The following is a 72,089-nucleotide window of genomic DNA, read 5'->3' as shown; positions in this document are numbered from 1 at the left end:
GTTTTGAACATTAAACTCAGGCTCAGCAAGTGCCAGACATTGAAACCTTGCAGCACTGTAATAGAGTTTTTTTGGGGCGAGTTAACTTAAAGTTAAACACTAAAAGCAACCACAGGTCAGGCTGAGCCCCAGCCATTCCAGCTACATTCACAAAATTGGATATGAAGAAGAAATAAATTTGGGGCTTTTTGAAAGGCTGATTTATTTAAATAAAGGATGTCCACTGTTTTGAAGCTCTCCATCCGTTTGACTCACAACCTGTACGTGAGCTACTGTATAGCTGAATACTTTAGCACAGCTCTTAGTCTCTGGTGTTGTTCCAAGTGTTTCTGTTCGTAATATGAACCCAAGTGCGAGTGAGTTGTGTGTTTAGGCGGTTACAACAAGATCTGCTGTGATTTATGAGCCATGGTTGACTTCGTTGTTAAACACTTTCCTGTCACTTGATCTGTTTGCTGTGTGTGTGTGTGTGTGTGTGTGTGTGTGTGTGTGTGTGTGTGTGTGTGTTTATCGACCCATCTGCCCGTCTTTCATCATATAATCCCAAATATGTCAGCGAAGACAGTGAGAACCCATTTTTGCTCTTCACACTATCTCTTCATCTTTTTTGTTGATGTGTATGTGTGTGTGTGTGTGTGTGTGTGTGTGTGTGTGTGTGTGTGTGTGTGTGTGTGTGTGTGTGTGTGTGTCTACATTCCCTATCCGCTCGTCTATGTAATGGCCGGGGTCATCAGTTAAGGATCAGACTTCACCTCTGTTAAGAAATAGAGAGATAGGAAGGATTTTCCCATATCTCAGTCAAAGATTGCATGATAACATTTTTGGCTGATGGGAGAAAAGGTCTTGGCATTAATGTCAGCGTTCAGCAGTCATTATTTTCAAAACATTTAGAAAGGTCTCCCACTCACTCGCCTACTGAAAGCCAAACACACAAATAGATTACTTTGTATATTAGATTTGCTGATTGTCCTGATGATTTAGAGTCACATCTGTAGAGCCTCCTGTTCCACAGCAAGAACATCGAAATGCATCTGATATAACAAAGCTGATGGTTGAAATAAGTTGCATGTGGCTTAACAAACTTGGCTCAAACATTAGGATTGCTCAACCAAATATTTATTGTCATGGATTGCTGCGACATCATCCTGGAAATTGTCTGATATATTGTCCAGGCCAGTAACGTTGTGTAATTGCATATTTCCAATTTTCTCCTGCGCTGTTTTATGAGTTATTTAAATTGGCATCTCCAGAGCCGCTCTCACAAGGTTATTTTCACTAACCTTTCAGATTTATCAATATGAACAATTCTGAAACAAAGTTAAAAACAAGAGCTTAAGGGCTCTTTTTATGGTGCCGTCGCAATAAAGATTCTGGACGTTCTCCAGTAATCAATTTTATGGACAAAGTGACAGCAATCAGGGTTATTCAAGTTCAAGATGGAAGTAAAATGAAGCTCAATTCGATGGAATTCTTTTGTCCAAAGCAGTAAAATCAGTGTATTCAAACTCAAAAGGAGAACTGGATGTCATCAAAAGTTACACTCTATAAAATAGTAATTATATAGAATGTCTTCAGTATTATTAGATACATTTATAAATGTTTGAAATTAACCTGTGAATGATTTGTACATGTGCACAAACAGTTAACACATTTTTATTTTAGTGTGATATGTATGTAAAAAAATAAAATACACATTATTTAGACAGTGGGCGACCTAGACTGGGATTATTCATTACTTCATTACATCTTAATATATTATATTTATATACTATTATATATATATAATACTATATATTTAAGCAGTCCTTGAGCAGAGCACATAAGTGTAGCCTGTGAGAGGCCAACAGCAGTAGACGCCTGAAGTGCAAGTGAACTGGGCATAACTGAAAGAATGTGACATATTACATAACACCATGTGTCCCGAACAAACTCTGCCCAGATAAATGAAAGTCAGAACAAACTAGTTAATTGTTAAGTACAATGGTGCTTTTCACTAAACCTGTGGGCAGACATGCTACTGTACTGTGTTAATGGAAGAACAGCAGCCTCACATTGGCAGTGAGGCTGCTGTTCCAAACCACTTCATCTGTCCTCTTCCAGTCTGGTTACCATACACCTATGCTAGTCTTGGACAACACAAACTTTGGAATAGGAAAAGCATAATTTTCTCCTCTCTCTCTCTCTCTCTCTCTCTCTCTGTCTCTCTCTGTCTCTCTCTCTCTCTCTCTCTCTCTCTCTCTCTCTCTCTCTCTCTCTGTCTCTGTCTCTGTCTCTCTCTCTCTCTCTCTCTCTCTCTCTCTCTCTCTCTCTCTCTCTCTCTCACTCTCTCTCTCTCTCTCTTACTCACTGTGTCCCTGCGTCTCTCTCTCATGCACATTTACCCCACACATACCAATTTGCACAGATGAAAAATGTCAAGGGCAGACCACCTGGCTATTCCATGCCTGGTCAGAGGAAAATCTTCCCTTCTTCATCAATGTGTGCAGTGTGCAGAGCGTGCTCTGTCCCACTCACATATCACAGCCATTAGACAGGCATGTGTTGGGCTGACTCCAGGGCAGTGCTTGCTGCTCCGCTCACTGAAGTCCCATTCAAGGTAATCTACACCAACCCAACCAATTTCACAGGTGCAAAAATGTGTAACAAAGAGAACTTGAAACATTATTGCTCTGTTCAGAGTTCAGCAGTGCAGAAATGTCTATTTTACAAGCACAAAAGCTGTTGTGACGAGTATAAAAAAAGCAATAAAATGCATCAAGGGTTCTTAAACTTTTCCACTGAGTGAGCAGACATCCAGCCTCATACTTCTGTCATACAGGCACCTACAGGAAACAGTGTTTTAACAGATAAGCAAACTAAAATACGAAACAAAGAACTGCTATTTATTATATTTCCATCCTCACAAATTTAAATGTATTTGTTGTTTTGGTTTTGTTTTGTTTCATGACATTTCTCACCACATAAAGGAAAAAAAAGAAAAACAAGAAAGCACAGTTGTGGAAAGTGAGGTCGATGGGTGAGTAAAATTAAACTACACAGTAAAGCAATAGTTATTGCTACACAAAGCTTTCTTAACATATTGACCTTTGAATATTAATGTATTGATTTTGATTGTGTATTTTGGTTACAGTGATATTACAGTCCTATGACTCATACTGACCATACAGGGTATGATTGACTTTTTTTGTGGATACACACAGATACTCCAACAGACTAACATTTTCCTTTCCCCCACTTATTTTGATCTACCTCATGGGTGACCTGAATATGTCGGGAACACAAAGAATAACCACCTCAAACATAAGGAAAACAATTTAACTTGGCAAGAAAGTCTGGGTTTTATCATGCATGACAATGTTTCTGCCTGCATGTACAGTACGAGTGTCGATTTAACATGACCCCGACGCTGTAAGATGTTCTGTCCCTGCAGTTATGAAAGTGATCAAAGTGAGTCCTTACAGAGTGTTTGCAATGTAGAGAAAGAGCTGTCGGCTCTAATGTGTGTGAGGTTGTAAACAGATCTGTGTTAGCGAGGTGAGCAAACAACCTGAGAAGTTTTGATTTCTTCTTCAGTAGAAACAGACTCTCTGAAGCGCCAAAGATCATACAAAATAAGATGGTTCTGGATAGAGTTTCAATATAGCTTTTATTGTGGTAGTGTTCGCATTTCCCAGACAAAACTTTAAGAATTTCTCTCTCTCTCTCTCTCTCTCTCTCTCTCTCTCTCTCTCTCTCTCTCTCTCTCTCTCTCTCTCTCTCCCTCTCTCTCTCTCTCTCTGCCTTGTCGTTTTAGATTAACAGGCTAAACTTTGTACTTACTGTAATTAATCTAAATCCCTCCAGATGGGGAATGGTTACAGTTTCATTTGCAACAAGAAAGAGCTATTATATTGTATCCTTTGGGTACATTCTCTCATTCTCTCTTCCCTTGTAGTTACACTACAAGTGTCCTTCTCGTGACAGCAGATTCGAGGACATCACAACACAGCTGTTCTCCTCCCTCCCTTTATTCAGGTCCACTCCGGGTGCTGACAGATACGTTTGTCAGGTGCTGAAGCATTCTCCTTACTTTTCTTTTCACCTTCATACCTGACCCCATCCTTCTGTGATTGTCTCCGTGTCCCTGGGTCACTGTTCTGATTAATGTTGCAGTCTGGTTACACTTTGAGCCATTTGACAGTTATAATTTCCAGAAAACAGACTCCTCCCTTCCTGCTGTCATGCTGTATGTATGGCTTTTTTATAGCACTAATTGTTTCCATTGGATGCGGTATATTATACATTAGCCATGGCACTGTGGAGCTATGAACATACAGTAACCACTTTGTCCTGTTTTTCCAAAATGTAATATGTTCAGAACCAAATATACCCATTAATAAATCAAGGCTAACATGTCTCTACCTGGAAATTAACCAGAAGTAAATGTCAATATGTGTTCATTTATTTTTCTTGCTTGTTTCACAGTTGCGCAGACTCAAAAAGACCATTTGGTTGAGACAACTGTCTGGAAAACTTTATCGATTGGATCGATCATCACTGCTTGAGCATTAATCTCTATAAAACCTAATCCTCTCACTGCAGACCTTTGGAGTGCAGTCTTGGCAGAACCCCTGCACAGCTACAGAACCACCTCAATATCCTCTTTTCATATTCTGCAAACTTCCAGACACATATTATTAAAGTGTGTCTAAAGTGTTGGCTCCAACAGTCAACCCCCCCCACCCCCTCAAAGTTTGTATGCATAATCCTGCTCTTGTCCATAACATGCAAATCATCTTTTCTGACATGTGGACACTGACAATGTGCTGCCAAAACATTATAGCACAAATATTTCACTATATTTCCTTTTTCTTTCTACTCTCACTCCCACTGTGGTCTCAAAATGTCAAATTTATGCTAATGCCTCACAACAAGTGCGCTAGTTGGTCTCCATCACTGTTGGAAGGGTGATGGGACTTTTGGAGGACAGTTAAAGCTCATGTTCCTTTGAGTCAGAGAACAGGAGAAGGTGTCATTTCTTCTAAGGTGGGCTCTAAAAATAATCTGGGCTCACTCTCACAGTTTGGAAAATGACTGGTTGATTAAAGCTACCCGAAGCCAAGACATTCTGTGGGGGAAAACTTGTGTAGCTCGAAGGGTAGATCGTGGCGTCAAGTTTACGGATCATCATAATAGAGCTGTCCTATAAAGAAAGACACACATATGGCATACTAAGAATGTTAACATACATATTTATAGAATGATCCAGCAAAGATAGTGACAGGAGAAGACATGACACGGTGTAATTAGACGTAGCGAGGCTGGGGAATTGATGTGCAGCTACACTCACACACAGACACAAAGACACACACACACACACACACACACACACACACACACACACACACACACACACACACACACACACACACACACACACACACACACACACTGCTGTAATTACCAGCATTTCTGAGTTTGGCCCTTCCCTGTCAGTCGTGTGCCAGCGCTCAGCACAGGGCAGGAAGGCTGTCTGAGTGTGGAAAGCACAAAGCACTTCAAACTACAGAAGACTGGCAGAGACAGCAAGATGACTGAGGAGATAGAGAGGCAGAGGCAGCACATGAGGAGAAACACAGGGAAGAAGAATAGCACTCTAAATGGCACTCCAGAGAGAGAACGAAGGAGAGACGGGCAGAAACTGAATGCACTGCAGGCTGAAGTTCATGCTTCTTTAAATTTGTGCTCTGTAAACATTGATGTACATATGATTAAAGGGAGCTTCCTGGTGATTTATTCCTTCTGCTGCATGTCTCTCTCACACTCACAAACCTCAGCTCCTTTGATTTGATTTATTTGATTATTTATTTGATTTAAGATCAAATAAAGTGGCCAGCATTTCTGGGAAGCAATGGGTGGTGTTCTTCTCTGTGTGGCTGCCTCCAAGTATCTGTGATATTACAAAACCCTGTGTGTATGTGAGTCTTCGTGTGCATTATTAGGTGTCTGTGTGCACTTATTCATTCATCCCTTTGTGCTCACAAGCTTGCGTTTGTGTGTAATGAGGCCTGACACTCACAAGTGCAGCTAGTTTTCATTATTTCTTTTTTTTTAAGCCTACAAGCTGTCAGGAGCTGCTGTTATTGCGCGTGTCATCTTCGGTTACATGAGAGGTGGATGAGTCTTTATCTGTTGTTTTCTCCATCTTTTTTTCTGACTGATTTGACAAGAGCTTCCTCAGGGCGGATCAGTGTCTCTCCATGCAGGTATACAAAAGAACACAAATCACAATCTACCATCCCAAGTTCCTTTCAGAGCAAGTTTGAAAACATAAATACGCTCATTTGTCAAACAAAGTATTCAGTATCCTTGGCTCACATGCTCTGGTGTTTCCGCTCAGATCTGAGACACCGTTTTACTTTAATTGTTTGATTAAATCAGTAAAACATTCATTGTGGCACTGAAACAAAGGTTTATTAAAAACAGACAATAACAATGCTGTTGGATATATTAAGTTTCCTTCTGCATTTTTGCCCCGATGAAAAAAATAATAAGAGCCCTTCTGTTTTTTCCGTTATTAGTCTCAAGTTCTGCTCTTTTTATGTTGCTCATTGCCCAAAGGCTGATGGGTGGAAAGAGATTTACAGATATTATGTATCAGATAATCAATCACTGATTGAGTTTCTCTTTATCTGAACAATTCTTTAAACAAACAGGCAAACCACAGCTCTAAATATTAGTGTTGCTGGAAGGAAAAGGGACAAACTTGTGTTTATTGTACTTTGTATTGCATTGTACTCTTTTTTTCCAACTTTTGTCCATTTTCATTACTCGACATTTAACTGTGGATGTCCACTAGAGGGGGCAGTGGGCACAGTTGATCTTTGGCCTCTGGCTGACCTGTCCTGCTTGGAGGACCCTGGATATGAGGTGCGACTCCTTCTTAAAATGCTAAATTATGTTGAAACCTCTGAAACTGTGGAAGAGATTTTAACTTAAACCTGCCAGAATTAAATGATCACGCCTGGTGCTTTATGAAGTGAACAGATCATGTGTGTATTTTTAATGAGAAAAAACCTTGCACTGTACGTAAACAGTGTTGTGTCATACCTGCTGTCACTAAACAAAAAAGCGAGTGCTGCTGCTGTAGAGTTCGATGACGGGCTGTATCATTGGCCCTCCGGACTCTCGCCATCTGCTCTGCCATCTGAAGGCAGGAAACTGGCCGGCTCCGTCTTACCTTCTACTATAGACTCCACCAGCTTGTTCTGTACTTCAGCCACAGCGAGAATTAAGCCTGAAATTCTGGCCTCACTGTGGGCTACAACAAGGCACACTTGGCGCAAGCCCCGGACCCTCACTTTCACTTATGATTACAGTTATTTTCATATGGTAAGAGTGAGAGCGGTGTTACTGTCGGATTTAATGTACGAGAGGTGCGTTAGTCTATATCTTTGCAACCGGACTACTTGAAATTATAAGGCTCGTTTGGTGAAAGGAACATTACCGTGACAGAAATAAAAAATGTCTTCTGTTCGACCAGCTGCACACCTTGTTTTTCTGGTTGCATGTTCTCAGTCCTCATTCGGAAAAAGCTGGATCCTTCCGCCCTGTAAACAAACAGCAGCTATATAACTGGCAGGCTGCTTCGCTGAATGTTTGATGGAATAAGTGCATTTTAATCTGTGTAGAGACTTGGCTGCGAAAAGCAGATGTATAGCCAAACAGCACATCAGAACTTTGAGGGGGGATTTTTCTTTTCTTCTGTCTTTTACTTTTCTTTCCCCTGACAGGCTCATTTTTCTTCTCTCAGTAGGAAGACTGCTGGTGGTGGTATCATTACACTCCACTATATTACAGAGCACTCTATCATGGAGCTTTCACACTCCTTGCTGTCAGTATCACTGACAGGGCTTTACTGTGCAAAGTCCGGAAAGCTCATAAATTTTGTATGTTTAACAAGTCAACCTTTTGTGTTTGGTGTCTCACTGTGTGCTGTTTGAGCTGCCAATATTTTCAGAGCATCATCCCAGGACAGGAGCTCTATGTACGCAAAATGCTTCAAAGCCACGACCGTCATCCTCTCAACGAGAACTCTTTTATTTCAGTTTTGGTGTCCTCTGCTCACCCCAGAATCCATCCAAAATGGACTGAACATGGGAATATAAAAACTCTTAAAATCCCCTATTATATAAGAAGAATAGAGTCTTCTCTCTCCCGCTCTCCCTCTCTTTCTCCCTCTCCCCCCCATCTCTCCTTCCTGGCAGTGAAGACTAATGTAGCGTCATCTGCCTCCTGGCAAGAACCTCTCTTCATTATTGGAGTAAGGCCTTTTTTTTTCTGTCATGATTCACTTTTGTGTGAGTGGGGCTGCATGGGTGTGTTTGTGTGTCTGCATAATTCCCACACTTTCTCTCATCATAATCAATACCGCTGAGAATAATCTGAGTTATTACCAGCAGGCAGGAAAATAGATGTAGCCTTCATGGAAACCCAGTTGTAGCTCTTTATTTAAATTATTTGTATGCGCATTTAATCTGTAAAGTCATTGTAAAAATATAAAATGTAGTCACATGGAAAACAATTCATATTGATACAGTAACATTGTAGCAAACTGTATTTTGTGGGGCTGTGTTTTTATTACTTTTGTTTCTGGAGACCAATTATTTAACATCTTTGTTCTTTGATCAGAACAAATTCAAAACAATCCAAACTTTTTCAGATTGCACGACTTTGTGCTGCAAATAAAAAGCAAATTGAGCCGACATCATCCGTGTAGAAATCCAAAAAGTAAATGTAGCTAAATCCTCAACTAACACTTAAGACCAAGCATGGCAACCAAGGCATGAAAACACATCAATGCACCATAGCCATTAATATGGCTGTTTGTGAGCCCAAGGGTGCTGTTTAATTATCATGCACGGCAGCTTTGATGCTGGGTTCTGAGGGATGTCGGTGTAGCATCTGATCAAACAGACAGCTCAGACACAAAGCATTTATTTTAGTTCTTAGGGCTCAAATCAAATGGTGCTGAAAACAGTGTAACATAACAGACAACAAGACAGAAACACTGTGTAGGTAGTCGCAGAGCAACAGTGAATGTTTTTCCGAGAAAGTTGACTGATTATTCATGAATATATTTCCACAGCAAAAATAATTATTTTAAATGGAAAAATCCCATCATGCCTCTGTAATAACTTTTATTTTTGGGGTTATATTTTATATTTTTTACAAGACACAGTAGCAGACGTTAAAGGTGAGACACCATGGCAACAAACCAGACATGTACGTATGTAAGGCAGCGTGCTGTGAGTTCCACTAGCTCAGGGGGAAGCTATGTGAGCACACTGGGATGTTTTCTTGGCTATAAAAGCCTTTCCACATGTGTCAATGTCAAACCTGCACGAGCTGAGAGACCTGCGGACCATTTTACAGAGATGTTTTCTGAACAAAGTCTTACGAGTAAATGGAAGTCGTCTCATCTCAGCAGCTCTAGCGAGGTCATTATTTAATTGGAACCTATAGTGAGAGAAGCCCTTTGAATTCAGAGTTTCCCTCTGTAAGCGTGTCTACAAATAGCTTCATGATTTTACACAGCTCCAGATTATAGCTGGATAAACAAAAGCACTGAATAATGATGAGCCTTGCATGTTAACATTGTGACTTTGTGTTTCTTCAGGGAGGTGCAGCTCTCCTCTTCGTGTGTCTTTTTAATAAACAAAACTGAATGTGTCTGTATATGGCAGTGCAGCCGTGTGCATGTGAACCATCCAGGCAGGAATCTGTTGGCTCATCTCATTTCTCTCATCCCTTTCCCTCTGGCAGTGGAAGGACCACAGTTGTCACCACAGCATACAGTGAAATATTATTATTCAGTAAGACAGTGAAAGGCCTGTGAACCATCACTTTAATGGGTTTCATTTTAAAGTTGGTACAAGATGAAGTGTGTTTGCTATTCTCTATCAAAATACAGTCATAACCAATGATTGTCACTTGTCATTATTAAAGGGAGAATGCCAAAATGATACATCATGCCTTCACAGTGCAATTCGCAAAACAAGCCCTATAGTAATATTTATATGCTTATAACTGTGGTCAGTTCATGGCAAAAGCATTTAAATCAGTTTTATTCCTAATCCATTTGATTTATTCCTAAAGAATTGGCATAATGTCAGCCGCAAATTATATTTGTTGCGCGTTATTATCTTCCTCATGACTAAATTAACAATATTGTCACTCACAAGGGATTACGTGCACACAAATCCCATCCTCTCTGTCTTTCTATATTTCTGTTTTTATCCCTCTTTTTCCACTTCCCCCTTTTTTCTTCCTTTACAAGCCCTGCCTGGTAGCCCAGAGGAACTAAATAGTGCTGATGTCTTTCCCTTGATCTGATTTGTATTAGAGGAAGATGTGTTTAGCCTCTGGCGTGTCACTCTGCCATTCCAGCTGTCCTATCCAATTGCATTGTAATATTTTTAGCCTGGCTTGGAATGAATATATATTTCTATACAGCTGGATTAATATACAGTTCAGTTGGTATTGCCCCATCTGTGCCTATAAGTGCCTTATTTCCACTAAGCCACAAATCATGAAATCATGTGCGGATTATTACAAAGAGGAAGTTCTTCATCACTTCTGATTGTGTTTTGGCCCATGTCAGACATAATAGGAATAATCTAGAGATGCTGTCTGCCTTAGCTGCAGCCAACTCCTCCCTGTTATTCCTCAAACAAGCTTCACTTGTATGGTATTCCTTAAACACCAGTCTTCCTCGTCTCTGCGGTTGGCCTTCACCCCTTTCTCCTTCAAACATCTTATAATGAGCCTCATTCTTGCCATCTATTCATCAACACCTTTCTTTAACTGTTCTTTGCAGCAGTGGAAGTGGCTCTTCAGTCTCTATGAGCAGATTATTCTCTTCCAAATATCTTTCTCTCATTTCTCAGAAGTCTCTTCCTGTAATGACATGTGTATCGAGATGATGAAGTTGCTTTTTGTATTATCCAAACCAAAATCCCAGCCGGTATGCAACGTTTAACCAGCCAGCATTGATATCAGATACAAGAACATCGGCTGGCTCTTAAATGAAATGTCTTCAACTCAAATTTGATAGCCAGCAAGAGGGACAGATCAACATTCCTGCAGGACACGGCCAACTGTTAACAGGCCACACAAACGCAACAGACACCACCTAATCCAGCCTGTATTTATGAAAGATGGAGGATGTGTGGCAGACAGATTCAAAATGCAGACTGGCTGAAAAAGATGACTTGTGGAGTTCTATTTAGGTCGGCTTTGGTATCCGAAATGTTGGAAGGCATTTGAGGAGAGGTTTATTTGCTTTTAAAGATTCCAAGTTAATATATGTTTTTGGTTAGAGAGTTCTCATTTCCTGTCATGTTGGAAGAGAACAAGATCTCTTTCAATGTGCTCCTCTGACAGTATCTGTGTATTTGTGTCTGTGAGAAATCTCAACTTGTGGTTAAGTCAATAGGAGTAGTGTTTGCTGTGGCACAATGCCCAGACAACTTGGAGATAGAAAGCACGGTACGCATGAACACAAATCTCATGCATCACTCCCTTGTACAGGTAGCATGTGCATGCAAAAGTAGAAGGTGATGACACTGTCAGACACATACCAGCTGCACTGCATAAACAAATCTGCGCCAGCACTCAGATCTCTCCATCAGGGGGATCAGTTTGACTGACGGGAAAACCTCCAAGGAAATACAACCGGCTCTAAACTTTTTCAGCTCTGATTTGATTGCAAAGAAGAGGGACGGCTCAACATTCCAGGACGACACATTCACACACAAAGACGAAGGTTTTCATGACGACAACCAACTCAAACAAACATATTTGTGTTATGTGGGGAATGTCAAAGATCACGGTACAATTATTTCTGATTATCTAATGCACACATGTGAACATGCAGACACATTCACACACATATATACCGTAGGTCATTCAAACTGCGGGTGATCACCAGCTGTCTCAATTTCTCCACTCTGTTCCTTGTAAAGGGCCACAAATATCTGGGATTTGTTGTTCTGGGTGGTCACAAACAACTAGGACATAGCTGATACTGACAGTATAGAGCAGGGGTCACCAACCTTTTTGATACCGAGAGCTACTTCAAGGGTACTGAATAATACGAAGGGCTACTTGTTTGATACAAACTTCCTGAATAACATAGCTGTACTGATCACCTTTCATGATAATATTATCATTAATAATAATAATCATAATAAATATTATCACATCTGATATTTTTGTAAATATCTTTATTGATAGTTTTGTATGAATGAGAACATCTGTAGCATTTTGTTCAAAATCACACCAGTTATATTTTAGTACAAAGCATCACTTCTGTAACATTTTATAGGAAATCATTAACTTTCACATCTTCAAATCATATCCTGTTTGTACAAACACTAACTTTGTAACATCAGAGAGTGGAGATCACATCGGAACCTTTCTTCTCGTCTTAGAACAGTGTTTTCAATAACATCATTGCACCTTTCGAGACCTCTCCGTCCGAAAAGGCTTTCTTGTTCTTTATTAAAAATGTGCAACTCTGAATGAAGCTTCTGATGCTTTCTGTGACTTGTTCACCGACCTCGTGAAAAGAGATGCTGCTGTCCAAAGCTGCCTTTAACTCTCGGCTTGTTCTGCCCGCAGTGCTGCAGGTGGGTAGTTAGTTAGTTAGTTAGTTAGTTAGCATGGTAGCTTTGTGACACGTACCGAAGTGTCTCCACAATGTGCCGCTTTGCATTTGCCACGCAAATGAGACATACACACTTTTCTTTCACTTTCAAAAACAATTCTTCCTCTCAATCATTGTGAAAATAGTTTGTTTTCTTTCGCTTTTCTGCCATGTTTAGCGTAAAAACGCACCTAGCGCCCCATCGTAGCTGCTCCCGCTAGCTTGTCTCAGCGAAAAGGGAAATGGAGATTTAGCTGAAGATGAACTACCTATATGAACTCTGACCCCAGACAGGGTCATTGTTCATATAGGTAGTGTGCAAACACGTGACAAAACTGTGTGACGTATGCGTGCGACTCCATGTTGGTTGGTATACAAATCAACAATGGCGTCTAAAGCGAACAACAACAGCAATACAACTCCTGACTTTTTCAAAGTATTTAGACTCTCTGGAGTCCTCTGCAAAGGCAAGATTCAAAGAAAAAGTCTAAATGTGCGGCCTTGACCCGTACACGCTAAAGCCGTCGGATTATATTGAGGATTTGGATTCTTTACCGCCGATTGAATATCCAGATATTGTGAACTACCTTGTGCTACAAACGTCGTGGGCAACCAACACACAAATGAAGGCATACAAGAGCTTAGATGCTTAGATATTCTTTGTTTCTGGCTGGGTTGGTAGTCTTCTTACCAAACCAGTGAAAGATGACAGGGTGCTCGTCCATGCCCGTGTAAATCACTCTCAAAGAGCTCGAGATACACCGCTCAAGCCGTGGTTTGTGAGTGAGAAGAGCGGCGATGTTACGTCATAAAGCTTTGCCACTTCTCCTAGTAACGAGAAGTAAGGTCTTACAGTGTTCGGGTATATCATAAGCACAAATGTTTAACGTAAACATTGAAAACATAGCTTTAGCATGAGCTCTTACCAGATATAAAGTGGACACCACACACACGGGTGAATTGTGCTTTTTCTGTTAAATCCTCACGAGTTATGTTGCTAAACCACAGTTTACGGCGATCGGTAGACAGCAATTCATCCCTCTTTTGTGGATCGTTGTTTTTGATGATTTTAGAAAATCTAAAGAACCGTTTCTCTGGGTCACGAGTAGCGTTATGACCACAATTATACACTGCGCACACGATTGGCATTTTCTTTCAATCTTAGACGTTTAAATACAAAGAAAATTACGAAGCGTTGCAGCAACTCACACGCGAACGGGCGCAGTCTTGGTTGTGTATACAACCAACATGGCTGACTTTACAGGTTGGGACGTAAGTGTGACGTCACATGCACACGATCTATATGCATAAAACATTTTTGTTTTTGAAATTATATATTCAATATTCTCATTTTAAAATAAAGAATAATTCAAGTATTATTGATTTTTTTTATAAAACCGCAATAACAATTAAATACACATTTTATACGGAGCTTCATGGTGTCTAGTGCTATATTTTGAACATGCTCTGCGGGCGACTCACGTGGTCCCTGCGGGCGACCAAGTGCCAAGTTGGCTACCCCTGATATAGAGTATATAATAGCCGCACATGTGGACCCTGACAAAGTCTTAAATGCTACCTTAACACTGCAATTATAAGGACATGAGAAACCGCAGTTATAGTTAATGTTTTCTTTTTATTGCAGGGTCAGCATCACCATCTTCAACATTTCACAAGCACAAACTTCAAATAGAAACTGGCAGTTTTTGGAATGATGCAGAAACTGAGAATGTTTTGCTGAAATAAATATTTCATGAAGTATGAATTATAAAAAAAAAAAGGCAATATTTGTGTGCGGTGTGTGTGTGTGTGTGTGTGTGTGTGTGTGTGTGTGTGTGTGTGTGTGTGTGTGTGTGTGTGTGTGTACAGTGCTATGGGTCATTATGATAATTTAAGGCTGCGGCAAAGTTTTTCCGCTGAAGTGCAGATTTAGAAACACTGAAAGTCCAGAATAAGATATAATATGAAGACATCTTCTTTTTCAATTTGAAAAGGAATGCATGTGTTCAGCCATGATGGAAGTTTGAATGTAAAAACCCAGTAATTTTCTTCTGTCTTCTTGCATCTGCTGGAAACCCAAAACCAAGACCCAATATCTTTCCTTTTTCTGTCAACAAACTTTATGACAAAATATTTACAATATATTTCTGTTACAACCCTACACACACACACACACACACACACACACACACACACACACACACACTACATGCATACACGCTAACTAAATGAAGCTACAACCTTACCGCAGAATCCAGCTGCTCCTTTGTTTTACCACTGTCCTGCAATACTCTTCCTTCTTAGTCATGCCAGACACCATAATGAAATATCTCAACAACTATTGGATGGATTGTATGAAATTTGGTAACTATCTTTGTGATGTATAATGACATAATGCTAACTGTGAGCATGTTGACAAAGGTAAAGGTTGTGTCAAGTGATGCAAACATAGAGCTGAGGGTTTATCAAAGTGAGGAAGGCTGAGTTTAATGAACGCTATTGATTAAGGTGACAACGTGACATGTTCACTTTTTGCTGAGAATTCCCTCCCATGAAAGCAGCATAATTCTTATTGTGCACTTTATGTGTACATTTACTTTACAAGGACCTCTCGTGGTCGTGTGAATTATTAATCTGTCTATCAGGAACAAAAGCGGATGTAGCATGACATTATGTGGCTGCAAAACCTTTTAGGGATGCAGTCGGGGATAGGTGTGTCAACAAAGTGTGGCTTTATGACGGCATACCACGTATCTGGTTTCCTACCAACTGTCAACGTCGGATCCAAACCTCAACCAAGTAGAACTTCTTTGATGAAAGATCAGTAAATGCTCATATTCAACATTTTCATTTCTAACGTTTCTGGAAGGCACTGACAAAAGATGTTGTCCTGCTGATACAGTATGGGCGTTCAGAACACATTCATATGGGTCTTTTCGGAAGGAAAACACAAACATATATTGTTATTTTGTATTTAGAACTTGTTTTAGCCCCACAATTGGTACAAATCTAAGTCTACGGCTTAACATCAATCCAATAGTTTAGTTTTTGTGTGTGTAATGAGCATTACAGCCTCATGTGATTGCTAGAGAGTTTTTGTTCCACTTCCTATACATTATGCACATATAGTTAACACAGATAATGAGCTCTATATCGTCTGAATAGGTTCCTTCAGCTTAGGTTTGTGTGATGTGGTGAGTGTGTACTGTACAGTGTGTGTGTTTATCTGTGAAGAACGCCTTGAGGAGAAAATACATTGGAGAATGCCGAATGGGTAATACACACCCATGCATACAAAAACACCTAAATGTGAGTATAAATACACATAGCCCAAAGGATCCTCTGCCAGCATATGATTAGATATGCATCTTTTCAAGCAATCTGGAGAAAGCAGCAGGATCCTGGCAAATAATATTAGTTCTGCATAATTCTCATTTTGTTAAAGCTCGTCCATCTTATTTTTGGATTCTGCTTCCATTCATAAGAGTTGTATGCTGCTGTGTCTTAGTGGATATATGTGTGTGTGCATTTGCTCTGCCTGAAATGTGATCTGAGCACACCTCGGGGAACGTGTATTGTAGTGTTAAAGAAGGTGGCTAATTTCAGCATTTCATGACTGATGATGTCAAACAGTTCACAGAAAACTCGAGTTTTACCACAAAAATAGCCTCATCAATGTAATTTCACTCGCTGTCTTTCTTCAAAGTACTTTTTATCTTATCAAAAACATTTCCATGTCCTTGGGAGCGTCATGAGCACAAAACATGAGCTTTCATCTTGGCTGCCACAATTGCTTGTCATATTTCAGAATTTTAAGTCAACCTTGTAAAGAAATCCAACAAAGTAAAACCTTTATCTGCTCGTGAACTGGAAAAGGACAAAAGGTGGGAATATAGAACACCCGAGTGGGCTCTGATGAATGTTTAATATGAGCACTTTCTAACGGTGCATTAAACATAAGGGCTACAGTATGAGTCATCGCAGCATGACCACTTTGCACGAGAAGCAAAGGACAGCAGAGTTGGATACAGTAAACACCTACAGTACTGGATGACTGTACAGCATAGTCTGTCACTGGTGACTTATTAATGAACTAATCTATTTTTATCTCAGGGTTATCAGTATAACACTTCTGTATGCTGTTCTTATAGAGTTTTGCTTTGATACTACTCTTACAAAAGTTATTATAGTACCAATAAAGCTCAATATTCATATTTACAGATACAGTGTATGTAGGATTGCATTTGTATGTATATGTACAGAACATTTGATTATTTATATGCCAGTTCTCTTACCTTTTAGTGAAGAAAGTGTTGTTGTTGTTGGGCGTGGACTGGTCACATATAGAAACCGAAACTAAGGCACTTTATTTGAATTATTGATAATTAAATTATTAATAACTCACCAAAAAGAAACCTCAGCCTAAATAAACCACGAACACTTCACTTATCACTTGTTTGGGTTTTGAGAGACTGACCTTGTGGACTGAATATGTGGTTTATGCATTATTAAAAATTATTATGTAATTAGCAAACCCCTCCACCCGCTCTCCATCCCGCGATAACACTCGCTGGGTGCGCGCTCAGTCACGCAAACGCACGCGCGCTCTTGCCTCCGGTTTTCTGCCAAAGCTCTACAGTCGCGTATTCCCACACAGCACGAGCAAACGGTAGTCGCTTTCAGCACGGGACAGATCCTCTACAGTACACCCTCGTACTGCAATATGGCGACAGAGGTAAGAAATTGAGCTCTTCCGCTGCCTTTTTCTTTTAGTATTTCATGATCAAAACCCGAAAAATGATTCTGTACCTACGTTTTTTCTAAGAAATGCAGCCTTGTAAACTGAATGTCTTGTCTGCTGTGCCTCCGATTGCTGTGGTTTATCGTGGTGAATCTTAATTCAAACACATCAACCGACTGGACCTGGCTTCCTGTGAATTTGAACTCCAATATGTCACGTTATCTTCAAATATCTTTCATCCAGATGCTTCAATTTCACTTACTTTCATCCCACTTTTTGAGCTCTGTAATTACAGGCAGATATTCATAGAGTTTTTTTTCTTTTCTTTTTATCATACATATTGTTTTTTCTTGCATTGTCTAGTAAGAAACCAATGTCCTTTAGGTAGATAATATCCAGTAGGCTCAAAGCTGAGGAGGCTGATGAGCGTGGTGATGATGATGGAGCAGTCAGCACCATGGACAGGGACAGCCTCTCTGTCTTTCCCTCTGTCATACTTTTAAATTGGCTTGGCAGAGCTTTGTCCTTGCATTATCACTAAGTCACATAGTGAATGATCTTTCCATACCCAGCTCTCTTCATGCCTTTAATAAATCAACATGATCGTCAGCTATATAAAGCACTACGCAGAAGAGTCCATTACAGGTGTAGTATTGTACAAGCAGTGTCATAGTACAACTACTCCAAACAGTGTTTGCTGATGTATTTTTAGCCTCAGTAATGTCTGGTAGCTCTCAGGCCAGCAGCACGTCTTTCTCTCGCCCCCCTTTGTGTCCTTGGTGATGTAACCATAATGCTGAAGACATAGCTGCCTTAGTTATCATAATAATGATCTCACTAAAGGAGACAGCAGTTACTTTGCAAATGTGAGCCAGCTTACACTTGTGCAAGCATTATGTGCATACATGAATGTAAGTGTGTGTGTGTGTGTGTGTGTGTGTTGATATGTATTCGGGGTATACTAAACCATCCAATTTATGAGTGAAGTTGTAATTCAAGCTTAATGGTGCTGCAGGTAAAGGTGCAGTGGACAGTAAACTGGCCAGGATTCTGGCCAGATTTCTTCTGAGCCTGCAAGACATTGGCAGAGTGTCCCTGATTTCCTCTGGTGATCTGCCAGCATTCCGGTCCAAGCCCCATCAATTACACACACACACACACACACGCATGCACACACACGCATGCACACAAACAGAGCACGTACATGCACACAAACACATCCAGTGTGTGCAACCAGGAAAGATTTTATGTCCAAGTCCCATCAATTATCCATGACATATTTAATGTAAACAGGCTGCTGCAGTTTGTAACCATCAGTGATTGGAGTTTGAGATGAGCAGCACCAATTATTTCCCATCCATGCTTTCATCCAGCTGCCTCTCTCACTCTCTTATTCTCTGTCTAATATTATATTAGAACTAATTCTATGACATTTATTGTATGCCAAGTCAGCAAATAACCACAATAAGTGACTGAGTAACACTCAGCTCATACTGCAGACTGTTTGTGCTGCATGGACAGTGTCTGGATCCATTAAGTCCACTACTTCCAGATCCTCCTCTCAGTCTGTATGCTCGCCCTAGCTCGAGTATTACACTGTTGAATAATGTGTCGAAGCAGTAATCATCTCAGAAGCTGGCACAGGCTCACCTCTCTACTGATACAATGTTCTATGTTTATGCAAAAGACATTTACTCTTCCAGCTTTGGCCCCACAGTCACTGATCTCCCACCTAGATGTCATGGAAAGTTGACTGTTTTGTCAACACTGTCTAAACGTCATTGATTTATAGACCTTTGGCTAGCTCAGCTTGGCAGCAAACATGTAGAATGCTGCTCACAATGGCAGGAAACCAGTAATAATATAAAGAGATGAAAAAAGAGAGCTGAAAGTAAGAAAAAACGCAGAAAGAGCTCAGAGACGAGAATGCAACGTCCAACTCTGAGTGTATTTACTGTGCATGCTGTAATTGTGTGTGTGTGCCCTTTGCAATGTTTGCCCACTGGCAGCACTCGCCTGTGCTGTCGCTATATGTTCCTTGAGTCAGAGTGACGAGACTACGAAACATGTCATTGCAATAAGAGTAACACAGACCCACAGATCCAAGCTGGGAGTAATAGATAGGGAGAGGGTATCAGAGTAGGAAAATATAAAATATAAAATATGTTTTAGTGTTTTATCTTAGTTACATGAGAGGCCATGCATCATGTATCATCTTTTACTTCTGGTTTGAATCAATGTAGAGTAGTTTGGTTCTTCACCCTGGCTCAAAAAATAATAAATGCTTAATATTTTGTACTTTGTACGAGCTGTTATGTTCATTTGTTTCTATCTTCTGTTTGCTTAAAGCGATGTGTTTTTATGTGATCCTCTTTACTGGTGATAAGTTCTCCTTATTTAACTTACTTACACTGTCTTTATTTCACTTGTGCATTTAATCATTGTGCAAACCAAACTAAAAGTGATAAAGGAGTGGGTGGAAGGAGAAGTCAGACAGGGCCGCATGATGCAGAGCTTCTTAACAGAGTCCTGTGTGATCATTATGACATTGTAACATTGCCTTCTGCTGGTGTACTTTACTTAGACAAAGTAATAGGCTGGTTTTGAACCCTGATCTCCCACGCAGGAAAGTAAACATCAGCTGCTAACAGAAAACATTTCTCTTAAAGGCTGACAAGATGGCTCTGCATGTTACATCAATACCACATGACTAAATAAATAGTTTATGATGTCCTTTTAATAGGATTTTGGCAGTAACCTGTGAGGGGGTAGCCAATTTAGAACCAAATTCTCACAATGTAACTACTGCTACGACACGCGTCTACAAACCATCAGAACATGACACGAAATGACGCAGAATACACTGGTTCGCACAACATGTTGTAAGTTGCATCAGTTTTGACCTTTAACCACGACATCCCCATTGGAACAGTCTGTTTAAACTTTGGAACACAAGTTTCCAAGTTCATTAATATCAGGGAAGTGGTGGGAGAGATGTCCTCAGACATTGTGTGTTTGGACAAATAAATGGACTCAGTGTTTGATTGGACGCCACAGAGCCTCACGACTCCTTCCTGCTTTGCTCAGCTGCGAACTACATGTAGCACAGAGATGTAAGACAGAGGTCAGTAGGTCAAAAGCAAGCCAAAACACACGTTGATGTCCCACTGGCTAGATTGTAATGCATTGCACAGTGCAGGGCGAGCTGCTGAGTTTAACTCTCTCTGGACTGGAATCCTGTCAACTAAAATGTCGGCATTTTTTCTTCTTTCTTCCTCTCTTTCCTTAGCCCCTCCTTTCTTAACTTTCTTTCCATCTTTCTTTCCTCCCTACCTTTCCTCTGCCTTTCCTCACATCTTTCCTTATCCATCTGATGTCCTTCCTTAGTGACTTCTATGTTTTCTCATGTCTTTCTTCCAATGCTTTTAAGCTCCTTTTCTTTCCACCCTACTTTTCTTTTTTCCTTCCTTTCGTCTGTCTGTATGTCTCTCCGTACTCTTTCCCCTGCTTTTCTTTTTTAACAAACCTGAAAGCATGAAAATCCATAGACATAGACATATGATGTTTAATGGTGCTAATACCTATTTGAAGTAAACAAGTTCAACCTACTCAAGTAGAAATGTGATTGCAAGACCTCTACAACCACACACATTCTCCCAGTTTGGAACAAAGTACCTTTATAAATCTTAATGAATCTCACTCTTGGTCAACTGATTCTAACTTGGATAAATGATTCTCTATTGTGTGCTGATAATTGCTTCTATTAATAGAGTGACTTGTTGTTCATCATGATGTCCCGAAGATAGCGCCGGGAGGACGGGGAGGGAGGAGGAGGGGGGGGGGGGGGGGGGGGGGGGGGGGGGTAGTGTCAGAGAGATGGAGAAGGCACAAGGATATTAAAAGCTCCTGCAGACAGAAAGATCTATTAGTTTGGAGATGATTTTGGCTTTTGGCTGACAAAAATAGCAGCTTGGATGCTATTATTGGTTGTGAATGATACACTCTATATAGAGATGAAAGGCTGGCACTGTACTATGTCTGCTTACCTGGAAATGACTCTCTTGCTCATACATGCAGGCAACCTCATAAACAGAGACTTCAAATATATCAAAACTGCAGTAGCTAGCCAGACTATCCATAGAATAAAATGTAGTGAATATAATAAGCCAACGTGTGTTGAACACCTTCTATGAAATATGGAGTTTTATAAAAAAAAACTTAAATGAAAACTTGCCTCTCTTTCTGTTTTCACTCTGTTTATGCATCGCCTTTTCAGTCACCCCCCTCTCCCTCCCTTTACACTCCTACTGTATTTCTAATTGCCATCCTCTGGAGAGGAGTAATTTACATCGGCAGGGGGCAAGTTACACTGGCCCACTTGGTTGCTGCTGTATTTTTCTCAGGGGAATAACTGTTTGGGTGTAAAACACACCCCACATTCAAAGTGTTATTACTGCAATTGGGCCTATTGATGCTGGAAGAATGCAGTGAGAGTGCTAACTGTGCCTGTGCTGCTGTTGACGTAGTAACATAGTGCCATTCTCTCACTGTGAAGCCCGGTTGCACCTGTGTTGTCAAGTAAAAATATTTAAAAGCAGGAAAATTTGGATAACTTTATGTAGCGAGATGGTTTTTCATCAGACTGGAATTTTCTGTCAAGAAAAGATTTATATTCTCTGAATCTGGCACCAGATCTAAGATCACTACACTCTAAGAAACATCAAAGCTACCTGCTACCTGCTACCTGCATGAATATAAATGTATTTTGGACCACAAATTTACCATGTGTGCTTTTCCCCTGTTGTGTAACTGCTCAGTTTCACAACCTTCAGGAGCTGAGGCACAGTGCATCGCTGGTCACTAAGGTGTTTGTACAGAGAGACTACAGCGAAGGAACCATCTGCCGCTTCCAGGCCAAGTTCCCCTCAGAGCTCGACAACAGGGTGAGCACAAACACAAACACAAACACACTCACATATACACATGCAGGCAAAATCTAGTATGTTGACAAAAGCCCAAGTCACCTGAAACAACACCTACACTCTCCAACACAGAGAGGGATGGCTCAATAGAGCTTAATACCACTACTACACCCTGAATGATGGATATTGGCTTGTGCATTAACTTAAACTTGTGCAGTATTTCCACCCAATCCACAAATGGATACTAAATTCTTCAGCATGACCTCTAATGCAGTTCTAACTCAGCAGACAAAAGCAGAATAAGTATTACACATGTATTAAAAATCTTCTGCGTGTGCTCAGAAGAAAGGTGAAGCTAATGAAGCCCTAATGCTACACACTCACTTTACGCTTTGGGAGAAAGTTAGCTGTGTTTTTTTTATTATTGTGGATTTTTCTAGTAATTAGTATCTGAAGCAGTCAGTGCAAAGGGACCATTAGTAAACATTTTAATGTTCTCTGTCAGAAGCTCAAACTTCTGCCCACTGCTGTTACACTTGTCCGTAATTTTAATTTTAGCCTCAAGTTTCTTTTTAGTCTTCAAGTGAGGTGTGTTGATAAATTGTGTGACAAAGTAGGAGTACTATGGGTTGAGCAGAATGCAGCTGGTATGTTTGGCAGGCTGTTTCATAGCTGAACAGCTTGTTCCCACTGTTAATGCCAGAACACTTTCACAGTCCTTATGGTGTGTGCATGCCTCTATATCTCTACCTGGATGTTTGTTTGTGTTTGTAAGTAGATTGAGCGAACCTTGCTCGAGGAGACGGTGAAGACCCTAAACTCTTATTATGTGGAGGCAGAAAAAATTGGAGGTCAGTCATACCTGGAAGGATGTCTGGCTTGTGCAACAGCGTATATCGTCTTCCTCTGCATGGAAACACGCTATGAGAAGGTACTGTAATAAACCCATGTACACCTAAATGCAATAAAATAATAAAAGCACACAAAATGGCCATATACCACTTGTGGACCAGAAAGAGCCTTTACCTGCACGAAGAGGTTTAATCATCGCAAAGATGGCTGCAAATTAGTTTTGGGAAATTTGTGCTGTAACAATGGATGGATAAACTGTTGTTTGTCGGGAAATAGTTACACCACGTAACCACACATTGACATTTTTATTGGTGAGCTTTAGAGGGGTTAGGAGGCAAAACATTTACTTTGGACATTGCCCGTCCAGCTGTTTCCCCCCGCTTCCAGGTTTTTAGCGAAGATTGGCCAATGGGTATTTTTCACACAAGACTTTTTGGTATTTCTCAGTAGGAAAAGCACAGGTGTAAATAATACAATTATTAATTCCATTTAGCTGCTTCAGTTTCAGGGTCCTGGTATTGTGCATGCTGGCTCACTGTCACAGTGTCATGACTTACTGAGACACTTGAATAGAACAGAGTCATTTTTAGTGTTGTTAGTAACACCTGTGCTTTTCCTACTGAGACAAGTCAAAATGTCTGCTGTGAAAAAGAAGCCTTTTGCCTTCTGGCTCTAGGTCTATATATAACGCACAGTCCTGAGAGTGGTATTGACCTTTTCAACTTCTCTTGGAAAGAGAGCAAATGTTTCCCAAAAGATGAATTATTCCTTCAAGCCTCAACAGCTTTTAAAACTTGAAGATTTCTTGAGAGCACACCTAGCTTTATTTTTATAGGCATTGTTTTAATATGGCTACTCAGTGTTTCCTTTTCTTCCGCAGCTAAAATAGATCTTCTGTAGAAACCTTGATCGTTACTCTGTTAGGACAATTTATGGACTGCAGAGCAACCTAATGAAGCATTAAGGCAAAAAAAACACTGTTTGTCGCAGTGCACTGTCTGTGAACACAGAAAGAAATCACTAATTGATCAAATATGGTGCAAATATCATGCATGTAAGAAGGAAACCGGAACACCTGCAAGAAATCCATGTGTGCTCACGTGATAAATATTCAAACATTCAATAATTTGATTATTAAAATATTAAAGACATCAAGGTAATTGAGTGGATCTGGATCCTCTTAGGGTGCGCCGTTTTAGGAATATTTCAGCTCAACCATTATTTATTTACAGCTGGTTCTTATTAACGCCACTGCCCATCCACAGGACTTATTTACTGCCATATGTGTCCGTTTTTAATCAAATCCAGCTCTCTCTCACACACAGAAGCATTTTTGGTTTGTTATTATGCAGTATGGCTCTCTGAGATGAGAACACATAGTTATTTACACCCACTGACACGGGGCAGCAGCGCCAAAAAACAGGATCTACCATCTGATTCCATCTTCCCCGCAGCTGTCCGTGCACTAGCTTTTGAAAACCCGCTTTTAAGCCTACACCTGTGTTTTGGTGCGCAAGGCATGGCATGCTACCTGTAACAGGACATTTACCTTCAGCAAAACCAAGATGTCCATCTTGAGAAAGGGCAGGTGATTTAATCTCTCTGTTGCAGCTTGTCGCTACATGAGATGGAACAAGCGCACACACATAACACAATCACAGACACATACACAGTGAGTTTGATTAATCCTCTTGTGACTTTGTCGGTACCTGCCGGTGTTTTAGATGAAACTGGAGTGGCGTGACGTCCCAGCATGCCTCTGTGTTCAGATGGCTGTCACCCACAACATTCATCTCCCTAGTCTTGTTGCGTTTTGTAAACATTTCTTTATCAATGCAGTACAGGGGTACTTGGAGCTTGACCAAGAAACACAAAAGGACTTGTTGCTGTCATGAAGCCATGCACAAACGGCCTGGTCTGAGGCTCCTTTCATCTCCCTGTCAGCTGGGTGCCGCTCCATTGCGATGCTAAGATGCTATCAACCCCACAGGAAAGCTGTTTATTTACTTGTTTAACTTAATCATCTTGGCTGAATGATGTTACGACTCACGATGATCAAATATACCCACCCAAGTTGATGCTGTTTGTATGCGTACGTTCTGTGTGTGCTGATAAGGAGGCCACACACCAGTGAGCGTGGATCAGTGTGCAGATTCATTGGAGCACCCAGAGCCCTTGATGCTTCCATCTCATCCTATCAAAGGACACTGATTGCTCCCAGCATGTCAGAACAGATACATGTGCACACAAGCATTCACAAAGCTTCCCTTACGCATACTATGTGCCCTCCATCTCCAATGTTTTGTTCTTCTATTATTCAGAAGAATGTTCCTGCACATTTGGGACATAATTCCCTTTATATTGCACTTGGTGACATAAACAACTTTCATTCTAACAGAAGAATAAACACTGGCGGCATGCATGTGAAACAGACTGTGACATCTTTGCTTCTTAGGCGATATACACACACTCTCCAAGCTTTTCCCCAAAGGTCTGTCACTGACATGCCACTACAAAAGTGGCACAGCTTGTATACTTGACTGTCATATTGTTTCGCTGAAGAGGATTGAGCTGCCCTGAGAGCTCGCCAGCAGTGAAATGATTGACCTTTTGGACCACAATAAATAATTAGTCAGGGCTCTGTGTGTCTCTTCTCTATGATGCATTATACTCTTTGGATGGAGTTTATTAAAAAAAAAGACACAGTTTGTAATGTGTTTGCGTAGATACTGTCATTGTTCCAAGCTGAATATTGATTGCTTTCTGATTAGGTGTACTTGACATAGATCTGACTGATTTAAAGCAGCGCAATGGAGCAAACCACTGCCTTCTCATGGCTTTTCACTGAGGAATTTCAAGTCTAGTTTGCTCCACAATTTTAACATTTTCCAGACATTTCATTGGAAAAGTATCTTATTCTTCTTTTTCTTCTTCTTCTTCCAATTTGAGACAGAGAGAAGCATTCTTCTGTGGTTTTAGTCTCCTCTAGCAGGGGTCACCATATTAGCAGCTGTGCCTGCAGCTGTAACAGGCCTTTGACATCCCTGAGGAGCGCAGCTCAGTGTGTTGCTTACTCTCTATTGTTTTAATCTCTTAAAGCTGAGTGTTGCAGTGACCTTTAGTTAACTTACAAAAGTGGAAGTGAATCTGTCATGTTCAATATATCAGACACAAAAGTGTTTCATCCCAACACAGCGTACTTCAAAGGATAGTTTTAACAATGAATTGCTAAAAAGAAGTCAGACTGGGAAAGAAACACAAGTAGTTGCTTCATTTGATCAATGTTGCTGTGTTTCAAGAATAGAAATTAATGCTAAACCAATAGGAATTAAGTTGCAAAAAGACAGCATTTTGCTTTAATATACAGTATGTAATGCTGTGAACTTTCTTTAAGTGATACAAATATGTGTTGTTTTAGAACAGACACGCAGATGTGCATAAGATTGCGTTTCCTTTTTAGGAGTGGTCACAGCTCTCTCAGTGTACATGAGGCCCAGTGGAGCATGATTTTAGCTGATTGACATGATTAGGCAGAGTTTAGGAGAGGCATGGCACATCAGCATTGTTGATGTCCACGGGGGCATAGCTGAGGCTGAATAAGCTGCTCTAATGATGCCACTGTGGCTAACATCTGTCCATTTAGCATCACAGGGCATCAGTCAGCAGTCATTTGGTTGCTATCAGCAGCAAGATGGGACTGCTGCACAGTACTTAGGTTGTCTTTAACACTCTCCCAGTCTCCAGGGCAAACTGTGTGTGCAGTTGTAATGCATAGGAGAATGATGTATACAGGCATGCTTCTTTGAAATGGTGTGCCAAAGTCTGAACGTGGTGCTCAGCTTCACTCCACTGCTGCTCTGTGGTTTTCAGCACATTTGATGCAATACTCACTTGCAAAACTGAGAAATAAGTCCAGAGCCAATACAATCCAAATAAACTGTCCACCTCACATTTTAGAGTGTTTCCAAATTGCCCCGACGGTTAACCAAGGCATGACATTTAGCTTGGGAGAGCCATCTTTGGAATTAGGAATTCAAGCTTCCAAATGAAAAACTTCAAAAAGAGAAAGGCTCAAGTTCGTCAATTTTAGTAATTCAATTCATACAGCCTTGCTTGACATAAGTGGATTGGAACTATTTATAAAAATAACTGCCTTACTGAGAGCGTAATGAAATTACTTCTGAGTTTAGATTATAATGTTCAGGAAAAATAAAGACGGACAATGACTCGAGAGAGTCAGTACCGTGTGCTGTTTGCTAACTATGCGCAGGACTGCAAACTCATTTCTTCCATTTTTATAATTTTTTCCACCCAAGACGGCCCAGGGAGATGTTAAAGTATCTGCAGCTCTGCCCTTGTTAAGCCTCTTTTAGGTGCATGGTTATCACATGTAACGCAGAGTGAACTTTGAAAAGCAATATGAAGGTAATGGATCCCCAATTGAATGTCTGTTTAGATTATTTTCTTCTAGGTCACATGATCTGCTCAAGTTTTTAGGTTTTCATTAGCCTCCAATGGCTCTTATCAAATCTCGATTATCTCTAAATGTACCTCTGTCCTTTTCTAACGCCTCTTCCCCCCCCCCCCTCTCCCCCCTGCAGGTGCTAAAGAAGATTACAGGCTACATCCAGGAGCAGAATGAGAAGATCTACGCTCCCAGAGGTCTGCTGCTCACAGACCCCGTAGAGAGAGGAATGAGGGTTGTATCCTTTGCTCATCTGCTGCATTAAGTGTGTAACACATATAGAAAGGCCCAAATGGGACAGCTAGTGAGGGGCAGTAGTCAAGAGGTTGCAGAAACCTGGCTTACTTCAAGAGGTCAAAGGTCACCAGTTAGAATCACTGGAATTACTAGAAACATCTGGATTGGATAAATGAATAAGAAATACCTCATCTTCCTCATAAATTACCATCCAGGTGCCCTTGAACAAGGCACTTAAACTCCAGCTGCTGCAGAGGAGCTGTTCAATGGCCAACTGTCATTCCCAGGAGTAAATTTAAAGCAAGGCAGGACTGAAAAAGCATGCTATGTCCTTTAATGAGAAAAGGTGAAACAGAAGCGGTGTGATGTGATAAATCAGCAGCAGCCTAAGTATGCACTTGTGATGCTGTGTTGTATTTCCTAAGGACATCTTGTTCCTTTTATCATTTCAAAAGAAGTTGAGTTCAAACTCTTAATGAATCGTTTCTAACTCTTCACGTAACTCATTGTATGTTCTTTTAGTTTTCAGAAGAAAGCTCTTTGTGAATCTCTCTTCATCAGTCAGAGTGATCCCAGCACAGCTCCTCATGTAGTTAAAAGGTAGAAGGAGAGAGAGAGAATGTATCCAGTAGACCATCACATAGACCTGGCTCAAAGAACAAGCTCCAAGTCATCGGACCAACCCATTAGTTAATACACCTCTATACAATATGGTCTCTGTTTGTGGAGGCTAGTCACCTCATTCTCCCAAAGAACAGCACAACATGTGTTTCACTTCTATCACTTTGAGATCAACATTTTTTTAAACATTGAGAGCTGTTCCAGATTCTACAATCCCTTTCAAGCAAAAACAAGATGCAATTGTATTCAGAGCACCTTGGAGACAAGTCTGAGACAGGGGACAAGCAGTATCCAATGAGAAAGCAACAGGATGCAGAGGGAGGAAAGCAGCAGACACACACACACACAGTGACTTGTTGTGTGTTTTTCTTTTCATTCATGTCATTCACTGACCTCTCTAAGTAGCAGTGTCTCCTCATACACACCTCATCTGAGATCAGTTGTTTGGGTTGTACACTCCAACATGAACATGACAACGCTCTGGGATGAAAAATAAAGTGTGAGAAGTACAAAAAGATATATTTTATGGTCTGCTCGAGCTTTTCGCATATAAGTGAGCAGAGGGTTTTAATATGACAGGATCCAGAGCTGTTGTGGGGAGGTTTTGGAATTGTATGCGCTAGCACTTTCTCAACCCTGTATTTGAATACGCTCAATCATGATGATCCTTGACATTCTCCGTGTCCTCAGCTAGAGATCAGTGTGTTTGAAGACCGGGGCTCGGGCAGCTCCAGTCCCAGCAGCAGCTTGTCGTCGGCAGGCAGCAGTGCTCGGTGACTGGAGGGGCAGCGCCAGGCTTACGGGTACCACCACAGGGGCAGCGGGACGCTTACCAACATCCGCATGCTGAAACATGAGAGCACCAGGTTCTAAGACAAGTGGAGAACAAAAAAGGCGAGGAGGTGATCCACAGCACTCACACGCTCCCTGCTGGGGCCTACGACGTACCACCTCAAGAACAGTATCTGGCTTGCACACTGGATAACAGAATAAAAACAAGTGCAGCAGAACCCACACGTAGGCAGTAGACACATGCCAACATCCGGGGGGAATATCTTTCACTGTCCACCAGCTATCCAAACCAACATTATCATGATTTCTTTTCTTCCAATCTTTCCATTGCCTTTTCTCTTATTCCATCACGCCTGTTTCCATGACTCACAGCATCTCTGTCGCAGAGCTGATTCACCAGGCTTATTCTTGATTAGACTGGATGTCAATGCTTGATTGTTTTCACTATTACTATGGTAGTGTAGTCTTAGGTCTGTGTAGCAGCTCTGAAAATCTGGAAGGAGGAAAACTACCGGCCTCCAGGGAGACCCAATGTTCTCCGGTCTCGCTGAATGATTGCATTCATGTCAGGTGGTTAGGGTCAAGCTGCTTTAAATGCTGGCAAATTGGGCCTGCTGTGGAACTGCCCGGTTCTATGCTCTGTTCACATGCATTTGGCTTCGATATCAGAGAGCACCTTGGATTATTTATCCTTCCCATTCACAGCAGTGGATAGTAGTGATCCACATCACAGCTGTAGGTCACACTCCTACACACACACACACACACACACACACACACACACACACACACACACACACACACATATGCATACAAATGTACACAACCGTGCCCAGGTACTCATACAGACAGTAGCGAGGGGACATGCATGCACATGCATACACACACACACACCTGTGGCTAGTGGCCATGCGTTCCATTACACAGATTCTGGCAGATGTGGAGTTGGAGTCGACCTGGAGCCTGCGCTAGATTCCCTGGAAGTGTGTACATACATACAATACCTGAACCTCTATTACTATGTCTATACTACTGATGTAGATGCATATCATTACTAATGATACAAATAAAAAGAAATAGACATTTAGAAGATGTTTGTATCTGACATGCACACGACAACATTGAGACATACTGAGAGATGTTGATGCAGATGAATATTTCAGATTAGAAACTTTTCTATCATCAAAGGATCTCAGTTCATTGGTACCATCTGTCATTTGTTATGTATTATCAGAAAGATAGGGGTCAGTTTTTGTGTTATTGTATCAGTGAAACACAGTTGTAGCTCCCTCTAGGGTCAGACTGACGAAGTTCTGCACTTCTGAAAGAAAAATCACCAAAAAGATTGAGTCTAAAGATAAAGATAGTATATTCAAATCATTTCTAGCTCCTTAATGAAACCTAGTGTTTATAACACTACTTATTCACACTGCCGCACTGCCCGGCTCCTTTCTAATACAATATCTTCAGTACACACAAGACAATGCAGCGTGAGGAGCATACTTTCTGTGTCTCATTGTGGGAAACAGTGCATCATGTCTGGCTTGTATGTGTGTGGAGGCTGAGGAGACAAAAGATGATCATTGTGTAGCAAAAATGTTGATGCCAATAGCCAGCGCACCCACACAACGTCAAACAAAAGACCTGGAAAAAAATAATCCCTGTTTCAGTGTCTGCATATTGTATTTCTGTTTGCATAGTTTCTGTCTTCTTTCATTCTTTTTTTTCCATTTTCAGTTGTTTCTTTGACCTCGCCTCACACCATGATCGCAAAACCCTCGGCCTTGCAACCAGCCTTGTGTACTTTTATCAGAGCAGTGTCATGCTGAAGTTAAACTGCTCACTAGAAAGTCGTTGTAGAATTTAAGATGTTTTGCTTCAGTGGATAGTTTAATTTCATCTGGACATTTTACTACCTGGATGAGTGGGATGACCCTACAAAGACAGTTTACCACAGCAGTTGAGTGCAGTTGTGCTCGTGTTCAGCCTCCTGTTCTTTTTGATGCCTTCATGTTTCATCCCAGTGGAATGGATACCCAACCTGGGGCTGACGGACTGACCAGTTACAAACTGACTTAACACTGCCAATAAGCAAATAAAGGAGCTCATTGGACAATGTATAAAGCAAACATGTGTACACACACCGAGTGTGTACGAACTGTACAGGAGAAGAACTGCACTGTACATGCTTGTCAATGATTATCCATGCTGAATTTGTGGATGGAAATGCCATAATGCTATTTAATTCCAAAACATTACTGTTGCCCAGTATTAGTTCCTAAATACATTTCTAATGTTTTGATATCCTCTCTAATTTGGGCATCAAGTGTCAGAGCAGCTATTAAAGCATATCGTCTGTACAGCTATGCGCTGCTGTGTATCTTCTGTAAAATGAAGATGACGTTTAGTTCTGTGCTGAATAGTGTTGATAATGTAGCGTATGATATTGTAATAATAATAACAATGTCAGTTGTTATTGTGGAGGTAAAAAGAAGGGTGATGATGATCCTCAGGGGGAAGTCTGAAATGTGACTAAAGTTCTTAAACGATGAGTTCACATTAACCATGCTGACAGCTGTAGCGATGGTGCTGTTGGTCTTTTGGTTGGCCTTCCACTTTACAGACTGAATATTAAAAATATCTCAACAAATATTGGATGGATTGACATGAAAATGGATGAATGTTACTGACTTTTAGTCTTGTTTTATGTTGCTCCCATAAACTATATGCACCGAAAGAGCAGGAACAATTAAGGGAGGAATGTTTACAGCATCAAATAATCATTTGAATAATGACATGGGTGTCTAAGGAGTGTATTATAATAACCTTGACGCGATCTGAACCTATCCTTTAGGGCTGAGGTGAAAAAGAAGCACTGTGTGCCACATTTTAAGGCGTTATGTAGCTTGTTCTTTCAAGAATGACTTCTTTGATTAATGAGGAAAACCGAGGGAGTAAAGATTATGATATTAAATGTATTCTCGTTAAAAGATGTACATTGAGATATACAGTAAATACATTATCACGGAGCACAGTAAACTCCTTGATCCTCTATCATGCTAACTATCAAGATAACCTCTGTGCCAACACTTGTCTGAGGAGGAGATAAAACTTGTGGGCCAAGTGATGATGTATAGTCCATTTCTGTATGTAAATTCCCGTTTGTCATATATTTATCTTGTACAATATTTTAGAGTGCAGCAAGTTGGTCCAGAGACGTGGAGTCACCAGTACTGTATGTGTGTTATGCTGTTACAAGTGAGAGATTGTTCATAGTGCAATATGATGTGTTCCTAAAACTGTAAAAGATTATGTGTACCAACCTCGGGGAGACTAAACCTGCATTGATGTTTAATGCTGCATGATGTGTGTAAACAAAGAAAGTGCCAGACGACAGTAAGTGTAATCCCTGATCAACAAAAAGTCCCTCGGTTGTGCTGCTAAGAGAGAGCAATTTATATCTTATCTTGATGCTATTTATGTGTTTACATCAAATTATTTATGAATTGAAATGGATTCATATTTTGTTTTCCCAAAGCCTGTGGAGAAGAGTTTCAACTGTCTCCAAGAGATGAATAAAGTGTCAGTTAAATGAAGGGAATTATTGTGACTGGAGGCTGCTGTTTGTATCTAGCAAGGTTCACTGGTGTTGTTTAGAAACTCAATGCTGTGTCTCTGCCCAGAGGTCATGTGAGGTAACACTAGGTCTCTCTCTTACACTCACTTCTCTGGATGTCCACAGAAGGTCATGTCACCAGGGTACAGGATCTCCAGGTGGTCGAGACTGGAAAGTAAACTCTCCATCTGCCTCAGACTTTGGCAAGTACATTCACTAAAGTCATTTTGAGGTACTTTCCATGTTATGCTACTTTATATTTCTACTCCACTACAAACCAAACATCGTACTATTCACTCCACTAAATGTATTTGACAACATAAGTTAATAGTTAATTATGTCATTTAGATGGGCAGTATATACAGTAAAGAATATAAAAATGAGCCACACCTTACCAGTGGCAACATTAGTGATGATTTGCTACTTATGCACATTAAGTCATTTAATCTTCTTATTTAGTCTAAAATGTTACTATTGTTAAGCAAGTGAAGAAAATCTGCCTGTGAGATAAAATAATTAGATATTTTGGCCACTTGGGGGCAGCGGAACAATTTGTAAACAACATTGATATTATATCAACTTTGAAGCTGATATGGCAAACGTGAAAGCAGCTGTTGGGAGAGTTTTGTGTAATGTGCACAGAACTCAACAATATTATTTAAAGGAGGCAGTATAACTAAAGCTCAAAACTGACATTTGAAAGGCTTGGACTTAAACTGACTTACTTGGTTCCAGTTTAGATTCTCTACAAATAAGCCTTAAGGACAACAAAAGTTTGAGTTTAAAAAACAGTTTTTGTGGTTTTCAGTTTAATATAAAGTACCACCAAAAACCGGAACCTAACTACACCAAAGGATCCATTTCTGTAAACAACATGACTTCCACTGACCGAAGAATGTTTGGTCCAAAGAACGGCTGTGACGAATACATAATAACAACAATTGTTTTGAAAGTCCACTCTGAGGACAACGTGATGTCTGCAGAACTTTTAATGAACCCAAAGGAGAGCATTAAAATATGCATGATGAGCATTTCACCGTGCAAATTATTTATTTTAATTACAGAACTAAAGGTCAAAATCGTCGGTACACACCAAATTGGCACCATTAAAGGTACGCTGAATTAGCTATTACAGCAGCACATCATGTTTATAATGTACCAATGGATGCATACAGACAACTTAAAATCGTAATGATTCTCAGGTAAGTTCTGGAGTTATTAAAAGTGTAAGTGCCTATACATCCTCAGAGAGTGGATGTCAAAAATGTATCTTAAAATATATTTTGGATGTCTTTGTTCAGATTTGTGAGTTAGACAAGGTGCATTATTTTTGATGCCAATTGAGACCCATACCTCACATTTCTCCCTCCACTCAGCCTCACAGTTGGAACACTTTGGTACACTAACTGCTCAGCACCAAACGGCAGACAGACACAGTTCAAGACGTGTAAACGTACTTGACAGGGTTGGACTGGGAACACAATTCGGCCTTGGCAATGTTCTGCATCGCCTGCTGGGAGATCCTCCTCTTGCCCCTGTTCTCCGCTGCATCGACCTGCTGCTGTTCATCTGTCCAGATTATTTTCTCCTCCTCTTCGGTGCCGGCGGACTGTTAATGTTAGCACTGCCCCCGAGTGGCCAACAAATCATTTAATGTAGGTTTAGTTTAGACTGACTTGTTTCATTGTACATTTTTTGCAGAGGTGACCGTCCACACTGCTTTTTTGTACCCGTGTGTATGTGTGAGCATGTGTGCATAAGAGATGAACAGTAGATCCATCATAGCCTGCTCATAAGGCCAAAAATTAGTGATAACGTTCTGGCAGATATTGAGGCTTAGTGTTGATCACAGGAGTGGAGACAGAGGAGGTGCGGTGGGAGTGAGCTGATATTTTCTCAAAGACAGCAGAGGAGTGAGGAAACATCTCAACACCTGTGGGGAAAGGTCACTCTCACGCTAACAAGCTACTCTCTCCCTTTAAACAGACCTCCTTTGTAGCTTAAAATCTCTCCCCCCAACTTTCTGCTACAGGTTGTTGCTGCTATTGTTTTAAGTTTCCAAGTTTGAAAATTCCTCGTTCTTTGGCTGCACGACCCTTTCTCTGTTCTACTTCCTCCACGCCCTTCCTGCTCTTTCATTCCTTGTTCTCTAAACAGAAAAAAAAGTGGCCCGCTTTACCTTTTCCACAATTTCTTTTCATTCAGAGTTACGGACGCCCAGAAGGGAAAAAAAAGTCACTTTCTGGTATTGATTGGTTAAAATGTTTATTCCTGAAAATGACAGAAAATCAGTATCCAGGCACCGCTGCCAGTCAAAAATATTCCTGGAACACAGAGCCAGCGGTGCCTGGCAAACGCAGAGCAGTCATTATAGTGAAGTTTACAATTGTGTGCTTGCATGTTATGCATCGAGCATGAAGCCCCTCAGGAGAAGCACTTGGCATCGGAGAAAAATCAGGCCTGTAGTGACATTAGAGGAGGAAGTTTACTCCTATATTCTGCTCTTGACACTCATCTGTGACTGGAATCACACACACATACACATTTAGTTCGGCCTCCTCAACAAACACTAACATAACAGGGATTCAGTCAAGTATAATCTTTTTTTTTTCTTTTTTTTCTATGGCAGTGTACCGCAGAGTCTCATGAGGCATCCATCCTTTGTCTGTGCTCACTCAGGAACTCCAAACATTTATCCACATCTGCCCAAATTCAAGATCACGGTGAGTTATGATTGTGCATTAAACCACCGTGATGCAACAGAGAGATTCACTGCTACCTCTCCCTTCAAAACACAAACATCCTGTACACAAAACCCAACTCACGCACAGACCCTTTGAACATGTGTATCTGATTTTCAACATTTGTTCTGAAATTCTGCTGTGAAAACCACAGTGCTGAGTCGCTCTTTGAAGAGACAAAGAGCTAAGACATGGTGGAAACTGCAGGATTTCTCTGTGTTTTAGCCACACTTGATTTATTGTGCATAGCCAAGTTTTGGAGACTCTACTTTAAATCGATGTTTCCCTCCGCAATACCGCTGCCTCGCCTATTGGCTTTGGCATGAATATGCGCTCGGTTTATTTAACCTCAGTGTGATTGACAGCTCTTGTGCTGGACCTCCCCCAAGTGCAGCCCAGAATGCCACATAGAAACACAATGTTAAGCGTCCAAGGCTGGAAACTAGTGGTTTCAGTGAAAACGTGACTTCTGATCACATATAAATGGTGCTGTATAAGATACCTGCATATGAATGCAGAATATGGTGGCAATGGGACAAGACTTTGATATCGAAGGCGTTCTGATTTCCGTGTGTAGTGCAAGTAGTATTGACCAATGGCAAATGCGTTCGAGTGGACTTTGGTTGAATCCAGGTAAACAGTCTGTGTGGAGAGTAAAAGAGGCCAAACTCATTAGCTGTTGCCCCCAGAGGCTTTTCGACGTCGGACTGATAGCCGATGTGTTCTGAGATTGATACCCTCCTAACTGCTTTTTAATGTTAAACAGAATCAGGCATGAGATCCTGCAGAGCACAGGGAGGAAACAGGGATAACGGCAGAGGAAATGCTTGGTCTCTGTTTTCTACACCTGTCAACACACACAAGGCCCTAAAGCAGGGATAATAATAATTAGTAATAGTAACTTTGCAGTCACCAAGTTCATTGCTGACATCTGGAATCAAAGCAACATCTCTATAAAGACAGGGCAGGAGACTCGAGGGTTCGAGATAAAAGGTTTAAAACATTCTCTTATAGGTCCAATTAATACCCAAACTGTCTGTAAATATTCATTACAGACTGACTTTCTGGTTTAACTTTGACCTGCTGTACTTGCATACAGTTTTCTTTGCAACGAGCTTGTGTTTCTAGCTCCATCACATGTGTTGTAGCATTTACTGTAATTAGTACAATGTGATTATAATGGATACAAATGCCCAGTCTACAAAAATAAGTTTAAAAAACTGGACATACTTTTCGTTGGACTGTATGCATTTTGCTATTATATATACTATACTATGTATACTGAGATTTGTTCTGGCCTTTTATGACCCTGTATGTAAATAAAAGGAATGAATGACAATCCATTTGATAAAGTGCTTCTTTAATTATCTTTGATGGCTTGAAATGAGCAGCATTTACAATTATCTACAACCTACTTAACAGCCAGCTGTTGTGTGTGATGCCATTCATGCCCAAGTGGTTGTTGAAGTAGCTTAATCTGTAATGTCATTGACTTGTTTTAGTGTTTGGGCATGGTGAAATTAATCAAATAAATTGAAATCAAATGACTTGAGATGTGCTCAGGCAATTATAGGTAGGGACAATGAAGCATTAATGTGATAACAGGGCTGTAACCAACCCCTGCACTTTCCTGAAGACACAGGAGACAGCGAGACTACTCTTGAAGCTCTGAAAAGCCTGCTTATTTGCATCAGGGACAAGCTCGTTTTCACAAAACTAAAGAGAAAATAAACATATATACCCTCTGGTTGCAGCTAAAAATAAATGGCCACTACAGTGTACACATCCACATTCATGCAGCTCTTTCTTCTCGTCTCCTTCCGTTCCTTTTTTTCTGGTCATTTCCGCACCGTACAAATATTTTCTTAACATGTATATCTGATCATCTGTCATTTTCTGTGAACGTTTCGTGGCGTGTGTACATTGTGTAATTGCTGTTTGTGGGACATTTTGTGATTAGTGGTCTGAAGCATGCAACAAAAAAAAGCATTTGAATTATTTTTCCACATGGAGCCCAAGCCCACACACACACACACACACTCACACACACACACACACACACACACACACTGGTCCAAACTCCCCTGAAACACACACTTTGAGCATCGTGTTCCAGGTTTTATTATTCACAGGGACATCTCCAGTTGCAGTTCATTTTAGCAGAAAGAAACACAGCTGGAGCCTCTGGGACGCAAACAATGCTGGCAGTGACACACACACACACACACACACACACACACACACACACACACACAGCGCATCCATCCTGCAGATCGTCGGACATCATTCAATGACATTGTTAAGGTACATTACACAGTTTACACAACACAAAGTGAAAAGCTTACCTTGCTTTGAGTGGAGTCTATTCTGTTATTGTAATTACCGAATAACATGTACTTTCACTCTATCCAAAAAATACGTTACTCTACTTCCAGGTATGTCTACAGTAGTTGAGCGAAGTAATCCATCACTGTGAATAATATGTTTTGATTTATTTTCTTCAGCATTGCCTCATATGTTTTATAAACTCCAGTTTCAGTGAACACAGAAAAGCTTCATATGTTGAATTGAGTCTTGTATAATGAGTAGATACAGTCAATACTGTGAATGGTATGTTTGGCTGCATATTGCATATACATATAGTTAAGAGTTGTCAAATAGCCAACACTCCTCAGTGCTATCTTTTCTCTGTTTACAAACATCAGAATTATCTAAAATGCCACAACCCATTTCAACACATGTATAGGAAAAGATACAAACTGGATTTACACAACCATGTCTTTGACAATAGATGACTACATTGTTGTGAGTTTTGTGGAGATTAGGAATGAGAATGTGAGCATAGGGTCAAAAACACCGGTATGTCCTTTTAAAGCGTGCAATTTTGAATCTTATTGTTCATGCAAACTGTGACCTTAAGTTCAAATCTGACCCACGAATGAAGTTCAAACTACAAAAGCGTTTCCATTCTGTCCTTTACAATAACATCTCTACAGCAACCTCTGTTGAACCTCTTTGACATATTTGTTAATGAACATTTCTGAGCAAACGTTCAAATATTTGACTTGAATGTGAAAATGATCTTGTTCTCTCTCTGCTCCAGAGTCTTTGGCTCACAGAGAGAGCATGAGAACATCGTTGACGGGGATCCAACAGACATCCGTGGTGAGTACTTTTAATTGCTTTAACACATCCATCATTGTTTGTTTATTAGTGTTTCATGCTCCAATGCCTCTTAGTTTTCATTAAAAATGTCTCAGAGAGAAATAAGTTCAGTCTCTAAATCTCAGCTGAAATATTAGATATTTACAGGTGGCATCTGTGGTTTGTGTCCATCTCATTAGCGGACTCTGGGACTAATGTCAAGGGGCTCATTGTGGTGCTGTTTCCTAAATGGAATGTGTGAGGTTTTCAGACAAATATTTCCAAAATACACAACACTTGCCTCACCGAGTGAATAGGGAGAAATCCATGAATCACACACACACACTCACACACACACACACACACTCATACTAACTACTCTGGAGGACTGTACTTGCCAACACTTGATGAATATATCCTCTGCTGTGGCAGAGAGAGAAGGTCGAACTCTACATAGGATGCTTGTGTTGCGCAGTCAGTGTTTGCAGTGGGATTACAGAGAGGAGAGCTGATGCTCCCCTGCAGAATAATGTGAAATGTGTCAGTCAACATGCTGTCAACATCTTGTGGGGGACAATGTTTTCACCTTTTGATCATCTTTTCTGCCAAAAGATTTATAATAAATAATCAATAAATCCTCTAAAAAGACCCAAATCAACAATAACTTGAGTTAGTTAGAAAAACAATATTTTTGTTAAATATCACCAGATTTATCCTTTAAACTTGTATATTATGTTGGGGGGAAAAAATGTATTTAAAGAAAAATCATGGTCCATGAAAATAATATCCTCTCCTTTTTGTCTTCATATTCTTGTTACCAGCCCCTATTTGATTTAAATGGGGAAATAAACAATAAATACTTTAGGCATACGTTAGACATTAGTATTAGCAGTAAATATTGTAAGCTGATGCTCATTTAAAATGTAAAGTTCTGCAATGTGTCAATTAATAAGTAAGTAAAGGATGTTTCAAGTACACCTTCCTGCTACTGTACTTAAATGAAACTTAAATGAGTTCCTGCCTATTCTTGTGCTCACACACAATTACACGTGTGTTTATATTCTTCACTGTGCTCTTGTCTTATAAATAGGTAACAAAATGTAACCTACCATCGGAGACAGATTGTCTGGCATATGTTCCTCTACCCGACTCTCTGGACACAGTACACTCATACACACACACACACACACACACACACACACACACACACGCACGCACGCACACACACGCACACACACACGCACACGCCCACACACACACACACACACACACACACACACACACACACACACACACACACGCCACACACGCACACGCACACGCCCACACACACACACACACACACACACGCACACACACTCACACACAGAACCTAAAAGCTTGAAGACCTGGTGTTCCTCAGCCTCCCGGTGAGCCCATAATAAGAATGGGAGTGACATTGTAAGGATTAACATAGTGGCATTGTGGAGATACAGATGGGCTCTCAGCGTGTCTCTAATGAATGCAGGCTGTGAAGCCGGTAAATCTGTCTGCTGTACTGTATGTTCAGAGGTGTACACTGTACGCTGCGGCTCCACTTATTGACTTGGCATCAGTTCAGGTCCCACTAAGATAAGTGCCAGGTGATGACATGAGGGCTGTGCGGGTGTGACACAGTCAGTTCTGAACCCCGCAGCTCCCAGCGAGCATGCTCCCTGTGTGTTTCTTTATAGTCCAGAGGGGGCCGGGAGCCAAGAGGTGACACATAGCAGTGGTGAGGAGGGGGCAAGGCTGTAAATAACGGATGGAAAAGAGAGCAGAGATCCACATAGGAGAAGAAGGAGTAGATTCTCAGTGAAAGGTTTACTCCGAGAGTTTATGTACATCCCCTCTTAGCAGTGGAGAGAGTTAGGAAGGGGAAAAGAGAGTGATGGCTACAGTAGTCCAGTCTGGAGATGGGTAGAGACGAGTGGTAGCACAGAGACGGGGAGCATCCAGAAAGAAAGGCCCGAGCGCCTGCGTTCCCCAGAAGATCGCGTACCCCCAAAGTAAGCCACCTGGGCTGCAGAGAAAGAGACGAAGGAGAGGGTGGGAAAAGTTAGCCAACATCTGCGTCTTTATTGCTGAAAGAGAGCTCATGCAAGACAGCGGGGTGCAGAGAGGGGACACGGTCAGAGGAATGTTAGCACCTCTAAGCCTTTACTCAAAACCACAGTAATTAAGGCAGCTTAAGACATCTCGTTCTCTGGCAGTGCTTCCTTTGTTCTCCTGATCTTGGTAATCCAGCTAAGTCTACCCTGACTCTGCCAGAACCTCTCACTCACCCACACAGGCTGACCCATCATCGTTGGGCTCAAAGCCTTGGTTGCATCTCCTCTTGCCGCGGCACTTATAGCTGCCATAGGTGTTGGTGCAGACAGGGCGGTCAGAGGGACACACAGTGGGAAACTGGGTACACTCATCTTTATCTGAGGGAGGGAGAGGCGAGGGAAGGGAACACTTAATTTTAAACAAGGACACAAGCATAGATGGGTAAACAGAAACATCTTTGAAACTCACCTGTGCAACGGCCATTCTCATTCAGAGCAAACCCATGACCGCACTGTAAGACACCGTGAGTCCAATTAGAAACAAGAATGTTTTGAATGAAAAATACTCTCAACACAATCAAACACCAAATGAGGGAACATTATTTGGAAGAATGCAGTTCATCCCTCCAGTAGACTTCTAGAGACTCTAAGCCAGGGGAGTAAAACATGCAGGCCCGCGGGCCAAAACCGGCACCGCCAGAGGGTCCGATCCGGCCCGCAGGATGACTTTGCAAAGTGTAAAATGTTGTTGTTTTCATCATAAAGTAAAATACTATATTGTTCAGTTCCAGACTCCTGTGACTAAATGTTTTGTGCCTTTTGTAGATACACTGTGATCTGTAAGTTGTAATGCACATGCGTAAATGATAAACATTTACATAATAGGCATAATATTGTTGAAATTACAGGGTTTCTTCTTAAGAAATTTCAGGTTGTTAATAATATTTTGTAAAAAGATAGTCCATTACATTTGAACATTTTCAGAATGTACTTGTGCTTTTTTGCACTAAAACAAAAGGAAACATTTGGAGTTATTTACAGGTTAGTAGTGCTCTGATTTTACTGTTCCGGCCCACTTGAGATCAAATTGGGCTGTATGTGGCCCCTGAACTAAAATGAGTTTGACACCCCTGCTCTAAGCCAAAGAACAAGGAAGCTTGCAGAGGCCCAACACATTACTGCAACACTTTATGTTGGTTATCCCTTTAATTTTCACACAACCATAGCATCTTTAAGTTATTGTGATGGCATGCGTTTTTTGATTTGCAGAAAAATAACAGTGAAAGATTGTGAGGTCTGTGCATGGCCAGGTTAACCTGAATTATCTGCTGATCCACATTTTCCAATTCTGCACATAGTGGCTAAGATCAACGCTCATTTTCGATTATGAGAGTTTTGGATAACTATGAAGCAGTGCTTTACCTCTATTTCCACAGTAGGAGTGACTTCCTCCTCATCTCTTGGATAGTGGATCTCCATCACTGTGTTGATGTCTGAAGGCTCCAGGGGTCGGGCCACTGAACGACCATCTGGCCAGTACACCTCCACATTGGTGGCAACATCCTTACCTGGTCAGACATACAGCACAGACACAGCACACACAGAGATTCATATGTCCTTTAGGGATTCTCGCAGGCTCATAAAGCTTTCTCCTTCCTCTCTTTTCCATTGACACAAACACAGTGAGAGACAGAGTGGCACTCTCCTCTTCTATCTCCATTAACTATATCAGGCAAAGAGAAAGCCACTCTCCACAGGGCCTCTGCAGCGCTTAATTAAAGTGGCATTTGTAATGTAAACAGATCTTGAGTTACATTCTCAGACAGTGATCTACTCAGCAGGTGTGCTGCCTGAGAGCCAAACAATATTTCACCTGTTCTGCACCCTCATGACACCCTCTCATTTAGTTGTGTAGAGTGTATTTCACATGCCTACAAGTGTGGAGGTCTGTCCTGAAGCCATGATGGTGTGGAAAGTTTGCTCTATTGTGAGTAATTAGGCATTAAAATTGAGGGCCTCCAGAGTTGATCCGTGCTTGATACAGAACTGGGCAAGGAAGTAGCGGTTGGCTAGTTACCAGGCCTGGATGACCACAAGCTGACACTCATACGGGAGTAGAAGGAGACCCGGTCGGCTTCCGGCTGCAGCACCTGTCTGCCATCGCTTTTGTCCACTCATCTCCCTCCCACAGACAACTTATTCACCCTTGGGTGTCCAATCAAACTGGAGGTATTAAAACAATGCTTTCCACGTTGAGCTTTCATTTTCCTTCTCTCTGCTACTCTTTGTAATGCGCATTGTGTCCATTTCTCTTTATCTGTCTACCCCTTACCCTGCTGTGGCAAAGAGCTGTGCTGTAATGGTTAGTTAATCAATCAACAAGGTTTTTTTTATTTTGAATTTCATATCATTGGGTTTAAGATTGTAGGTTAAACATAACATGCAATCTGAAGACGTCACTAGGATGTTACATGTTCAATCCCTGCATCAGTTTTGTGTCCTTCAATCGTTAAAAACTTACCAAGGCCAAAGTGAGCGACAGGCTCCATCTCACACAGGTACCCTGAGCCACCGTCGATGATCCGTGTGTGCGGGCCACTCTTTTTAGTGTACAACACCACTTTAGCTCCTCGGGCAAAAGCACCAAACTTGGTCCGAGGAATCACTCGCAGCCAGGCGTTCGTGAGCCCCTAAAACACAGAAAAGGGAGGAATTGTGTTAGGATTACACTACATTGTGTGTTACTCTGATTTCTAAGATGTCTCACAAACACTCACCTGGTTGACTTTGTAGACAGAGAGAGGCTGTGCTGCACTTTCACCATGAGATATCAGCAGTTCTAGACGCCCATCACCGTCAAAGTCTGTGGCTACAGCTCCTGTAAGGATGAAACTAAACACTTCAGGAAACAGTCTACATAACATTCATTATCATAACACAGGAAAACACAATGTTTCAAAAGTCATAGAACTAATTATGTGGAAAAAGTCTCTTTTTCTTTATATAGGACATGAGGAAAACCTGGTGGAGCTCTGCTGCCCTCTAACTGTAAGATGTTGGAACAGTACATATGAGGCTTGTTCTTATGCTGCTTATCGTGGATGTCACACAGCTGTCTGTTCTGCCACACTCACCGGTTCCTCGTCCTTCAGGCTCAGATGCCTCCCCAACATTCAGCTCTTCTATCTGGGGGTCTCCATGCTCTCTCCTGCTCACCCTATCAAATCAACGTCACATTAATTACCCATCAAAATACTAAAACATGAATACCAACTCCACTATAAATATATAACCAGTGTTGGAAAGTAGCTGAGTTAATGTACTCAGGTGTTGTATTCAAAGACAATTTTGAGGTACTTATACCTTACTTGGTATGCTAGTTTATACTTATACTATAGAGAAAAATATTCTACTTTTTACTCCACTGCATTTATTAGTTTATTAGTTACGATTGTATTTGCAAAACATATGATCAGTAAATAAATATCATAAACTGTACGTAAAGTACTTAGATAGTCATACATCAGTGATAATACTCCAATAATGTAATATATAATAATAATAATAATTATTATTATTATTATTATATATATATAATTATTATTATTATATTATTATTATTATTAATTACAATTATAATCATTATATAATCATTATTATAATTATAATTGTAACAATAACATCTATAGGGCCCAGTCACCATTCATTGTTGATATTGTATTTAAATACATTTTGCTGACTTTTAATACTTTCAGACTTTTTTTTGCATGGAAGTTTGTATAGAGACTTTTACTTTGTGCAGTGTGGTGGATCTCAATAATTATTTCACTACTATGAGGTAGTAATTTATTGTATTCTAAATTCTAAATAATACATAGATAAGTAACATAACCTGCACACCCAAAACTAAAACCACACACACACACATAAGTCCACACACATATAAAAAAGGGAAAAATTGGTCAAAAGTTGTTTTGAAATATGCCCTTGAGTTTTCAAAAAAACATTAATTTGTAGAAATCATGCACATTACCTTTAATGCCTTTACCTTTAGTGACAAAGCATTTCTATATCCAAGTTTCCTAAAGTTATCATTTCACTGTGCAGTAATGTGCTGATCCTGGCTGTGAAACCCCTCGGCTCAGCTACATATTGATCAGTTGTTACTTACTGAATTAATTAGCGTGGGCACAATAATTTGATCTTTTTTTTCATTCCAGAGAGCAGAATTAGATTAGCTGATTCATCTTCACATTAGACAATGGCAGAGCCACAAGCTGTGGGGCAGTGACCCCTGTCGCACATCATCGTGTCCAGAAAGACAAATTATCATCCAGTGACCTGGCCTGCAGGAATATTCACATCCTGGAAACCTCTGGGGCTTACACTGATTATTGATATTCAGTTTGAATTGACGCAGCAGCTCATGGCTACGTTCATCATGACTTCTGCATCCTGTTCAGAAAAATATGCCAGATCAGATTTTTTATTCAGACAGGATGGGTTTATTCTACTATTAAGTCCCAACAATTGATATGTATCATGTATTGCATTTTGAGAGCTTAGTTCATTAATATTATCTAGAGAGGAAACCAAACAGTGAGCCAAAAAGAGATCTAAAACTGTCTTAATGAAAGATCCATTCATGTGTGGAGGAGGAGGCGGGACGCTAGACTAGATAAGTATCCTTGGCTATGAATTTTAAATTCTTCTCAGCTTCCAAGCCCAGTTTTAGTATATTAAATCAAGTCACAAGAACAGTCCATTAAACTCACTCTCAAAGTGTGATTAAAATGTACTATCATACCATAACGTGTGTGTGTGTGTGTGTCTGTCGTGTGTCTGTCTGTCTGTCAGTCTGTCTGTGTCTTTCATTTGTCTGTTATTTCTGTGTGAGTACCTAAAGAGCCTGTTAGCGGAGGGGCCCCTGTAGGCGATGTTATTGAAGAAGACCTCCATCTCGTTGTCATTGTCAAAGTCAGCAACCATGACGGTGCGAACCGGGGACGGCATAGAAAACTTCTGGGATGCTATGTCCTGTGGAAATAAACAAACACATGGTACATCAGTAAAACACACACACACACACATGCATAAATGTACAGATGCCAAACACATGCAGGAGGATTGTTTTTCATTGGGGGGGACGACGACTGGGGGCAGGTGTATTAATCACAAAATGTTTCTTTATACTCCTCTTAAACAGCTGGTAGGGGCCGCAAGTGATCAACAACTGCTTTATCTGGCAGTCGGCTTGGCAAAAAAAGCCTTAACTAGTCTGTTGCAGGCCACAGTTTGGCCTTTGTCGTGTGACTGATGTTTGAATCCCAAGTGAACGCTGAGAAGCGCAGGGTAAGAACACCACAGAGACTGTCATGTATTACAGGATTTTCACTAGAACCTGTTTTGGTGCTGGAAGCTGAGTCAGTGAGACTGATCCATAACCTGAAGGTCAAATGTTCAATCTCCACAACATGTCCATCATTAATCAGTATCCAGTCCTTGACTTGACTGCCATCTGTTCACTCACTCACTGAAAGTCACCCTGACTAAGAGCGTTATCTAAAGCCTAAAGTTAAGAACAAAGACTTTTTCTTTTTTTACATCCTTTGGCAACAGAAAAGTAGACTGCAGCGCTCCTTCCCCAAAAAAAGTCTCCTCAGCAGAGGAGTTTTTGCACAAGAAAGTAACTGATATCTCCCCGCTTCAGTGACACGGTGATAAGTCGGGGAAGAGTTATAGAGCAGCCCTTCACTCCCTCTAGTATTTACTCCCTGTTTTAATTATAAGGCTCATAAAGCCGGAGGTGGGGAGGGCTCACAGTGACCTTCTGCTTCTCAGGTGAAGGAGAGGGGATGTCCAACTGAGGGCCACGAGGGAGGGAGGGACAGTTCTACATTTACTACATTATGAGGTGGATGAATAGATGTGCCATAAGGAAAGAGAAAGGGACTCTCAACAAATATGAAGCACGGACACATGAGATAAAAGGGGAGAAAGTATTCATAACTGCTATAGATTTCTTCCAACAAGGATTTATTTCAAATGTTTAAATATTATAATTAATATTATAAAAGTGTGTATTTAAAATCATGCACCTATTATATAGTACTTTATTATACCGTTTAAATTGGTTGGAATAATTTCGTGAATAATTATTCCTGCTCGGATTATGGTGCACAATAACTGAGAAATCAACCCTTCTGGCTGGGACCTTTTCCATCTCTTTAAATACATATGATATATGTGTGGGTGTTTTTGCGTGCCTGTGTGTGTTAAACCTACTGAAAGGAAACCCTCGGCAATAGATTTTAATTAAAGCACAAACAGGCCTAATCGGCACTTTCTACTACTCAGGCAAATTGCTGCTTCAGCCCAATTTAATTAGCGGTTTACTGGAGTGATACAACAGCTTCATTATACATGCCAAAGGTCAACACGGCTAGTAGGAGTGTCAGCTTAGGGGAAAGGGGTCTTAAATATGTTGTGGGCTTGTGATTTAACAATCTTGGTTTAAAAAAACAACAGCTAGCTAATTCAATTTGTCTTCTGCATGTGTGTGTGTGTGTGTGTGTGCGTGTGTCTGTGTGTGTGTGATGGAATTGTCATTGGGCTAAGCACATATTAACCCCTTGTTTGACCCCTATAAACATGTCTCATGTGACGTTTATCTCTGTGGTAAAAGATGCAGTCGCAGCTGCTGACAGATAGATCACCAAACACGAAACCTTCGCAGATTTACACGCAGCAGAGCCTGTCTCTGTGTCTGCTGCTATTAACCGTACAACACAAACACATGCCCTGCTGCCTGTCTCACAGGAGTTGTGTAAATGACCGTCTGTCCAACTTTAAATCCCACTCAATCCCAAAGTGAGCCAGCACTGACTGCTGCTAATTCACTAGCAATATGTTAGCATTAATAACTCTCGTGATTCACAGAGTTAATAGGTGAGACTTGCTGTCTTCGTGCTGCTTGTTCATTAGACATTGATTCTGGAGAAAGAAGAAGAGAGAGAAACCTATAAAATACAACCTCTCTCTGAAACTCTTCTACATCATTGATACCCTGATGGGGGAACCGCTCCACTCAGAGACTGTACATTATAAATGAGTGCTGCTGGTTACACTGGATTGTCCACAGACCTACCTGTGAACAGTTTTTATTGGAAACTGTTTCTACCAAAGAAATAGTCCAAACCAAAACGGTTGACAACTATCTACAATACATGGTTCGACACCACAACATATGCATTTTGTAATTTGGGTCATTAAGAGTTGTTAAATACCCAGGAAACAAATATGGACCCACCTTGAACTTCTGCTTGCGGTTATTCAGCTGCATGTACAGGCGATGAGGTCCATTCCAGTTCCCATAGACGATGTCTGTCTTGCCGTCACGGTTGAAATCTGCCAGAGCAACTCCTCTGCCATGCTGCATGGGGTCCTCCACACCTACAGGTATATGGTAATACACTCTAGCATACAATAAAGCTTATCTTCTGTATTGTTTTTGCAGAATGTGTCTAGAATTAAATGATCTAAGGCATGGGACTCAAACTTGCGGGCTGTTCCTGTGCTAAGTGATCCCAAATGGCTCATGGACTTAGCTTTTCTTGTTGACATCACACAAGAGCTGAATGTACTGAACAAGACATTACAAGGCCAGGGGCAGCTTCTCAGTGCTGCCTATGACAACGTCAGAGCATTCTCCACAAAACTTGTGTTATGGAAAGCCCAGCTCTCTCAGACAAACCTTACCATTTCCCAGCATGCAAGGCACTCATGGAGGTGGGCACACCATTCAGTGGTGAGAAATATACTGATGCCGTTGTAAAGCTACAGGAGGAATTTGATCACAGGTTTGCAGACTTCAAGACACACCCGCTTTCCAGGATGTTCAAGCGGGCCATGTGCCTTTTTGGGAGCACATATCTATGTGAAAAGCTCTTCTCCACCATGAACTTTAATAAGTCAAAGTACAGGTCCAAACTTACTAATGAGCATCTTCAAGCCATACGGTCTTGAAAAGCGCTATATAGATTCAATGTATTATTATTATTATTATACTGAGGGTCTCAATTGCTTCCTCCTCTCAAGCCAAATGTGGCTCAGCTGTGTAAGAGGAAGTGCTGCCAGGTCTCTGGCAGCAAGGAGTAGGTAAGAGAAGCCTATGTTCTGAAGAACCATTCATGTTCTGAACTGTTATTACTAAAGATTGAGAAGATTGGATCAGTTGTACTTTTTTTTGGAATACCAGCCTCACCCAGCCTCTACCTCCAGCGGCCCCCTGGTAAATTGAGTTTGAGACCCCTGATCTAAGGCTATGATCTGGTGGGGCGGGATGGTGGTGGTCTAGTGGTCTGGCTTCCAAATAGAAAACCGGAAGGTTGTGAGTTAAATACCAGATCTACCACCATTGAGCCCCTGAACAAGGCACTTAACCCTGAGTTGCTCCAGGGGGACTGTCCCTGTAGTTAGTTCACTGTAAGTCGCTCTGGATAAGAGCGTCTGCTGAATGACATGTAATGTAGTCTGTTAAAATGTGTACGTTCCTCTTACCAGCCTGCTGCGCCACATCAGTAAAAGTTCCATCTCCGTTGTTCCTGAACAGGAAGTTGGGGCCGTACTCGTTGTCGCAAAACACATCGGACAGGGTTTGACTGACAATGGGCCCCACCACGACACCACGCCCCCCTGCACAGAGACAGAGAGAGGAGGCTCAACGGTACGAGAAAATTAGGTGGACAGCCTGTTTTAGAAAGGAAAAATTAGGAGGATGAGTGAAACAACAGAGAGAACCGAGGGAGAGGGATCAGTGCCATAACAAAATGAACGGCGAGAGATCATTACTGTCTTTCCAGGCCATTTCCTCCAAGCAGGTCAGGTCTTTCTGCTGACACAGACACTGACTCTGATGGGCTACACACACACACACACACACACACACACACACACACACACACACACACACACTCACACACACACACACACACGCACAGCACACACACACACACACTCATACACACACACACAGACAAACACATCTAGGCACAACTAGCTCAAACTAATACAAAGATGCGCCACATGCAGAGAATCTTTTGCGTTAACCAAAAGCTAATAGTAATTTTCTTATGAAAAGATTTTTGTCACTCCAGGATTTTCCAATGTCATTCTATAAAGTGAAGTGTTATCACTAAAGTGTCTCATCTGAGACTAGCGAAGTCTAATTATGGAGTTGAGCGGCTTTGATTGCCCTTCCAGTATGCAGAGTCAGTGCTGTGAGTCAGGACTTGCTACTGATTTAGTAGCCCGCTCAGCACAGACAAATATCACTCGCCCCCTATGGCCATAAACTACTAATGTCTCTCCGGAGATATGTAACCATTAGATATACAACTTTACTGCCTGTCCCTTTGCTCTGATTAACGGCAGTTTGATGACAAAGCCGTCCACCGTACATCATTCACAGCAATTCTGGGCCGCTCGTCCTGCCCCTCTGGTGGCTTAGATGGCATCCTGCATGTTAAAAGATCCATAGATGATGAAGATTGATTCTGTTATGATCAAATACAAAGTCGTCTCCCATTTCCAAAATTTACTTTGACATCAGCGTCAAGGACTTTTCAATGGTTAAAACGAAGTATCGTAGAGGCAGCGCTATTATCAAAGAAATAGATCATGGTGAAATCTTTCATTTTGGCATTTATTGTTCTCCTCTTCTATACCAAAACAGGTATCCATCACGGGGTTAAGTGAAGTGTTGATCCAGCTGAGCTGAGGTGCGGTGATGAATTTCAGTGCTACTGAATATTTCAAGGTCATCCATTCAGTTTTAAAATCATTTAAATGGCAGTTCAGATATTTATTTTCCCGTAAGAGCTTTTGCAGCAAGGCAGCTAAAGAAAAACAATAAAAACACATTCAACATTTAAGACAATAGGAGACATTCAAATGGTGGACATGTTGCACAATATAAATACAACAAATGGTCAATGTGATCAAAACTTTAGCAAACAAGAATAAAACAAAAGTGCGTTGGTGAGATGTGAGGGACGTTTATGGTATATATGCACATGGAATAAATGAAACTATTAAACTTAATTTTGAGAAGCATGTATCTTCCTTAAAGAGACGATGAAGTGAAATTGCCAAGATGGATTTGGCTTTTTGGGTGATCTGTCAAATAAAAATGTCCAACAGGGAACTCTGCTCCTCACCAGTGACTTTATTGGCCCCTGAAATCCCCTTACAAACCAATCGGGGGGAGGGTCAGGAGTTATTCTAGGACCAATCTGTAAAATGTCACCAGCAGCTTCCTGTCAACATTAAAAATATTTAACTCTACAGTCTCTGTTTCCCTTTCTGGCATGTACAGTAAAACTTTGATCAGACTGACTCAGCTGATTGTACATAACACATACTATGCTGTAGTGATGTCCACATACGTTTAGTCACACCTTCAAAAGTTAGCGGGAGATATGCCAGGCTGTAATAGACGCCATCTCTGGGCCCTTGAGCTGTTCTGATGTATGTGTGTATTGCCTTTGCTTCCCTGTGACTTTGACTGGAGTAAATAGCTGACAGAGCCAAAAGAGCCCACTAACACTTCTCTCACGCTTACACTCATCATGTTCTCTTTCATCTCATGCCTGTTCTCTTTTTGTCACCTGGCAGGCTCTCCAGCTCTCCCGTACTTCTAGCAGCCGTTCTATACTGTAGTCCTATATTTCAGACTCCATGGGTACGACAATACTCCTCAGCAGATGTCTGTGTAAATCAGACTGAAGGTCCAGTAGTGCTGGATGATGGTGTACGACACACACACACACACACACACACACACACACACACACACACACACACACACACACACACACACACACACACACACACACAGAGTAATTTCTTTATACCTACCAGTGAATTTGTTGACTCCGGCCTGCTCTGCCACGTTGGAGAGGGCAATGACGCCCTGTGAAACATCACTCGCTGCCTCATCCATTTCAATGAGAGCATGAGGACCCACGTTACCACTGGCATAATTGGCTATGTAGATGGCATAACGGCCTGTACCCTGGGGAAAAAATTAATAGTTTACATTTATTAATATACTGTTCTTATATATTTAATATACTTAGCATAACGGCAAACCAGGAATGACATGTGTAGCTAAATGTGAGTTGATAAATAATTTGATTATTCAGCTAAAGTTTTTGAGATATCTGTCTCACTGCCACCCAAGTACAATGGCGATCAGTGGCTATTTATAAATCACAGACTTAAGCGTCTACAGTTTTTATTGGAACTCCCTTAACCACAGTTTTTTTTCTAAAGAATTGTTTCATTGCTGTCACCATCACCAATTATTTTTTTATTCAGCCAGAAATGTCAAGACAAAACGTTTTCGTTAATTCCATACCTTGACTGTGGCTCTCAAGCCTGTTGGTTCCTGAATACGTAAATCTGGCATAACAGATTGTTTTGGGAACAGCACATTTACTTGATAATTCTCTATATCGGCTTCCTCTCAGAAAAACCTTGGAAAACCTTTCTTAGTTTCACACAATTCCTGGATGCCTATGCGATGATCATTTGATCCCATAGACACTAAACAATTGAGGCAAGATATCCTTATTTGATGTGTGACATAACTTCAGACTACACCAAGTACATAGAAAATGTCTTTCCTAAGGCACTTAGGAAAGTGGGACAAATCACACACCTTTAGGTTTCTATGTAATCTTTTAAAAACTAATATAATAGCTCATGTAATATTTTTCACCTCCATTCACTAAGCCTCCCCTGAAACTAAAACGATATGGTGTCTTCACTAGCGACCTCTTTCAAATGTGTCACATTGTTTTCTCATCGTCATTTGCTGCATTGTTGAAAAAGGTTGGGCACGGTAGTCTTTAGCTTAGTTTTTAGATTAAAAAGGTCATTTGGTTTTATCAATACATATTATGTAGTTTCAATTTCTCCCACTGAAACCTTTTCTTTCCCCTTTATCTCCCTTTCCCCTGTTTCCTACCCTTTACACCCTCTCTCTCCCCACTCCTTCCTCTGCCTCCCTTTGGAGATTAATTTCACACTCCATTATCAGTCAGAGTCCCTGCAGACACAAACTCACAGACGGAACCACACTAATAGACTACACACTGGATTCCAATGAGCTTTCCCACCAGGCCTAACATATTTCAATCAATACAAACACATGCACATATGCAAACACTCACACCATACACGCCATTTCACCGTTTGTGTTACCTCTACTATATTTTTTACAAGACAAGAAGTAAATGAGTCTAGTTGATGTAAATGTCATGAAGCGTCACATTATGGTCTGCTGAGGTGGGAGGAGTGGGTTGTACAAACACACACACACACACACACACACACACACACACACACACACGCTTGACAAAATGAGAATGAGCTACAAAAAAAGACCTGAAGGCCTCTGGCAGTTACTTAACAAACTTAAAAGTCAACGATTTTTCAATAAGTCTTCACCCAAGGCTAATTTCTGTGACTGGAATTGGCATTGTGAATAGTGGACAAGCATGCCTGCAAAGTGCATGATGGTGCAGGGAGGGTATGAGATTGCGTGCCCTTTACAGCAGTCTTTCCCGCTATCACTGAGAAGCCTGAATAAACTACCACCTCTAATGTAGCCTTTTTGTTTTTTTGTTTTCAAAAGGACTTTTTTATCAAATGTATTTCAATTATTGTGGCTTTTAAAATCCACCTATTTCCAGAAGCTCCATCCTGCCTGTCAGTGAAAAGTGAGACAATCCATCAGTTCAACGTGAGATCCCTCAATATGTCTCCTTCATCAGTTTGTATAAGACTAATGATGGAACTTCACTTTCAAGGAGACTGGGAGGGATGGAACTGTTGAATGACTAATTATCCCTCTTTTTTCTGAATGATAACCCTTTATTTACGAGTAAACAAGACCAAACACATTAGCTACCTAGCCACCTATACAACATGCTGCGGTTTTGGCCTTCTGCCGTCCAAATCTGTCCTAATAAAACTTGTTCAGCAATAGGAAAATGTATTCTCTCTCTCCATCCGTCTGCTGGTACTAGCATGGAAGAAAACACATCAGGGTTTTGGCTTCCTCTAAAAGCATTATGCCATTAAAAGCAGATATCTTTCCAATCGGTTTGGCAGCTGCACAACCTATCAGTGTTCAGTGAGATGGGACAGTGGTTAAAAAAAAAATCTATTGTAATCCCTACTGTCCTCTTCCCACTATTACTTTCTTTATCCCTTCGCCTGATTAGAAGTGAGAACTGTATGCATTTGTGTGAGATAAGAGACAAAGAGAGAGTGTGAGCGTGTCAGTCAGAGAAAGAAAAAAAGGGAGTAAAGGAGGTGGAAAGAGGGAAGAAAACAATGGGAAAGGGACTGAGAGAGAGAAAATGCTACGGGCAGAAGCAGTAGTGTGCAGTCATCACTCCTCCCCTCGTACGATGTTCTATAAAACAAACGAGCCCTGGCTTCTGTAATTACACTGGTGCGATGGACAGAAGAGAGAAAATGGCACACCATTCCCCCAAATGAACTGTCATAGCACATGCTGAGAAGGGCGGCGTAGGCAGGGCATGAGTTATCACTGGTAAACAAACAGAAGCACCCATGCATGTAGGCAGAAGACACTCTGGGGAGTTCGTGTGAGTGTGTGTGCGTGTGTGCGAATCTGCATATGCTCTACTTTGTGTGTGTGTGTGTGTGTGTGTGTGTGTGTGTGTGTGTGTGTGTGTGTGTGTGTGTGTGTGTGTGTGTGTGTGTGTGTGTGTGTGTGTGTGTGTGTGTGTGTGTGTGTGTGTTACCTTTCTGTCCACACAGGCCACTGAGCGCCCAGCCATACGGTTGGCCACATCTCTGTGTTCGTTAATGTCATCGTTCAGCAGATCTTCAAAGCGTCCATTACGGAACTTAAACAGCTTGTCAGAATATGTTGCCCGACCTTGTTGCAGAGAGAAGCAGAGTTCAGGAGAGGCAAAGATTGCTGGGAGAGTAAAGAGGTGTTATGCAACACAAGAACCGTGGGTGATTGGAAACACAAGAGGGTTTTTTTTTGGCTGAAAGTGACCTCTATCATTTTTATAAAAATGAGAGAGGTGAGTTGTTGTAGTTTTGGCAGTGTGCGCTCTGTAGCTCTCAGATTGATTAATAGCAGCACAAACTTATCCGTTATCTGATGAAGACTCAGATGAGATAAGCTTAATATCTGCATACTGATTCTCCTGCTTTGTGTCTGAACGAGAAAAAAAGCACAACCCCTGTGTGAGTGTGCACAGATGCATTTGTCGATGTCATTTTGTGAAAGAGTATCCGTGTGTGTAAAAGCATGTACTGTACCAGAGAAGGCGTTATTGGTGTTAAGCACATAAATCTCCTCCCGACCGTCTCCATCGATGTCACACGCCGTCACTCCGATGGCGTTGCCTTGGCGGTCTCTCAGGGCGTAGAACGGGGAGCTACGGTTGTCAACAGCAATGTTGACAAGCCTTTTCTTCTGCTTGTCGTACTTTAGCACCAGGTTTGGGCCGTTGTAGCTGTCAACAGGCACCAATGGCACAGCTGTTACATCTTCATTACATGAGACTGTCAGCAGGAATTTTGAAGCCTAAATCATGTAGTGCTATTTTCTTTTTAACTTTTCATGATATAAATATATATATATTTATTTATATATTCATATATATTTTTATATATATATACAAATATGTATTTATATGTATATATATATATATATATATATATATATATACACATTTATATAGATACGTATATATATATATGTTTTTATATATATATATTTATATATATATACACACAATGGGCAAAAGTTGGCAAAGCTATAACCTGGATTTGATAACTAATTCCAGATTTTCTTCAGGGTACATATTAAATCAATCGTCCTTTAATTGCATCAGGGGACAGATTGCAGTCAAAATCAAACAAAATTTAAGATATTATAAATATTTAGGTTCCAAATATCTCTTAAATGCTGTACACGTTTGGATATAGATTACAAAAGCCTTTGAAGCTTTTCCCCAAGAGATATTTTTGACATCAGTTAATCATAATAAAAGTGACACAGAAAAGAGGCCTCAAGGAGGACAAACAACTTATCCATCGACACTTTAAACACTCTTCTTTGTTCCGACTGTTAACATGGGCATACAGCCTAATTATGAGCTTATTGTCAAACAAAAGTGGCACCACAGTGACTTGTCCCACCTTCATCTATTGTATAAAACTAGTGTAATGCATTTTTACCATGCATACCCGCTGAATACGGTGTCTTGGCTAAATGACATTTATTAAGCAGGGTCATTTTGGTCCATCAATATTCTGTTAAGCATTGAGAAATGCATTGCTGCTTCACTGGATAGTGGCAGGCTTGCCAAACAGTTCCCATCAATGCCGCTCTGTCCAATCACATCTATTTTCATCAGCTGAGTGAGCCTCAGGGCACCCTACCATCTCTTGTTGTTTTGCCTTTGTCTTCAACCTTTAGCTTGGAAAATTATGGTGTACTTTTATTTTAGCCTCTGATTTTGAGTTAGATATCACACAAAGAGATTTAGGATTTACAAAACTTGAATGAAACTAACTTCGAGTAACAAAAGGCTGTTTTTAACAACCTGCTTTCTCACCCAGCTACAAAAATCTCCAGGTCTCCGTCCCCGTCCACATCCGTGACGGCCACGCCGTAGTTGAGCTGGGTGGGGTTGTTGTCATAGTCGGGAGGAAGGACGGTCTTAGTTATAGCTGAGAACATGGGCTCTGATCGCTGAGCCGAAGATATGGCAGGCAGGAACAACACCAGCCACAACAACATCCTCACCTAAAGGGAAAAACACAGCGATTGCAACAGCTGAATATTAGGAAGGCTACCGTCATGCTGTAAAAGCCTCTTCCACTTTTACTCAAATGCATTTTCCAAAGAGCAAAAGTGCCGCAATAATATGTCTGAACTTCTGCTCTACACTGTAGAAAAACACACACTCAATTCCCATCCAACAAATTCACACACAACACTCTTCGACTGAACTACAGCTGACTTTTGTCCTGGCAGTTGAGGAAACTGAGAATCAAATAAAAACTGTAATTCATACACTTGCAAACTCCAACACATGCCCTTGTAGCTTATTCTCCAAATCCATCGCGAGGCAAACATCGACGGATTGTTGGCAGAGCTTCCTCCTATACTCAGACATAAAGATGAAGATATACCACCACAATCAGCAGCGTTCTGCAGGGTTAGATCTGAACAACCCATCACAGGCAGACGGGGTGAGGAATTACAGGACACAAAATCCATACGTGGAGCAGGGCATTAGCCAGAGGCCAAGTGAACACAGAGGAAACCAATACAACCTGATATAACAGACCTGAGGTGCTCTTTCCTTATATACAGTGACCAGCTCTAAATTGGGAAACCTTTTATTTTTGGGGTAAAAGGGCCGTGTGATGTTTAAGTGTGCTTTTAGTGGTCAGTGGATAAAAGGTGGACATAGAGGAATTGATCGAATTGACTTGTGAAGTGCAGGAAGGTAGAGGTGGGCTTTCTGAAAACTGAAAAGAGAGAAGTGAAACATGATTGAGTGGAGAAAGGGAAAGGTCACCTCATTAAGGCTAAAATAAAAAAGCTCATCAGCACTGCAACACGCACACACACACACACACGGACGCACGCACTGAGTGGCGTTTACCAGCTGACAATTTGATTTGCGTTGCCTGTGGATTTATGATGGCAGGTCAAGTCATAGTGCTCATTCCATCTGTATTGCCATTGAGTCATTCCAATCTCTGCTTGCATACTACTGCACAGTCTCCCTTTCTACTCCGGGTGTCCAGGTGATATATGGCTCTTTAACATCTCCCTCAACAATTCAATTTAAGATAAAAACCGCATTGCCGTTTGAGTAATACTCTCAAAAGCACGTCGGCAGGGAGAGGAAGCACCTCCGCTGACACCTGCAGAAATATGGCCAGGGCTAATGCTAGCTCTCCTGGCAGGCAGCACAGTGATAACGCTGGTGTAGCGATGTAGGCTGTGGCTGTTAGCAACAAGGGTTAATTAACAACACTGGGAGCTCAAGATGAGGCAGTTTCTCCACATTAGAGCAGGATGTGATGACAAATGGGCTGAGCCGTTCGCAGACTACAGAAGGCAGCTTTACAGACTTGCTCATATACTCCATGTTAGATATGGGCAGTGAGCTATAAATTTAAAGGGGAGGAAAAAGACACTTGTGGTGGGAAAGGTTAGTCTCTTTTGGAGTATTTTGTTATGTTAAGACGCACTTGGAGAATCCTTTTAAAATAGACAATTAGAGAACAAGACAACTACTTTTAGATAATAAAGTAACAGGTGGGCAGCCGAACTTCCATTTCCATACAAATGAGGATAAAATTTAAGACTTTTGATTTTACTTGCAGCATATTTCAGTTCAACGCCTCTCTGAAATCCAATAAATATTTAAGTATTCCCAATAATTCAGCCATACTAAGTAATAACTCTAAGAGGGATGTATAAAAAAGACAGGATGAAACCATTGGGGACCGGTCTGATAAAATGGTGAGGTACTACATTATCCAGTCAAGGACATACAGTCGCTTTGCCCCACATTCACTGCAGTAAAAACCAAGACACCCCACTTGAGCCGCCAAGTGAAGTTGCAATGTGACTTTTCTACGAGCGAAGATCCACAAAACCATCATTGGAGTTTTATAATGTAACATCTGGAGGATCAACAAAAATCAGTCCCACTATAAGAATAGGAAGCAACAAATAAAGTAATTTGTAGTAAGACAGCCATGAAATAACCCTGGGAAAAAAAATATCATTTGAAGCAAAGAAATATTTCTATTTGGTTATTTATGTTGGCATTAAGAGGCCATTACCACAGCGTGCAACATCAGCATGTGCTTTCTGAAGCGCTCAAGCCCGAGCTCTCATCCTGATAACACTGCGACAAAGAGCCAGCAACATCTTCAGTTTTAAAAACACGCTTCCAGAGGCTCTTCTCTGTGAAGGACACCTTCACTGCAGAACACACACACACACACACATACACACACACACACACACACACACACACACACACACACACACACACACACACACACACAAAGTGCTGTACCAGTCCCAGTGAATAACATGTAACAGTCACTGAGCAATCAACAGTTGCCATTAATGTTAAGCCCCAATTCACCCATCATTTACCACAGAGGATATCAAAATATGAAAGACCTCATTCCACCAAAGACACACAACAATTGTGCAATAATTAATTATAGCGCCTCGTCTGCTTCACAACAAAACACTGATCACATTGTTTCAAATATGTTGTATGTCATGTATGAAACATCATGAAGAAAACAATGTTCATAGTTGTAGGAGTTTTTCTAGAAAGTTATACTCTTGAATGTATCACCATTATGATGCATGGTAGTGAATAACTTTTTAATGAATCTTATGTATAACATGAAATTAGATCAAATCCACAACCCTAAATGAATATAATTAAAACAGCAAAAGCAACGAATCAAAGATTTAAATTTTTAAAAAACAGTGGGGAAAAATGACCAGAAACAATTATCAAACATTACAAAAAAAGTGTTTTAAAACAGGAATAAATGCTGCATTAAAAAGCCTAATAAATAATTATTTAAATAAACCTGCGATCGTCTTTCATTTTACAATCTGCTCATCGGCACTTTTTTTTATGCATCCACTGTGCGTGAAGCAGCACTTAATCCGTGCCAGTTTCTGCAGGTGATGATAAAACAGTATTACGAGCTATTTGACTGAAAACTGCTAAACAAGCGTCTTAATCTGGAGTTATGATTTGCTCTGAGCAGAAAGTTGCAGTGAAATCCGGAGGTAGATTAACTTTCTATCGGCTCTCTCTGCAGCAGATCACAGCGGAGGTTACAGTCATCCTGAACCCAGAGGAAGGCAGCAGCTTCAGCAGCAGCAGCTTCAGCACCAAGCAAACTCAGGTACTCACAGTTGCAGAGACGCTCGGAAACTCCGACAAATCCTCCAGCGATTGACAGCCAGGGGAGAAGAGAGAGAGAGAGAAAAGAAGGAGATACAGTCAGCTAATTGTGCGGTGGATGCCGCAGTTATCTCAAGGGTTTTTCTCACTTATTCCCTTTACACAACTTCCAAAAGATTTGCTTTATGAAATCACTTCTGTGATATTTGAGCCAATCGCCGGATAGCCTTCACAATATTTAAACACGTAGCCAATCACAGCGCTGGGAACCAGTGGGTGGGCGTGTCCCCAGGTGCTCATTATGATATGTCAGAGGGGCGCAGCTGGGATGGGGATGTGGAGTCTCATGGTTCAGCTGGTTCCGACTCCATCCATCTATTGTAGTTTGATGAAGAAATAAATGGTTTAATTTACCATACATCGTATATATATATATATCAATGATGCCTATAAGTTCATTCGTTTGTATCACAGATGTTTTTTTAAACATTAATAAGAATTTCTGGAATAAAAACTATCAGAGCAATAGACATCAGAGGTGTACGAAATATATTGTGGGCTTCTCGCTAAGCTCAGGTCAAAAGTCATTTTTTGAGGGTTTTCTGGGGTAAAATCTTGATGCATGCCGTCGTGTGGCATACACCAGGGTTTTAGGGGGTCACTGACATGAAAATGTTTTGCAACCTGTGTTGTTTATATCATCAATAATAGTCGAGCGGTCAGACTGTGCTCTATGCATCCATATCTATTGAACTGTGGCCACACCCACCCTACAAACAGTGCCGCTTGTAAACAAAGCATTAAAAAGAACTATTTTAAATAACAATCAGTTCATGAACCCAAATGTTTTATTTTATTACTTGAAAACTCAAATCTTCAATTTTATTTGTGAACATTCGAATTATAAAGACAAAAAACAACGTATTGGCCCTTTATGGATTTGAGTTTGATGTACAGTGTCAATGACCTGACTGAAGTATTTAATTTAATTAAATGCACACTTACAAATGAAACCTTTTTACGTTATCTAAAAAGAACCAGAGAGCTGTTTCAGATCTCTTTGGGGAGTAAAAGGAATAAAACGGCATCACCGGTGCATGGAGCAGAGCTACAAGCCCCAATGGCAATCATCCTCAAAAAGAATAAATAATTATTTGTTAGAGTGATGAGCGAAAAGTTATTGTTCTGTCTCATAACAGTTAGAAGTGTACGTGTGTGTGTGTGTGAGAGAGAGAGAGAGAGAGAGAGAGAGAGAGAGAGAGAGAGAGAGAGAGAGAGAGAGAGAGAGAGAGAGTTTGCAGGTTTACTGCTGCCAGATGTATAATTCTTATGTCACGCTCCACTGAGTCCAGCCTCCCTGAGACCCCCAATGAAATGAGTTGTGTGTGTGAGAGTTGGTGTGCGAGTGTGAGTGTGTGTGTGAGTGTGTGTGTGTGTGTGTGTGTGTGTGTGTGTGTGTGTGTGTGTGTGTGTGTGTGTGTGTGTGGTAGCGCACAGCCTGGTGAAATGAGATGTTCACATCCCAAGGACATCTCCCACCATAATTTAAACTCACTGGTGCTGGAAGACTTCAAACTGAAAGTGCTGAAGTCATAAACCAGTGCACTTCTGTCTTTACTGTTATTGTCTGTGATCTACTGGTGTAAATCCACAGGCAGGTGGCTGTGACTCAAACAATGCAAATACTACAACAGAAATGTCTCCATGCTGTGATTACAGCATATTGGCTCCGGGCTATAAAATGATGTTAAAGACCCAAAGTCAACACTGCTTTTAGGCTACCTACTTTGATTGTGCTTGTGTTGTAGTTTATCACCTTTGATTTATTGGTTGCAGAGATCTCGTACACGGTTGCAAAATGTTAGAGAAAGAGAAAATCCTTCGGGCTTGACGTACTGCAGCGCATGATACCTTCAGCTATTTACACCCTGAATTACAGTCTCTCACAGCAGAGACCAGAGTGTTTTTATTTATGAGGGGACAAAGAGACATCTATCAGCACTCAGCTGAAGCCAGTGACAGTGCATAGTGTGACTTTGAGGCGGGGAGTGAATTGTATTCCTTCCCCCGGGGGCACACTGGGACAAAACCCAGACAAGATGTTGTGGTTTGTGACACACACCCAGTGCTTCTCACCACCTTATTTCACCCTCACCCACCGCCAAGGTCGTGTCACGCCTCCCTCCTTAGACGCAATGCTCTTAAAATAGAGCGTCTTTAAGTGAAGATGAGGAATGTAGAAAGCTCAAGGGAAGAATGGGCAAGGGAGGGGTTTTTACTACAGCATGAAGAAATGTCCCCTTTCCTCTTTAAGGGCTGTTGAAAGATGTATAGTGCTACAGCATCATGATGAATCCCCTCCGAGGTGGATAGGAGAACACTTCTCATATCATTAAGCTCTAGTAATGGTCCCAATGCCGCGTCTCCTCTGGCAGGGTTGCCTGGCGTTCACTCCTCTGGCTAACCCTGCTGGCTACCTACAGACAGAGAGCTTGGATACAGCTGAGGAAGAGTAAGCTTCCTGGAGCTGCTATTTTCTCATCAATTTAATACTATATGTGAAGCTTTAATTCTCCACAAAGAAATGCAGTTCTTTTAAGAATATATACTTCTGTACTCTCACATGGCACGCAATTAAAGCTTTTTTTGAACTATTTAAAATGAGCAGCTCTGCACTTGACTTAACAGAAGGGACACAACTTATCTGTGTGAAATGTGAAATTGGTGAAGTACCCCTATACATGCAACCAAAGATGCTTATAGTGAGCAATTTTAAGAAGTGTTATGCCTCTCTAGCTATTTGAGGTTGTCAGAGTGAAAAACTATTGAGGAGGAAAACAGTTTGTGTGAGCTGTTTGTTGTGGGAGAGGAAAGTGAATCCCATTTTGTATTGTATTAAATCTCAACCTAAGTCTACTTTGTCTCAAAAGCAGCCAAGATGGAAACATTTTTTATGGTTACAGTTATGATTTGTTAGTAATTTAAGAGTTTTGTTGCAGACACGAAAGTCTGAAAACCATGTTTTGGTTTTTTTTTGTGGCATTTGAAAATGTAGGTGCTGTACTCTGTATCTGGTTTGTTATTATGTTGTTTAATATTGTGTCATGCATACTTGCCATTGCTGCATGGCACAATAATGATACATATAACTTAAAAATAAACTGCAACTTTGTATTACATGTTTTATTCCAGAATGTCTTTGTTGTTGCAGTTGAACAGTTCAGTTTTGTTGTTTACCCTCCTACTGTTTTTTTATACCCTCATGCTCAGAATACACATTTGAAAACATTTGATTTTCTGTGTGGATGATCTCCATCTCTGATATTTGAACCTGTGCACCGAGACTACTCTACAATACTCACCCTCCAGGGCGTGAGCGCATGTGTTACAACATGCGCTGCAGTGACTGCATTTATTCACTTTCCATAGCGCAAGTGCACACACACACGCGCACACACACACACACACACACACACACACACACACACACACACACACACACACACACACACACACACACACACACACACACACACACACACATACTCACACGCAGGGATATAGGTTTAGCCAACACGGTCCTTCATAGATCAGCCTCCCTTGACAGCTCTCTTAAATGTCCTTGGCAGCCCCCCAACCCCCAGCTCTCGTCCCCTCTCTGTTCCTGCACCTTTTCCTCTCTGGCCCAGCCTCTGATGGATGCTGCCATATTTTTCTGCCTCTCTCCTCTGAAATGCTCCCATAACCACTGGGCCCTGTAATGCATGACACAATCTGTATATATCCCATTAAGTGTCAGTTTGTGAATGAACCTGTTTCCCCACATGCAGTTCGCCTTGCAGAAAGACATGCAGGGGATAGAGGCTGGAACCTGACCAGCTCCTTAAAAGTCAAGATAAATGTCTCTTGGAGCCAGAGTTAGCCTTTTAGCCATTCTTACAGTTAATGTTTCTATTGTGAAAAAGTGTTCAGTAACACTGAGCTCATATTTGAGTTTTGATGCTGATAATTATTTACATGATCTGCTTCTGTAGCTACAGTTTCACCAAGTGTCAGTTTTCCTTTTTCCTAAACCAACATCTCCTGGACTCGGACGTCCTCACAAGACTGTGAAGAATTACACTTGAAAAACAATGTTTGTTTTCTCTTTACCCTCCGCAGTCCACAACTAATATTTGTTTTTTTATATCATGAGGTTTTGTACACACTCTCTGCGTTGCTATCAATCACATTTTTAATTTAATGTATGAATATGTGATTTATGTTGCTCAGGCAGAAGATATAAATCTATTTTGCAGAGAGAGAGAGAGAGGGGAGGGGGGATACGAGCGCTGATGTTCCCTTATTGATTGGCTGTCTTAATAGTGTTTGTTCTTTATAGCTGATCTCAGGAAATAAAGCAAATAAATAGTTGAGGATGAGTTCAGTCACTGCGATGCTCACGAGGATGGGAGAGAGATGGAGTGAGGAGGAAATAACAAAAATAAAAAGCAATGGTAAAATAATGAAAGTCATCATGAAATATAAAGGATGAATACTGTTGATTCATATTTGAGGTAACACATACAGTTAATTCAATTCATCCACATAGAAATACTTAATTAGTCGATTTACCTTTTCACTTGTTTATCTTTTGAGTCTAACTGTGAAACCAGGGCACACGTCACATTGTGTTTTCTTTACTTTCAGAGGAAGCCGGTGCATTGAGCTATAATACTCTTTGCTTCCAGGTATGTCTGTCCTTTGTGTGTTCAAAATGCTAACCTTTATTGACACAAAGTTATATGTGACAGAACATGATTTTTCTTTATAGACCCAGGAGCCACATACATGACATAGATGTCAGACTTGAGTCACATCTTTTCCACTAATGCAGAGTGTCAGGACATTATTTGCTCTAAGACTGTTTTACAATTCTCAGAGGATTTGTCAAATTGATTTGAAAAGCAAACTGTGGTTATTGCCCAGCACCAGGCTCCTTGGAGGAGTGATGAATGAAATTTGTCTTGACATGTCAAGTTTGAGGAACAAAAAGAAATGACTTTAGGTGACCATGTTATATAAATGCATTTCAGTCATAACCGTGCCCGATTGAAGCTCAGATTTCACAGTTTATCATGGGAACTATTTTTTCTTTTTTTCTCTGGAGCATATTTCATCAGCTTTCTGTCTCCAAACCTTAATGATAACCCATGGAAGAAAACACTGAAAAGACCTCAAATCAGTGACCTACGCTTCTTCCAACTTGGTCCACACTGAGAGGAGGAGAGGACAGCATAAATCCTGCCCATTAGCCCTGAGGTCTCCTGATGACAGTTCCCGCCCCATGGCTGATGTAAACCAAACTTCCTGTTCGGAGATGAAGAAGCCTGTCAAGCAGCTGCAGCCACCTCGACCCCTGTCACCCTCCCTCTGTGATGCTCTGGCATTAATAGCAAATCGATTCTAAATGAGGGACAAGGGAAACGAGTGAGAAAGAAAAGGATGCGTCCATCTCCGGTGGAGGGATGTGCACAGGCAAAGATGCTGGAAGACAGGCGGGTTTAAGAGAGCTACACGAGGTATTTTAAAAGCATGAAAACACTTCCACTGACATCCCTGTCTTCTCTCTCTAACTCTATGTCACTTACTAAGGATAAATAACAAGTGCTGCTGTGGACAAGACAGATAGCAAAGTGAAAGTGGTTATAGTGACAGTCCCTAAAACAATGAGAGCTGCAGGTTTCATGTTGTGCTTGTTGCTTTTCCCAAAAGACTGCAACTGTCAAGCGACTTGGCTTTTAACAGACCATAACGTAACTTTTACAGAATATAGGATGCACATCTTAACTGCACCTTCACAACAAACCTGCTGTCTTTTCCTTCTATAGTTCTTATAAGCTTTCTCTTTTTATTGTTTTTATTGGGGTGCCATTTGACCAAAAGTCTCCAGATGATGACAGGAGTAATTAGCAATTTTTCATATTTAATAGTGTATTGAATCCAGGCTCGAACAAATGACTACATCCTCTCCTTAGTTGGCCTGTGTCATCATGAACCACCCTGACCCGTTGCATTACAGACATTAACGTTTTAAAGCTGTAATAATGGGTTTTCGGATCCTACCTACTGTATTAGATCCATGGTCATATGGGGTCAATGTATCCCTGTATAAGAATTCTGGTGTTTTCTTGAATTTTAATTGGTGTTTGAGAGCTTAGTTAAACAGAGTTTCAACATACATGCCATGAGTTCTGTGGCCAAATGAAAAAAAAGGAGTAAAACTGTCCTGGCACTGACTGCCATTGCTGCCAGCCGCAGCCAAGCACTCTCCCTCCTAGTGTGTTTCTGTAGCTGTCTCCTCAGTGGGATAATCAGCCATTCTCCTGCAAGGTAATTCCTGCTCAGGAGTGCATGTGGCCGACACTGCGGAAATTCATTTTTTGGTTTAATTTCAGGCCTATTGATCGTGGAGCGCTTTACGGCTGCATGACATCCATAATCACAACAATGGTGTGACAGCGATGATAAATAATGTGGCAAAGGCACAGAGAGAAGGAGGGATGTAGGGATGAAAGGGACGCAAATTGAAAAAAAGGAAGAGCCAGGTTCCATCTCTTACTGCATTCTGTATTAATTACTGAACCCCACCCTATTACACCCTCCCAACCCCGACCCCTTCACCTGATTGATCTCCCTTCAGGCCATAGATTAGTTTTCTTCCCAAACTTATCTGAAATCTGTTTGTTTAAGCATCCATTAAAAGATAGGAGCCAGTGCTCTACAGTAATTACCAAGGATACTGTAATATCTATAATTATTATGATTAGTGGAGCAGAATTAAATCACTGCTGCAACCACAAGGGGCCAAAGCCACAGCATGATTACGAGATTTTTGCATGCACTAATGCTGTAGTCGAGTGCAAGCCGGAGCAATGTTGTTGAAATGAAAACAAGTTGATTCAGGCAACAGTTGATGCATACTGAAAAGCAAAAATTATCAGACCGCACATTTAAATTGTAGGAGCATGAAATGAATGTGTCCCGGTGGAGCATGTTGACCAATACACAACATGCTTTTGAATTTGAATTTAGATTTCACATTATTTGACTCTTTTTAGAAGATATTTGTGGAATATGCACAAATTCCCGGCACGCTATTTCTCCTCAGTAAGCATGAACACCTATTTCAGAGACAGCGAGGACCAGTGCGGTCAGTGTTTGTGTGGGCAGAAACTTTAAGATTGCACAGAGAGCTGGTTTAGGCCGGCAGCACAGGCCATAGCAGGTCTTCAACTAGGTGTGTACACATAGCTGTGTGTATGTGTAAACTCACCACAACTTAGCTCAATTTTACCTACCAGGAACAGCTTTAAGGCTACATTATAAACATATCATATAATGAGGTGATAAATTGAAGTCCAAAATGTGACCTTTCGTAGTGTACATGCAGTTAAATGATAATGGTGTCTAGTAAACAGTGGTGATGCAGCAGTGCATAAAGCATGCCTCTTCTTGTTGTTGGAGCATGAGAGGGGCTGAAGGCTCCTGCTCATAAAATGTCTCAAGTCAGAAAGGCGATAAGGATGCAGAGTTAATGCGGCTTGGCACACAGTTTTATTTGTGCAGAGGCGGAGAAGTCCCGCTTCTGGAGAGGCAAAGAGCGGAGTGGATACTGTTGCAGGACAGGAAGCAGTGGGGCGATGGAGGACGCTTAGCTGAGACAGAACAAGTAGGCAGGAGAAAGATGAACTGGCATTTTTTTATTACGGCCATAGTACTGCACAGGATTGAATCAATCCTGGTCAAAATTACAATAATATATTATTACCTTTTTATAAAATTAGCATGAAAGAGTCATTCAAAGTTATTGAAATTTAAGTGTTGATAAGTTTTCTCTGACCTAATGCAAAACAGTGGATTACAGTTGATTGCATGAAACACCAGTTTGAATATTGTATAATATTTTGCATAGGCTATATTTGCTATATCACAGTAAAACATTTTTACGTTTACTTCCCCAAACTTTTGGAAAGTGCTTCAAGCACAGACTTGTTGAGGGGTAGAACAATCACCCAGGTACTACATTTAGACCTGGTAAAAACAGGTAAAGGTTATTGGTCGCCTGGGAACGTTCCTGCAGTGGAAACAGGGCTTTTATCAAGTCTGAGGAAATAACACTAATGATATTAAAGTGCTGCCTTCAGGGTTGTCTCGGCTTGGACTTGGATGTTTAAACAGCAACAGGTGACGTGGAGTTTGAAAGGTGTGAGCATTTACTCGACAGGAAGGGTCTAATGAAAGATGGTGTCGAGGAGCATTGAGGGACATGTAGAGTTTTTGAAAAACACACATTAAAGATATATTTGCCTCTGCTGTATTCATTTAGTCCCCAAATTGTATATAATCCAACTCTAAATTTAAAAAATGTTGCCCAACCCTGGTGAAACTGAACTGTCCTATTGCACACACATGACAATGCGCTCATTGGTAAAAAGCAGCAAATTACTGTTAATGAGTTGTGAGATGTGAATGGTTTCTTTATCCTGAGCCGCAGGAATACTGTGCTGCTACACATGCATACATGATGAGACAACGCTCGGTAACAAAGCAGTTTCTTGTTGGCGTTAGGGATGAGCACCGCTGGAAGTGAATTGTATAACAAAGCTTCACACCACTGATCAGCTATAGCTATTTGTATGTGAGTCAACACCCAGCCTGCTGTCTTTTTAGGGAGGGCCAGTGACCCTATCATGGACACGACCTGTTAAGAGAAGCAGCCTTTTCTTATCTGCATGCCCTTGGAGTACGCACCCATTGATATGCCACCTTGACTCTATCTTCATGCCAAGATGCTTCCAATTATGCGAGCCGCTGGAGTGAGGCAGAGCGTGGGTTTCTGTACGAGGAAAACTGGTTCATGGGTAATGTGATCCCGCTGCTTTTCCCCCTTTAGAGATGGTTTCTGCTTACGGAGGGGGGGTTGAAAGAACAGCCAATTCTTAACTTAACACTTCCCAGTTCACCACTTTTTTTTTACAGTCTCATGACCCCATTAGGTAGACTGATCTCTTTAGTGAATGTCTCATCACCGGGGCCTGAGCTCTGCATCTATTAAATCCAACAGTTCAATACATCATATGTGGGGTTTTCACCCAGTTCTTGTGTTATTAATCTTTCTTTAGATGCCTCTTTTTTAGGCAGCCTGATGTAAAAAGACAGCCAGGCGGAGGTGACCGCACAGTCAGGGCAGCCCCGTGACTGACAGCAGGCTGTCACTCAGCTGAAGTGACAGGCTCAGTGAGAGATGGATGGAGGTATGAAGACTGACTGTTTATAGCCTGTGGAAGCTTCTTCACCTCAGGATGATTGTGTCAAACATTCTTTTCTTTAATCTCTATTTTCTTGCCAACTTCCAGAAATCTTTCTGTATTTGCTCTCTTATCGCAGTTTGCACTGAAAATGATCTGCACAGTTATTTTTTAATCTTAGCTTTTTAATGAGGAAAAGCACTTTTTTTCACTTTTTATTTATTTCATGTATTTGGTTTCCCTCACCTCCAGAAGAGGGCAGCACTTCTTTACCAAATGCTACTGTAACTTCTGCCATGTACAGTATTCTGACATTTAAAGTTCTCCTGTGTAATTTATTAAGGAGAAGTATGCAGACAGAGTTCATAATCTTCAAAGTCACGAAGCTGCTGCTCAATACCTGCATGCTTCTCATCCCTTTAATCTCATCTCTCCCACTTCACCATTTTAAAAAGGAAGCTAGTCAGACTAAAACGCAGTGTTTCATAAATACTGTGATTTATGAAAAGTGCACAATACAATTTACAGCAGACTTCAGTCACTTCCACTTGTATTGCCTGTCTCCCTTTTTCTCTCACTCTCTCTCCCCTTCTCTCCCAACTCGCCTCACTTCTTCGTTTCCCCCCCTCTGCCTCTTTGCTTGTGCTCCACCCTATAATCACGCCGGTTCATGGCTCTCATTTGGAGTGGTATATATAGCAGTAATTGTCAGGGTGCAGTACGGGGACTGGGCAGAGCATGTGTACTCTCTCACAGGGCTGTTTTGCAATAAATCTCATAGTGGAGAGGAGAGGAGAGGATCGGGGTGGTGGGGGGGGGGGGGGGGGGGGGGGGGTGAGTACGTGCACGAGCACAAAGACACATTCACTTCGATGATCAAGCAATACAGTAAGCACGTAGAGAAGTAGATAAAATGTTACAAGCGCATAAGAAAAGGCATTGTACTCATTTGTAAGCGTTCCCTTTGCTTCTGTTAGTCATTATATCTCACTGACTTCATTTACTCTCTCAATGAGCCTGACATGGGAATTTAATGTGTCTCATAATGTGTTTTTCGCTTAACAGGATGGGACAGTTATGCAAATGCATTCATTATTCAGGAAAGCCTCTCCTTATCAGTAAATATTAACAATCCCAGGTGATGAGTTAGGGCCCGTACGGCAGGTGGTCTGCTTATGATCCATGGGCACATACTGTCCACATTCAAAACAATAATCAATTATAAGTGGAAGACAACACTAATGGGTATTCTCATCAGCTTCTCAGATACAGTAGCAGCTCATCACCCCTAACGTGATAAAGAGCATGCCATCATGTAGGCAGTACATAACCAGACAGCTTCAACGGTCATTATGAAAGCAGCCATGTGAACACATTCCTGCTCAATAATCTGAAGTTTCATCACAAATATTCCACACGATGTCTGTCTGCCTTAAAAACCATGGAACACTGCTTCTCAAAGAGATGACGGCAAAACCTGTTATGAACTCCAGTTGTTTGTATGTGTGTGTGTGTGTGTGAAGGGGGGTCCTTGTAGCTTGTATGGACAGGTCTGTCATTCAGAGAGCGCACACAGTCTCCATTGTGGAGCGGTCTGTGGTCCCCATCAGGTCAGGGTGGGGTGGCAAAGGCGGCCTCCCGAATAAAAACACGTGCAGCAAACAGGAAGTGGGCCTGTAAGGATAAAACGAGAACTGCGTGACCGAGCGTTTATGAATGGAGTTTGGTCATAGGTCCTCAAATCTTTTTCTTTCTTTCTTTCTCAAATTGTTTTCTTTCTCCTATTCTGATTCGTCTGGATCAAGTTACTCAGTTTCATTGGGTTTCACTTTAGATGGTTCACATGTATCCATGCTGCGCTCAAGTTCTGACGTACTAAATCTCCTACTCCTAAAAGCCGGTCCTCGACAGTATCTAGAGTCTGTCACTGTGATGAGATCATTTTAGCTTTTTCCAAGGTAGTGACAATCTGTGAAGTCCACTATATGTATATGCCTGCAGTATGTGTGCACTTGCATGTATGTTTATAGGAATAGAGTATGCTGAACGTGCATGAAAGGATGCTGAATGTGTGTGAGAACACTTTGTGAACCCAGGTGCTCTGCTTTCAAGTATTCCTTTCCTGTTTGCCCAGCAGCTGTTTCATCCCAGCGAGCGACCACTTCACAGCGCCGCTGTTTTCTTTCTGGGTGGACTTGTCAGCTGTGATCAAATCAGACTTTTGTTAAGAGTAAATTTCCTTTCCAGACATAGTTGATTAGTCCACCCACTTTGATATGCTTGAATTTAGTCATTAATTCCTGGACACTTTGTGTATTTTTGTTACTGAAATAGTTCTCGGTTCCCATGAGGGGCAGTGTTTGCAAAGGATTAAGTCGCAGAAAGTCTAACAGCTTGAAAGGGTTGTCTTTGGGCAGCCTAGGCTTTTTAGGGGAAACCTTGTAAAACAAATTTCCAGTATCCCACCGACCTTTAAGTGTCTAAAAACCAAGAAGCCTGAGTGCTTGGGTAACCAGTTTGGACAGATCTTAATGCACAAAATAACTCAAATGTATCGGAGCAGGTGGACGGAAAATGCTACATATATCATCTACTGTCTTCTTGCAGAGAAAACATACAATTCGAGTTACTTTGTCATCAACAAATATTCTGCAGCGTCATGTGTTAACAGCAAGAAGGAGGCAGGAAGCAGAGGACAGCTTAGTATGTGATGAAGTTTTATTGATTCACAGTAATGATGAATGAATGGATTGTGATTTGGTTTTTAACTGAAATTTGGCTCTGACTCAGCCAGTGTCTATCCAAAGTTATCCTCCATAAACATGCAGGCAGATTCCTTTTGTAAGAGTGTATGAATCACAGCTAAAAGCAACCTAAATC

The 72,089-nt window shown here is 41.1% G+C and overlaps 2 protein-coding genes across 2 annotated transcripts; one reads left to right on the top strand and one right to left on the bottom strand.

The window, feature by feature from the left end:
• The first annotated feature begins 17,318 nt into the window (after positions 1–17,318).
• golga7bb (golgin A7 family, member Bb) lies at positions 17,319–32,912 on the top strand. Its single transcript, XM_029450520.1, has 5 exons — positions 17,319–17,423; positions 22,247–22,372; positions 23,130–23,282; positions 27,805–27,906; positions 29,217–32,912. Exons 1-5 carry the CDS (start codon positions 17,412–17,414, stop codon positions 29,301–29,303), a joined length of 480 nt encoding a protein of 159 aa, XP_029306380.1. The 5' UTR covers positions 17,319–17,411; the 3' UTR covers positions 29,304–32,912.
• Positions 32,913–40,732: 7,820 nt separating this feature from the next.
• Positions 40,733–63,745, bottom strand: crtac1b (cartilage acidic protein 1b). The gene is made up of 15 exons (XM_029450144.1): positions 63,732–63,745; positions 56,566–56,751; positions 55,262–55,458; positions 54,730–54,866; positions 51,806–51,962; positions 49,448–49,582; positions 48,198–48,340; positions 45,789–45,925; positions 44,023–44,105; positions 43,666–43,766; positions 43,410–43,578; positions 42,311–42,456; positions 41,358–41,400; positions 41,123–41,266; positions 40,733–40,860 (listed from the first exon to the last, which is right to left on the bottom strand). The coding sequence occupies exons 1-15, from the start codon at positions 63,743–63,745 to the stop codon at positions 40,733–40,735; spliced, it is 1,920 nt and encodes a 639-aa protein (XP_029306004.1).
• Between the last annotated feature and the right edge of the window lie 8,344 nt (positions 63,746–72,089).

Source organism: Cottoperca gobio, chromosome 15 (genome assembly GCF_900634415.1).
Source record: "Cottoperca gobio chromosome 15, fCotGob3.1, whole genome shotgun sequence".
Classification (NCBI taxonomy): domain Eukaryota; kingdom Metazoa; phylum Chordata; class Actinopteri; order Perciformes; family Bovichtidae; genus Cottoperca; species Cottoperca gobio.
This window is presented reverse-complemented; position numbering and strand designations above follow the sequence as displayed.

Excerpts from the sequence above, each read along its gene's own strand:
- golga7bb (XM_029450520.1), top strand. Across the intron at positions 23,283-27,804 it reads TGGAAACACGCTATGAGAAG|GTGCTAAAGAAGATTACAGG; the intron begins GTACTGTAATAA and ends TCCCCCCTGCAG. Across the intron at positions 27,907-29,216 it reads TAGAGAGAGGAATGAGGGTT|CTAGAGATCAGTGTGTTTGA; the intron begins GTATCCTTTGCT and ends CCGTGTCCTCAG.
- crtac1b (XM_029450144.1), bottom strand. Across the intron at positions 45,926-48,197 it reads ACCGCAAGCAGAAGTTCAAG|GACATAGCATCCCAGAAGTT; the intron begins GTGGGTCCATAT and ends TTATTTCCACAG. Across the intron at positions 43,579-43,665 it reads CTGTCTACAAAGTCAACCAG|GGGCTCACGAACGCCTGGCT; the intron begins GTGAGTGTTTGT and ends TCTGTGTTTTAG.